This window comes from Neovison vison, chromosome 7 (assembly GCF_020171115.1).
Source record: "Neovison vison isolate M4711 chromosome 7, ASM_NN_V1, whole genome shotgun sequence".
NCBI lineage: Eukaryota > Metazoa > Chordata > Mammalia > Carnivora > Mustelidae > Neogale > Neogale vison.
Window position 1 is genome coordinate 28,447,763 of NC_058097.1, and position 71,183 is coordinate 28,518,945.

Below are 71,183 nucleotides of genomic sequence, written 5' to 3' on the forward strand. Positions count from 1 at the left end.
ATTTCTTGCCTTCGGGCTCCAAGTGCCTTCCATCGGAACAGCCCAGCTGGGGCATGCTGGCTTTCTCTGGGGCTGTGGCAGGTGGGGAGGACATGAAGAATGAATAGGAGCTGATAAGGGAACCTGCTTAGCAGTCTGCATCCCCTCTGAGCCTCCTGGCAAGGGGCTCCCCAGGACTCATCACTAAAGGCTGATGGCCACAGACCCGAGTACAAGTTTGGGGGGGTGGCAAACAGCCCTTGCCCCGGGAGCCACCAGACAATCGCCCCACAGTCCACAGCCCTCCTGTAAACAAGCTGTTGTGCTTGAAAGAACATGATAATAGCAGGCCCGGCCATCCCGCCCTCTCTCTGTGTCGAGGAAGGTCTGCAATTACCGTCTTAACTGACTCCGATATGGTTCACAAAGGGTATACATTTCCCGAAGCTGTATACAATTTCTGCAAACTCTCTCCTCCTTCTCTCTCTCGTCTTCTAGAGCCGGGGGCTCAGGCTCCCTCACTCTAGCCGCACCCCTCGAACATCTGTGAGGCCAATGGTGGGGCTTGCTCCAGGGAACACAAGAGCAGAACCTTCCTTCCTCACCCAGAATACATCTTGGGGCCAAATGAGTTGGGCTGGAGGTGGGGGAAGTGTGGTCAGGAAGAGTCCCCATTGGATATCGCTGCCCTGACCTTCACTGCGCCCACACCTTCTGTGTCAAAGACCTGGCCTTTTGGGCAGAGCACAGTTCTCATAAAGTACCGGCTGAGCAGCCTTTATCTCGGAGAACACCAAAGGCACTTCTACACAGACAGCCCAGTTTAGATCCCCGAAAAGGGTATCAGGCCAGGCATGAGCTGAGAGACAGAGAGTGAGTGGTCTGGACAGGTCTGACCTGAGTTTCTGAAAAGTAGTTCTCGGCAAGCCTTGCAGGCCCAGAAACTGGTGTCAGGGAGCTGCCACCGAATAAGGAGACGGGATGGGAAATACAAATAACAGGAGACAAATTTTGGGCGCCTGGGTGCCTCAGTCGTTAAGCGTCTGCCTTCAGCTGGGGTCGTGATCCCAGGTCCTGGAATCGAGCCCTGCATCGGGCTCCCTGCTCAGCAGGAAGCCTGCTTCCTCCTCTCCCTCTCCCCCTGCATGTGTTCCCTCTCTCACTGTCTCTCTTGTGCTGTTAAATAAGTAAATAAAATCTTTAAAAAAAAAAAATAAGAAGAACAGGAGCCAAGGAAACTTCTGGGCTGGAGAGAAAATCATTGAGAGTACCTCAATCTGACCTCACCTTCACTTAATCTCTGTGTGCTTTAGCTCCTCCCCTGTAAAACGGGGGTGATAATTCTACCAAGCAGGACAAACTAGGTTATCCTGCAATAACTAAGCATCCCCAAAAGCTCAGCTTTATTCCTTTATTCCTTTATTCCAGCCCGGGTTTATTCCTTGCTCAGGTGGCAGGTCCATTGTGGGTCAACTAGGATTCTGCTCATTGCATTTGGATCAGTCGCCAACTCAAATGTTGCTGGTTGATGTACTAGAGGGAGAACGAATGAAGAAGGTCTTGAGCCAGCAATCCTGTTGCGACCTATAGATAACACCGGTCCCTTCTGTTCACTTTCATTGGCCAGAACAAGTCTCCTGATCCATCCAACCAGGGAGACAGAAAGCGGAGTCCTACCGTGTGTCCTAGAGGGGACTGTCCAAAATACCCAGTGAACAGCAGTAATGCCTACCGCAATAATCACAGAATGGACTTCTAAGGTTGTTGAAATGACCTAACTTTGCAGTGAGTCCTCTAGGAGCATAGGCTGTTTGTATTGTGATGATGATGGTGGTATTGGTGGGGCTTCTTATTAGTAAGAATATTAAAATAGGACCCCAGTAGGGGCCCCTGGGTGGCTCAGTGGGTTAAGTGTCTGCCTTCAGCTCAGGTCATGATTTTGGGGATCCTGGGATCCAGCCCCAAGTCAGGCTCTCTGCTCAGTGGTGTGGGGGAGGGTGTCTGCTTCTACCTCTCCCTCTGCTCCCCCACTCATACTGTCTCTCAAAGAAATAAATAAAATGCTAAAAAAAAAAGAAAAAGAAAAGAAAAAGAAATAGGACCTAAGTAAAATATCAATGAATGTATAATCACTGTTCTAAACTTCTATTATGAGACTGACGCGCTGCCTACTGCGCTAAGAAGGCACTAAAATGATTTTAGAAAATGTGATGTGATGTCAAGAAGGTCTAAATCCTAATTTACTGTGTGATCTTCAGAAAGATGCTGCCCACCCTCGATTACCTGATTCCTCTTTCGTAAGTAAGGGTCTTGGGTTTATTACCCAGAAATGAACTTGGGGTTAGTACAACGTAAACGAAAGGAGTCAAGAGTTGGCTTTGGCTCTTCCCACTAGCTGGGGTGGCATACACCCCTGGGTGTTGAGCTCAGGAAAATCCTTGACTTTGGAGCTGTCTGCATCAGGCTTATGAATCTCAATCCCTAAATTATGGGTGACAGTGACTTCTTAAAGAGGAAATGAATTGTTGCAACACAATCCAGCCATGTTGTATCGATATGATTAGCTAGTTATCCATGGAGTGCAGTAATTTGCTTTGATTTTTAAGTATCCGTTAGCAGCCAAGTCCTAATGAGGCGGCTCTAAATTGATTAGATACTCCAAGATACAGCACGGTTCACAGATTGTTTCAGAAAACTGTCAAGATCCCGAGACTGGCATTTCATTGGATTTAATGATTGCCGGAGAAGGTGTGCATCCCAGCCAGATACAATCACATTTGTCAGCATGATCCTTTTAAGCACAATTCAATTAAAGTGCTATTCTCTAATTTTATTAGAACCAGAGCCCAGAGCTAATGCAAGCTCCTGATATTGCGTCAAGAGGGGAGTGTGCACAATTTAATTTCCCTAATTGGAGTTTAGTGATCTAACATGCTTTTCATATCTTAATTCTTGGGATAATCTCCAGTTTTTGCACCTGCTACAATTCCTTTAATGGAAATGAGGAATCAGATGCAGCGGTTATGCCTGGCATGGAATCACTCGGTCACATTTGCCTCATTGAAGGGAATTTGCACATTTGGATCCTTTGCTTTGACCAGATCCCTTCCCGCTGATCTTGGCCTTGACTTTGATAAGGAGCATCTCTAGCCTGCATGTGATCAGTATTTTCGACCAGGCTGCCAGTGTCAGAATGAGGCTGACGCTGGAATGGGAAAAGTGGGGGCTGGTTGGGAAACTCAACCCATCATTCAGCCCTCTGTTCCCTTGATCAATACTTAGTGGGCACCTACGGCATTCCCCTCTGTGTTAGGTGTTGAGGATCCATGCAAGAACAAATTGCACATGGTCTCTGGCGTCATAGAATTCAGAGGCTGCTGGGGAAAGGGCCTGAAACTAGTAATCCCATGAATAACAAAACAATGGCCCTTGTGATAAAAGATAGGAAGAAGTGAACCATGAGAGACTATGGACTCTGAAAAACAATCTAAGGGTTTTGAAGGGTCAGGGGTGTGGGAGGTTGGGGGGACCAGGTGGTGGGTATTAGAGAGGGCACGGATTGCATGGAGCACTGGGTGTGGTGCAAAAACAAAGAATACTGTTACGCTGAAAAGAAATAAAAAATTAAAAAAAAAAGATAGGAAGAAACAGAACAATGTAAAAGAGACCTTGTCCTACTCTAGGCTTGGTCATAGGGAGGGTGTCTGAGGATTTAACCCAAGATTCTAAGGAGTTCCCATGGTTTTGGATGAGGGCCAAGGGAAGTACTCTGAAGCCCTCAGACAGGGCCCTCCTCCTGGCTGCAGTGCCAATTCCCTGCCCCAAAGAAGTCCATTCTCCAGGTCTTGGGCAATACCCCAACATGGGAGGAAGCTTGGAACATTCATGGAGCCCAGAGTGGGCTATTTCATTTAAATGAAGTAGAAGGTACTGAGAAATTAGGTTAGAGAGGTTGGTGGGGCCAGATCCATATAGAGCCTTATAGGTCTCAGTCTATCTCTTTTGCCCCCACGCCCTAAGATGGATGGTAAATTATAAGGCCACCCACTTACCAGTCAAGGTGGGGAGGTGTATTTTATTACTGACATTGTCTAGAATTGCTAGTGCTTGACAAAGATAACAAGACTATATGAAGATGAAAGATAGCTCAGATGTATTGAGGTCTATGTGTTCTGCTCTTCTTTGCATTATCATTGGATTCTTTGGATGGTCATTGAAGGGCACTGTGATTGTGCCCTTTCTAGAGATGGGAAAACCGGCTCAGGGAGGTAAGTACCTTGTACAAGGTCATCAGCTAGTAAATAACAGAGCAGTCTGGCCCAGCCCTAACCACCTGATCTGCCTGACGTCATACCCCACCCCCAACCCTAAACCCTGGAGTGCAAGGCCTGGGAAAAGGGGAGGGTCTGGAGCTTCACCCAGGCCAAGCTCAATGTCTAGAGCCTCCACCTACCCCCTCCTCCTCTAGACTGGACCAAGCCAGTCTGGCTCCCGTCAGCATTCAATGGCAGGATCTCCAGGACCTCCCTCTTCCCTGACAGGGTCATTCCTGGGATCTGGCCTGGCCACATTGGCTGGTGCTGGTCTCGGTGAAGAAATAACACCATCACAGTGCTCACAGCTACATGACAGGCAAGGATGCTTCTCACTGGTCAGAAATGGCTTCCCACTGCACTTAGAGTCAAACCTCAAGTTCTCCTATGATCCACAGGGCTCTGGAAAATCTGGCTCCTGCTCCATCTCCAACCCCATCTCTTAACATTCTCCCTCTTCTGTACTCTGACCATTCCAGCCTTCTTTTTGCTCCTCCCTTTCCTCTCAGTAGCTTTGAACTTATTGAACCCTCTATTTAGAACATTCTCCGTCTTGAATATTCTCCTGACAAATCCTTTCTCAAATCTGATCTCAAAAGTCACCTCTCACACATGCTTTTCCTGCCCAGCCAATCAAAACCATCTTTCCATTCTTGGTACTATCCATCTATTCCATTTTTCTTATACCACCTATCACTCAAAATGTATCTGATATATGTATTTATTTGTTTATTTATTATTTCTCTCCCCTGACTAGGATGTAGTTCCATTAGAGCAATCCTAGTCTGCCTTATTTTACCCAGCACCTACTATGGTGTCTGGTGCACAGTAAATAATTAATAAATAGTTGTTGAATGGATAGATGGATGGATGAATTGGATGGATAGGTGGATGGAGGAATGGATGGGTGATGGGTGGATAAATGGACGATGAAAGAAAAGATGAATGAACATATTCATGGAAGTCACAGAAGTAGCAACTATAGAACCATAGGCCATCAGGTCTAGAATGATTTTCAGAAAGAAGGTCCAAGTCTCTCATCTTCCAGAAAAATGAGCTGAAATCCTGAGACCAGAATAGAAAGACTCATCCAAGCCCGGACACCTGAATTATGTACTGCCTTTGATTCTGGACAACCCCCCCCCAAAAAAAGTGCTGGATTGCTGGGTAGCTAGAGGATAGTCAAAAAAGCACTGGATTGAGACTCAAGCATTTTGTCAAATGACTATCATCCCATTCAGATATCTAGATACATATTCCTTAACCAACTTGGTTTTATCCCATGTGACCATCCCCCAAACACGGCTGCTTGGCTAAGAAAGATCAGCGATCCTAAAGCAGCAAATCCATTGAGGAGCCAACAACCCTGCCTAAATGCATGAGCTAACCAATCCTAGGTCCTACTTAGGGATCTAGGCTAGGAAATGTCAGGGGAAGAAGAGTAGCAGAAACAGAGTCACGATAAAGAGAGATCCGAGTCTCAGACTAGGACCCGCAAACTTGTTTCATTCAGGCTTCAGAATAAAAGCTTAAAATTTAAATTAGCTGCTACCCTGTAAAACTCAGACATCATCTAGAAATCCAGATAGCTGCCTTTGCTTGAGAGATCAGAAAAGGAAAAGCTAGACCTGCGTGCCTGTTGGGCAGCCATTGACTGGCACGCAGCAGGAGCTCCCCTTCTGTCACTCGGAGTACAACAGAGGGAATTTAATGCAGGTACTCAGCTACAAAGATGTTAGAAGAGCTAAAAACAAAACAAAACAAAAACAACTGGGACAAAAAGCACAGAAGGAGGAGGGGATTTTACAACAGCTCAGGCATAGACACTGCTGGCAGAGTCTAGAACCATGGAGGGCCTGCCCTGCCAAAGTGAGGACTGTGCAGAGAGGGGCCAGCCAGCAGAAGAGTCTCAAACCAAGAATACCTGCTGCCAGAGACATTATCCACAACAGAGAGAGGTGGAAAGATACCCTGGCTTGTCCCTTCTTCTCACCCTCCAAGTCTCCCACCAGCAACCCCTATTGGTTGAACCTAGCTGGAAGCTAGTGGTTAAAGGATCATGGGAAATATAGTTTACAGGGATCCACCCTGCGATGCAGCATAGAGCAGGGAAGGGAAGAGGGACCTGACTAAGAACAAACAGCAACCACACTTCAGATAGCACAGATGTTATCTGCTTGCCACCTGGCCCACTGCACCCATTACATTAGTGGCCTGGATCCATGGACAAGTGCATTTGTGACACATGGTGTTGAGAGAGGACCTAGAAGCCAAGCAAGGCCATGGAGAAGTTAATGTTTTAAGACAGAAGAACTCGGAGAAAGCAGATGTAAGAGTAGAACAAGGTTCTTTCTGGAAGGCTGAAGAAGTCAACTCTCGATGAGGCTTCGAGAGTGGTAGAGCCCTAGAGATGGGGAGCCCATGCACTCCTGACCTGGAGCTGGAGCCTCTCTTCGATCCCTGCCCTTTCAGAAACTTGTAGCCCTTCTTTCTTAGGTCCTTGCTCGTGAGCCCTCTATGACATGAGGTCCCTTGAGTGAGGTTTTTTTCTTGTTACCAATAGAGCCCAAATGCAACAGGCAGCTTTGAGCTCTGGAGTGCTTCCCCCAATCTCAGGACATCTGCTTCCTGATTATCTTATTTGAGTTTTACGCTAATGTGGGAGGTGGGCAAACGATCATTCCCATTCAACAGATGAGAAAACTGAGGCCAAAAAGGAGGAGTTTGTCCAACGTCACAGAGGGAGTTGCTGGCCTAGCCAGAACCTGCTTCCCCAGGGCCCAGTTTTAGGAGTTTCAGCTCCTCATCCCCTTGTCCAGAATGTCCCTGATGGGTGGCCCTCCTACAAACCCAGCTCCCCTTCGGCCTCCAGAAGTAGTAATTGCTGGCCTGAGCCTAGCAGAATGACTTGGGTTGGGGTTAAAAACTGAGAACTTCTGCCTCAAGACACCTAACAAAAAGCATGAAGAGTAAAGAAGAAAGCCTTCAGAGATAGAGCGCAGGAGAGAAGCATTTTCTGGAAGTAACAAGGAATAACCAACCCTTGCCAAGGCATTGCTTCGGTGCCAGACTCTGTGCCAAGCACTTTCCTTAAATGAACTCATTTCATCCTCCCAATTACACTATGAGCTTGGTGGGCAGTGGGGGAGGCAGAGGCAGCAGCGTTATAAGCAGATGAAATATCTGAGGCACAGAGAGGTTAAGTAACTTGTCCAAGATCACACAGCTAATAAGGCCTCAAGCTGGGATTTGAACTCAAAAGGTCTGGCTTTAGATTCTTAGAATTTTAACATGTGCTAGCTCATGTCAGCTTCCCAACATGGCTGCACCCAGGCTCTCTCAATACCTGCATGGCAGAGATAGTAAAACTGAGACTCAGGGGGGAAATGCAATCTGCCCAAGGTTTAAGACTTGTTAGTGGCAAGTCAACAGGTTTGTTCTCTTTGGGTCTAGGCCAGACGGCATCTCCTGTGCCTCACGTCTGTATCCCCAGGTTGAGATGGTAGATACTGATGACAGCAGACATTGAACGTGTACTTGTAATGTGTCAGCTACTGTTCTAAGTGTATGGCAAGTATTAGCACATGTAATCCTTGCATGAGCCCTATGAGAAAGGTGGGACTCACTGCCATTACAGATGAGGAAACCAAGACACAGAGAGGTTAAGTAGTTGGCTCAGGAACACACAGCTCGGAAGTGGTACAGGCTGGTGGAAAGTCCTTCTGCTTCTCTGTATTATCTCCTAAACAAAAGCCCCTTTTAGGCCCGTGGAGCACTGGACACTGAGAATGGCATCTAGGAGTGGGGAAGGTATCTAGGGGAACACTGGCCTCCCCAACTCAGAACTATACCCAACAAATAGTGCATGGAATCCAAACCAAGGGTCTGGGGACACTTCCAGCTGGGACCGTGAGGGCCCAAAAAAGAGATGCTCTTGTCTGAGCTTCACACCCACCCCCACTGCCTCCAGCCAGAGCCTGGGTTCATTAATGGAAACCCACAGGGTGTGCCCAGTGAAAGATATTGCTGATGGGGGAAGATGGGCACCTTGCTCTGCACAGGGGTGAGCTCACTGTCAGAAACTATTAGGGGTCAAGTTTGTCTGTGAGCCGGGCTGGGGGCCAAGGCAGGGGAGCGGGACAATGAGAGGGGGCTATTAAAGCAGAAAGAGAAGCAGACAGAAGAGGGGGGAGGAGGTGGGAGTGTGACGGGTGGGAGAGAGAGAAGGGAGGAAGAGAAGAGAGACATATTGAAGCAATTGGGGGAAAAGCAAAAGGGGAGAGAACAATTGTGTGCAAGCACTTCTTCATGTCCCCTCCCCCATGTCTCCCATCCCATCCCTATTTTCCTCCCCCTATTCCCCTCCCCCCCGCCCCAAGTTGGTGACTATCATCCTATAAATAACAAACAGAATGGACTTCTGGAAGATGACTGAGGGAAATGATTAAATAATTATCTTTGTGAGCACTGGCCCAATGAAATGATTCTCTCCAACCTTTTCTTCCCAGGAAGGGGGGGCTGGGGTGGTGGGGGAAGGGCAGGGGAATGAGGTCACATGCCTGTTGGTGGAATTACCTTTCCGACTCTCTCATGGTGCTGAAGATTCATTTCATCTCATCATCATGCCTGACTGTCCTGGCCAGGTAAGTGCTCACGACAGTGAAAAACGATCTGGCTTCAGAAAGGGCACCGGAGAAATAAAGGCAGGCGTCCAGCCTCCTTTATCCCCTAGTAGGAGCCCAGAAGCCAGCACCCGGGGTGACAGAGAACCTGGGAGAGTCCCCTGAGACCTCCCCCCAAATTCCGCAGCCCTTGGCTCCAGGGCAGGAACCTCTGCCACTCTTCGGGATGCCAGGGGGACAGAGGTTCACCCTTAATTACTCTCCTGCCCTAACATTGCTGGGCAGGGGGAAGCAAGGATTACAATGCTCCCTGAATTCGGTTTGATCAGGTAGATGAACGTGTCCCCCTAGAAGAGTAACTTTTTTATAAATGCTTTCCTCCAGGACTCTAAATCCAAAATTCAGAGCTTCTGTTTAGAACTCCCAGCTACAGGTGTCCAGCTCCCGGGAAAGTCTCTGCAGATCCTCGCAGGAGGAATTTCTTGTTTTTGTATTTGAGAGCAACCGTGCTCCTGGCTCTGTCTTGAGTATGGCTCGCTCTTTCCTTCCTTCCTTCCTCCCTCCCTCCCTCCCTCCCTTATTTCAACAAGTATTTACTGAGCACTTGCTCTGGGGCCAAACGCTGTTCCAAGCTCTGAGAATATAACAGTGAAGAATACAAAGAAAGGGCACCTGGGGGGCTCAGTCCATTAAGCCTCCAACTCTTGGTTTGGGCTCAGGTCATAATCTCAAGGTCATGAGATCGAGCCCCCAGTCCCGGACTCAGCGCAGGATCTGCTTAAGATTCTTTCCCCCTCCCTCACCCTCTGCCCCTCCCCTGATTCATGTTCTCTCTCTCTCTCTCAAATAAATTTAATTTTTTTTTTAAAAAAAGAAGACAAGGTCCCTGCCTTCATGTAGTTTACATTCTATAAGAAATTACAAGCAATAAATAAACTCACAAACAATATTATAGTGTTAAGTACTATTTGTTGTTGGCTTTTTTTTTTTTTTAAAGATTTTATTTATTTATTTGTCAGAGAGAGAGGGAGATAGAGCGAGCACAGGCAGACAGAGAGGCAGGCAGAGGCAGAGGGAGAAGCAGGCTCCCTGCCAAACAAGGAGCCCGATGTGGGACTCGATCCCAGGACGCTGGGATCACGACCTAAGCCGAAGGCAGCCGCTTAACCAACTGAGCCACCCAGGCGTCCCGGTTTGTTTTTTTTTTTAAAGGGGGGTCATGCCTGAGTGGGGCAGGGAAGGATGGGGTGGGCGGGGCGCTAGGAGATGGGGCAGTGGGGAAGGTGTCCCTGAGGGGGTCCCTGAGCCAGCAGAAGAGTGGTAGGAGGTGAGGTCCGTTGGGAAGATATGGGGTGGGTTCATGAGGCACACACGGAACTCTGGGCGAGGTGGGGACAGTCTGGCTGCTGCGTGGGAAGCGGCCATGGAGGCGCTGGCTCAGGAGAGAGGTGTGCCCAGTGGAGGCACTGGAGAGGTAAACTGGGAGGGGGCGGTGGGGGGGGGATTGGAGGGGCAGTTCCTGACTATATTTGGAGAGTAGAGTTGGCTGGACTTGCTTAGACATCGGAGAAGGAGTGGAATTATCTTTGGATGATGATTGGGTGAGCCCGAGGTAGGTGGGGAAGGCAGCTCCCCACCTGGGGGTGCCCACGAGGAAACCCCTCACCCCCTAGCTAGGCAGGTGCCTCCACGGTGGGGGCAGGGGGAGAGGGGGAGGCAGAGGGAAAGCTGAGGCAACACCTTGACCTTCCTCCCAGAGCTCTCCGGTGACCAGAGGAGAAGACAGTCCTCGCAGAATATTTACTCTTGCTGCCCCTGGCGGAGGACTCTCCGCAAAGTGTTATAACCCCCTTTTTGCACAAGGGGGAAAAAAAATTATGCCTCGATTTCCATTGATCCAACCTGAATCAATGCTTTTAAAAAATCTCACGCACATTTGGTTTAAGAGCCAAAGCATACATTTTATGTTTTGACATGGTGTCATCGATCGGAGGCACGCGTGCGGGCCACACCTGCCGGAGCCCCCCCGCCCACCCCGGCGGCTGGCCTGGTCGCAGTGCGTCCTTAATGGCCTTGCCCCCGCCTGCACCTTCCATGCCTCCCCTGGCCCTCAGCACGGGGCCCTTTCTCAGGTTTTTTGAAAGGATCGATAAGGTGCTGAGGCCCCCCGCGGCTGCCTGTCACTCACCCTCCACCATACTATAAATTATGTATCTGCCTCTCTCCCTGGCTCTGGCTAATTTCTATTGCATCCGTCCATGGCCCTGCGCTGGTTGACTCTTCTCAGCCTCAGAAGCCAGGGTGCTGTTGAACTTCGGTGAGGATGCGGGTCAGGGCAGCCGATGTAGGAGGAGGTAATGGGAGGAGAGGGAGGCAGCAGCTGGAGGTGGGAATGGGAGGGGGGGCAGTGGGCTGGGGCTCAGGGGGGCTGATCTGCTTCCGCAGTGGTCCTGGGACATTTTCAGGGGTCAGGGGGCCATCAGGACCCATCTTCCTCACCTAGGAGGAAGGAACATATTTCTGGGGGAGAAGGGAGAGATTGAAGTTGGCATAAAAAGATAATCATTTACTCACCTAGCTTTTATGCCAACAGGGAATTTTGCCAAGATTGGATCAAACCAGTGAAGACAGTGGGTCCAGCATTGGTTTGCTGGGAAGTGGGCTTTCTTGGCAGCCTCCAGAGCACCCATCCTGAATGCTGTATGGTGTGTTAGAAGAGCAGTGGGCTGAGAGGCAGGAGGTCCGCTCTCTGTCCCTTATTTGCTGTGCCGCTAGAGACAAGCCCCTTCCCTTCCTTCAAAGGCACAGGCTGGAGATCAAAGTAGCTGATCTTTGTTAACAGCTAGCAGTTACTGAGCACTGACTGGTACTGTCTCAGTCCATCTTCACAACAGCCTGGGGACAATCCCAATCCCTATTCACAAAATGAGCAAACTGAGGTCAGAGAGGTTAAGTCAGTTGCCTGAGACTGCACAGCTGGAAGCGAGTTTTAAACCCAGGCCTCTCCAGCCCCAAAGACTATGTTCTTAGGCACTCTGCTCTGCTCCTCTTAGGGTTCCCAAGGCCCCTTCCTGTTCCCTTCCTTTCCGTTTTTGTTGTTGTTGTTGTTTTGTTTTGTTTTGTTTTTTAGAATCTGTTCCCATGGACTTTGCACTCTTGCTTCCCTTGCCATTGGGGCCTTCTCCAGCTACACTCCTGTTGCCCCTCTTTCTAGCACTTTCTCCCCCTATCAATCTCCATAGCCACCAGGCCTTCCTCTGGGTTGATAGGACAATGGTGCCCAGTGGATTCATCTGTCTTTTCTACCTTAGCAAATTTTTGCAATGAAACACAGACAGAGATTTGAGCCAGAAACCCTGGTCTCTGCTTTTCTAATTCCACCCCGGGCAAATCCTTTCCTCCCTTCAGACCTCATTTTACTCATCTGTGAAATGAGTATAAGGTAATGCATGTTTTATGTACTGCATAATGGACATAAAGAGGAAGGAGAGAAATGGGGTAATTCTTCGAAATCAAAGTAGGTAACCAGTGAGGAAAGATTTTTGAATCTCTAAAACATCCTATACAGGAAACAGATTGCTACAAATCTCTGTGCAAACACAGGGGGGCTTTTTTTTTTTTTTAAGTGTTATTTATTTATTTTGGAGAGAAAGAATGAGCAGGAGGGGCAGAGGGAAAGGGAGAGAGAATCCCAAACAGAGTCATGTTGAGCGCAGAGCCCAACTTGGGGTTCAGTCTCATAAGCCTGAGATCAGAGCCTGAGCTGAAACCAAGAGTTAGTCTCTTAACTAACTGAACCACCCAGGTACCCTGCAAACACAGACTGTTTTACTCTGCACTCCAGGGAATAAGACTCTAACTGATGCTCTGGGAGACATTGAAGGGGAAACCGGCAAGATAATCTAGCTCTGCTAGGTGATAGTGACCTCTGTCTATTGGTCTTAGGGTTCCACTAAGGCCTGGGGGTGGGTCTTCAAACAACGAGCCGTGATTCCAGATTGGGAATAATCACAGTCTCTCAGATCCCCATTCTGCTGATGTGAGTGTGTCTCTGATGGACAAAGCCCCCAGACCTATGAAGTTCAGAGCTGAGAATATCTGCTTATGTCTCCTGGGGAGGAGAGGTCTCCACCCTGAGGTGAGTTCCAAACAGAGAGACCCATTCATTTGATATTCATTCATATGTGCACTCATTTTATGAGTAGGTCAGTATCTGCAAAGCACTTACCACAGTGCCTGGCATACAGTAGATGCTCTATAAGTGCGCGTCTTCATCGTTCATTCATTATTTTACTCACTAGTCAATCACAGCACTGGTTTGCACAACACCAGGGGGTTAAACTCATATGTATCAAGGGGGCCCTGCTCATTCCCTTTCTAAGCCAGACACTGAACCAGGACATTTGGGCTTCACAGATGAATAAAAGAGAGCCCCTACCCCAAGGATCTTAGTCTATAGCAAAGGAGATGAAGATGTCTATAAACATCAGTAATTCCAGCATAAGGTAGAAAGCAAGAAATAACCCTTACAAGATAAAAATAGAAAGTAGAGGAGGAAGAACCAGGGATCCCAGTTGACTTCTGCGTTCAGGCTGTTAAAGTCAATCAGGGACGCATCAGAGGTGGAAAAATCTAGAAGCGCCTGCCCCACCTGCAGGGGGCAGCAGTGACCCATCTCCGGACAACAGCTTTTTTCAGGAGTAGTGGGGCCAGGATTGCCAGGTCTTGAGACTTTTTTTAGGGAAGCTGGAAATCCAAATCTTGTTGCGGTATTTTCCGATTTTAAAAAATACGATACGGGGCACCTGGGTGTCTCAGTCAGTTAAGCATCTGCCTTTGGCTCAGGTCACACATCGGGCTCCTGGTTCAGTGGGGATTCTGCTTCTCCCTCTGCCCCTCTCCGTGCTCCTGTGCTCTCTCTCTCTCTCTCTATCTCTCAAATAAAATCTTTAAAAAAATAAAAATAAAAAATATAATGTAAATCAAACCAAAGTGCCGCCAACTTGCAAGTCCAGTTTGAGCTTTATAAGAAGAAATCAACTCCTTCCCAGGGAAGGCTTCCTCATGTGTTTGAGCCTGACCTTGAGGACTTGGTAAGACTGACGTGTGAGGCGGGAAGTCGGGATTAATAGCAACCTTTGAGAGAATTTAGTTCATTGATCTCATTTCTCAGATTAGAAAACAGAGGCGTTCCATTTGGTTGCTAGTCAACAGGGAACATGAAAATGGGGAAGGCTTTTGAAGATTAGATGGGAGACAAATCGTAGAAGGCCTTGAACGCCAGGCTAAGGTCTGGATCTGAATAAGCGTGGATGCCTGAGAGCTATGGCTTATGGAGCCTTTTCTATTGCCAGGCCCCATGCACCATCTGATTTCATCTCCCCAGCATAATTACTGTCATTCCCATTTTGCAGATGAGCCAACTGAGGCTTAGAGTGTTGAAGAAACGTGTGGAGTTCACACAGCTGGCCAGTGGCAGAACAGCTGCCCAGACCCGTGCCTTTCGTCCCCCAGCATCTGTGCTCCTGGCCACCCTGTTCCACTTCGAGAGCAGAGTAGAGCAGTGGATTTCCAAAAGATGTTCCATGGCCTCCGGATATTTTTAAATCCTCTCACTCATTTACTCCCAGGGCCCTGTTTTGTTTTATTGACTTGAAGATTAGGTTTCCACATTTCTTGAGAACTCTCTCCCCTCCCCTTTTTAAACACAGCTGTCTTTGAGGGTGGGGAGGAGGAGTGTTTTAAACAGGAGTTGTTCAACTAATTGCCAATTATCTCTGAATAGGGTATGGTTTCCAACAGCTGTAAGGGATTTTGGTCCCCGTCCATTGCCTACTGTTGCTGGTACTTGGAGTGTGTTGAGATATTCTTGGCCTCTTGCTTCAAAGAGATGAACGAGTGCCTCACCACCCCCCACCCCCCAATTCCTACAGACTGTTTCAGCCCTGTTTTGTACTGGCTGCCTGGTTTAGGAGGCACGGACTGTTTCGGACTATATGAAGATGGGCAAAGACTCTCTTCCTTTCTCTGAGGGTGAATGGCTTGATACTTGTGGAGAAAGAAGTCCCCCCGCCCAGGGGTCTTTGTACCTGTGTTGTCATTCCCCAGACTGTTCCAGCATCTCCTAAATATGCAAAGGGTTCTTGCGTGAAGAGGACACCAGACTCCCCTTCTTCATTCCCAATCCAGGAGAAAGCTCTCCGCCCACCCGCCCTGCCCCACCAAAAAAAAGAAAAGAAAAGAAAAGAAAAGAAAACCAAAAAACCCTCTAATACAACATGCCAGAAGACCCCAATGCAGATGGGTGATGTTAATTGCCCCTCCTGGCTCTGTCTGCTGGATTCCTGGGAACAGGCCGAGGGGCAAACCTTTGTAAATGTTAATCTCCTTATGCTTAAGATATCACACTGTCTTTGATGTTCCCAAACATGTTGACTCCTATCTTGGTGGAGGGTGTGTGGCCCAGACAGGCCAAATGCTTGTTTTGTCTTTCGTCTTTCTCCAGGAGGGCTCAGTGATAATATGTTCGTTCACCTCCAGCTGGAATACGGACAAGTCCGTCTTCAAAGCCGGGGGGTGGGGGGGCAAGATTCAGTGCACTTGGGGCCACTACACACACCCCCTCCAGAAACCAAACTCCATTTGAGTCATTTTCTCACCCAAGACCCATCGGATTCAAGGGGATGACCCTGTGCATTAGAGATTCCTCCCAACGATAAAGAAAGGAGAAGAAAAGGATAGATTTTTCAAAAATCCATTCACTTTGGCAGAGAGACGGTCATGCTAGTCCCTGCGACAAAACCCAAAGTGTATAATGGCTCGAACGGTGGAGGTTTCTTGATTCCTGATGTCGAGTCCAAAATGGACGCTCCTGATTAGAGGGGGCTTTTCTCCAAAAGATGATTCAGGAATCCACAGGTTTATTGTCCTGAGGTTCTTTGATTTTTAAAGCATGGTTTCCAAGGTCGTTGTGTTCATCTGCAACAGTGGTGGAGGGAGCAGGGGAGGGTGGGGAAGGCACACCCACTGCTTCCCAGCGAGTGCTGGCAGGTAGCACTTCCTATCAGATTCCATGGACAAGAACTAGTCACATGACTTCCCCTAGAAACATGGCGGGGAGCCGTAGTTCTGGCTTGTCACTTGCCACCCATTGGTAACCTATACTAGGGGAATGGGAGCACGAGTCTTTGGGTGGACAGTTATCCATCCTCTCTGCTGCATAGTTGAGCTGTCAGGTGACCCCTGGGATGGGGTTGAGTTGGAGTCAGGAGGTATAGGCTTGAGCTTCGGGGTCCGGCTGTGTCCTTCGGGGTGAATCATTTTACCTCTGTGAACCTCCATTTCCTCATCTGTAAAACGGAGATCACGTAGAATCGGAAGGGGAAGGGATGACCGTGTTATAAACCATCAAACATCCTACCTGCGGTTTGCCCAAGGAGTTTGGATAGAATAGTATTTTAGGAAAAATGTGAGGACATGGACAATTTAAATGGTTTTCAACTTTCCCCAGGGAAGGGGGTAGGGGGACCACTGAAGGAGCTAGCGATGCCAGACCTATATTCTTACATGGTGACTCTTCGCTAGAGCCGAATGTGAAAGAGGCATCACCGCAGTTTCCTACAGCCCCCCACCACTCACTGACATCGTCTTTCTGGCCCCCGTTCACAGGTAACTCTGAGACTCCTGAGCCATACCCATGTCATAGAGGGTAGTGACGATAATCACTCCCAAGTTGCAGGAATGTTTGACTCCTACTTTTCTGCTTCCCAAAGAACTGAGGCATTTGCCAACCCCCTCCTCCAGCTGCAGAATCTCATGCATTGGCTCAATTAACCGATCTGCTCTAGAAGTTGCTTATTAGCAATGAAAGCCAGTATATAGGAATTTTTTTAATTGTTTCATTTTTAAATCTTGGCAAGAGCCTTATGTTTCGAAGACCACAGCACAAACTTCAGGGTCTTGTCCATTTTCGTAATATAATGAATGGAAAAGGTTTGATTCAGAGCCTTTTGAGTCCAATAATATGATTAGGAGGTTGGTCTGCTGGAGAGGTTGGAGCGCTAGGGAGAATGACTAGCTGACTGCTGCAATGATTGGCACCGGTATTGATGCCAGGGGCACGGCTTTGTTGGGGCAGGCTAGTTTTCTCCTGCCGATGTCCACCTCGATATCACTGGGGAGGCAGTAGATGAACCATCATGAAAGCCTTTAAAAGTCTGTTGACAGAAGATAAGTTAAAAGAAATAGACTTACTTAAGACTGCTGGGCAGAGCAGGGTAGCAAGAGAAGAGAGGGAGAAAGAAGAGGGAGAGAGAAAACACGGGAAGAAGAGGGAGAAGAAGGAGAAAAATTCTACTATATTATTAGGGACAGGCTAAGGAGAGCTATTCTACAAATGAGCCAGTATCTCAATGGCTTGAATCAACAAAGGTTTATTTCTTGCTCACGGTACAGATCCATCGAGGGTCAGCAGGGCTCTCTGCTCCACAGTGTCCTCAGTCTGGGACCCAGGCTGAAGGAGCCTCCGCCATCTGGAACATCATGATGGGAAGGAAAGAGAGAGAGAGGTAAATCATGCACTGACTTTTAAAGAACCCCGCTCAGAAGTGACGCATAGCACTTCTCTGCACATTTCATTGGCAAAGGATGTCCTAGGCCACGCCTCTTTCAGGATGACTGGAGAAGTACAGTCCTACCACACGCCCAGGAGAAAAACAAGACAGTCTGTAACCAATCTTCATATCTACCCCTCAGAGGTTCCAGGATTCAGGATCTGGAAATGATCTTTATTAGTTGCCACTCTTTGAGTTGCGTTGAAGGTGAAACTACTTAGAAGGGAATTTATGAGCTCACAAATCCCCAAATCCAACAGCAGATCTGTCAGTCTTCAAGCAAAGCTGAATCCAAGGGTTCAAAGTCTCTAAGGCCTGTTCTCTTTCCATCTCTCAGTTCCATTCCCTTTATTCTCAGGTTTCTTAGTACCACACTACAAGTCCAATGGATCAAGAACGTGTGTACCTCTCCTCCACCTTAATGAAAATCCTTGGCCTCAATCTCATTGGACCAAATTGGGTCACGTGCACATTGCTGAGCCAATCATCATATCCAGATGAACAGAATGTTAGACTTAAATCCTATGTCGAGCCCAGGAACTAGAGTCGAATTAATTTCATTGAACGCATAGGGACCAAAGGGAGGGGAGGCAAGGGGAATGGATCACGAAGGAAATTCAGGATGCTAGACTAGAAGGGTTGTCCAAAAATATACACAAATAAAACAATACCCAAAACAGGATGTAGAGGTGCTCCTACCCAGTGGTTTTCCAAGTGCTATTTTGTAGAGGGTGTTTTGTGGGCTGCCGGTGAAGGCTAGGATCGAGTTCCTGTACTCTTCAACCTCCCTTTTGATTAAAGCAATTATACTTTGATTGCTGTATATATTTGGATTCCATGGAAAAATCTGTTAGGAACCAGAAAGGAGGGTCCTCTGCTAAGAAAGAAAGAGAAGAAAGAAAAGGAAGGAAAGAAAGAAAGAGGATTAAACATTACTGTTCTTTGATCCCACCTCTCATTTTACAAGAAATTGAAATTCGGAAAGATTAGATTTCTCCTCATGTCTCATTGGCCACAATTGGTCACATGGACACCTAGGTGCAAGGGATGCTGGGAAAGTAAGCATCTGGCAAACGGGAATGAAATTATCATGAATGGCCTAGACATAAATGGCATATCCCCTAAGACTGGGCACACTGCCACCCCAAACAAAGTTGAGGTTCCTTCAAGAAGAAAGGAAGGAAATGACTCTGAAGGAGTTGTCGGCTGTGGGGGCATGAATCTGATCTCACTGAAAATTCCTTAAGGCGATCGCTGGCTCTTATGCCTCTGTTTATTCCTCCACTCATCTATGAACTTTGCCTACAATGATCTCCTTCACTCCTCCCCGAAGTCCTGTGAGATAGTGACTCATACACTGACTTTTAAAGTGTCCACCCAGGGGTGGGTGACCTAGTTGGCTCAGTCAGTGGAGCACGTGGCTCTTGATCGCAGGGTCGTGAGTTTCAGCCCCAGATCAGGGATAGAGTTTATTTAAAAAAAAAAAAAAGAAACAAACAAACAAACAAATCCTAACATGTCTAACTGCAATGGACTCGTCACTATGATTCTGATCCTTTTACAAATGGATAAACTGAACCCCAGAAGTGAATCGCATACCCAGGGTCATGCAACTAATAAATTTTGCTTATCCTTTACTATATACCTTCAGCACAGAGAAAGACTGAAGACGGGGTGGGGGGGAGCCTCAAGCACAGACCTTTTGCCACATAGGGTGGAGGACAGAGTGAGAATATGGGCATGCCAGGAAGAGGGGACAGCATGTGCAAAGGCCCGAAAGCCAAACAGTACATAGCAATGGAAAACAGTTTTACACGTTTTCCAGAATCTGAAGGAGCATCAGCCTTAAGAGTTGGGGTCTTGTATGAGGCCTGTAGAGAGGCATTAAATATTTGGGGCAAGGAATTATATCATTACATACACATTCTGTCTTCAGTGGGGAGAATCAACTAACTGCCAGAGCAGGACTAGAGCTGGGAGGAGAGAGGAGGAGGAGAGAGTTGACAGTGATCAGTGGCCTGTGTCACAGTGATGGTGGCAGAAATGAAGGGAAGTAAAGCCTCAAGGGAAAAATCGAAGATGTATGGAATCCCACCAAATCTGAGTCCACATTCATTAACAGGAGGAGACAGTTGGGAAAAGCTGGGAAAAACTGAGAAGTGACTCATTAAACAAACAAACAAACAAACAAAACTCATCTTTTTTTTTTTTTTTAAGGATTTATTCACTTATTAGAGAGAGAGCAGGGGGAGGGGCAGAGGGAGAGAATTTTCAAGCAGACTCCCCACTTAACAGGGAGTGTCCTCAGGGCTCAATCCCATGAACCATGAGATCATGACCTGAGTTGAAGTCAAGAGTTAGATGTTCAAATGACTGCGCCACCCAGGCGCCCCCTAACTGGGGGTTTCTAGATGGTGTGTTGTCCGTTACTGAGGTGGGACAGGTGGCAGGAAAACATGGAGAATGGGAACCCAGGCAGCCCGGGGCCAGAGCCTATATGCTTAGTCACACTGCTCTGGGGTCAGGGCTCCAAGACTGGGCTAGGGGAATGAAGGGAACCTAATCAAAGTGAGAAAACATCCCTCAGTGGATGTAGGTATGCTGGACTTCCTAAACCCTCATGAAGCCAGATCCAAACCCGGCCTTAGAGCCACTACAGGCCTTTGCTCCTCCCTTCCACCCAAGAGAAGACACCTGAGGCCTCAGCTATGCCCCTGGACAGACCACCGGGGGTGGGTGGGTGGGGGGCCTGAAACCGATCCTACGAGAACTCTGGTGTGAAATTTATTATTTCTTCAACCTGTATTCCCGGAAAATCACTTGGGAGCTCTGACCCTGATAACCTAAAGCTAAGCCTCCATGGCTGGCACAGTATTGATGGCAAGGGTGCAGAGATAAATGATTTAAACAACTTGATTTATTATGATTGATAAACTTGTCTTAAAATGTGCCTTGAAGAATAGATGCCCCCAAAGAGCTAAGTCAAATAAATCGTTTCAAAAAAGAAAAACCAAGAGTCAGGACCACCCTACCACATTTTAAGATGTCCCACAGGGCCATAGTAAGACAACAGCAGAGTTCTGGTGTAAGACAAATAGACCAGGAGAGTTTAGAACCACGTCTCTGTGTTTGTGGAAACATACGTGCAAAGACAAAAAGAAAAGACAGTTCAAACTCACAGAACAGTGTGCTTTCTGGAATCCTCTTGTTTCTGTCCAAACATACAGGCACTGAATGGTGTGGTCCGTGAACACACCAGCCTTGTAGGTGGTGCTGAATTGAATGACTTCCTAAAGCACCCCAGGGACAGTCTCACACTCATTCCGACCAGACTTCCAGGACACAGATACTATTACCATGACTTGACTGTGGGGAACTCAGTTTCTGAGAGGTTAAGAAACTTGCTCAAGGTCACACAGCTAATGTGTGGCAGAGGTAGAAGGCAAACCCAGATTACGCTGACCCCAGAGCCAATGCTCTCCTTGCTTCTTGCTAGGCAGCAACCCCCCAAGGGAGAGAAAGTGGTTGGGCTGGAACCATTGAGAAAGCCTAGAAGTTTCTGGAAACTCTTGAGCTCAATCTCTGAAGCAGGAGTGGATTTAGGCAGCAACCTGGGTTGGATTGTTCTGAGCCAAAAAAATCCAGCCTGGGGAAAAAGGGCTCAGGGAGTGAGTATTTGGCCAGTGGGACCACAGCACAGGAGATCCATGAGGAGTCTAGGGAGATGGGGCCCCACAGGAGACAGAGGTCAGACTGATGAAGAGCCTGGAATGATACAGAGGAACTGGGACTTTGAATCTATTTGAAGTGTTGCTTTGATTTTGTCACTCTCCTGCTCTACAACATTCTATAGCTCCCTTGGCTACTGTCTCCTCTTTAATACTCTCATACGTAGATGGAAAGATGTGGGGTAAGCCTGGAGACAGACTTATTAGGCATCACAGTCCAAGAGGGAGAGGACAAGGTGTACAGGGGAGGCGAGAAAGGAAGAGCGTGCACTCTGGGGCAGGATGCTGTGAGAAGCCCCCCATCCCCGCTACCCCCACTGGCATCTTACTACACAAAGTAGGGATCCCTGCTCCCCAGCAGCATCAGTTAATATTTCCAGTTTAGCAATGAGCTGGGACCTTATTCTTCTCACAGAAGGGAGCCACCAAGAGCCAGAAAAATCAGCTACTGCCTAAAGCAGCAAAAACCAGTGGACAGCTCCTTCCTGGTTCCATCGAGGCCCAGAAAATAAGGGTCAGACATTCCCATGGGCTCAACTCCGGCCCGGACTCAGGCAAGTAAATTTTTCACTGACTTGATTTCTTCATCTGTTAAGTGGGGGATATTAAGAGTGCCCACACCATTGGTTCGATGAGGTTCTCCTGAGATCATGACCATAAAACCTTTCCTGTAATAACGGGTATATACTAGGAGCTCAGTAAGTTAGCTATTACTATTGATAACCAAATAATTGTTTAAGTAATACGTTCACCCTTGAACCATGTGACTAACAGCCAAAGAATGGGGGTTGGAATTCTCAAATATTATGTATTTTACAGCCTGCTCCCGCCAGGAGATAGAGGCAAATGGGCCTTAGAACTAAAAAAAAAAAAAAAAAAAAAAAAAAAATGTCAGAAGATGAAACAAATTCCATTTGATTCAATTCAAGAAGCTATGAATTGTCATATTCCCCGCTATGGAGATTGCTAATTATAAATGGATGGAGAGACAGATGGGCAGACAGTAAATCATGAAAGCTAAACATGCATTCTTTCTTTGAAGTACTGATTGATATAAAAAATAAAAGAAGAAGAAGGAAGGAAGGAAGGAAGGAAAAGAAAAAAGAAAAGGAGGGAAGGAAGGAAGAAAGAAAGGGAGGAAGGAAGGAAGACCAGTTCCCCTTCCACAGGCCCCTGCTTGTGTGACAGAAGTCCGCAGTGTCACCTCTAGGAGTTTCTCATTATTCAGCAGTTTTGGGAATGAGTGATTGATGTAATTAAAGTTATTGGTAAAGAAAGACTCAGTCACCAAGGAATAGATGAGTCAGCAGAAAGTTTAAGTAATGAAATAATGTTCCAAGGAGTGATTCTTAAAATAAGCTTTTTTTTTTTTTTTTTTTTCCTCTTCTTAACTCTAGACATCTTAACCATTGCTGGTCAGCAAAAAGATGTGAAGTAGTTAAGACGTGGGACAAACACACCATGCAATTTTAGAAATTCTCAGCTGAAGTAATTTTCAGCCAAAAGAAATCATATATATGAAGTAATTTTAGGAAAACCGTTCATTTCTGGTGAGCTTTGCTCACATTATCTCATTTAATCCTCACGTCCGAGGGAGATATCATTGTTATCCTCGTTTTATAAATGAGGACACTGAATTTCAGAGAGGTTCTGGAAATCTCCCAGGGTTACCGATTGGGCACATGGCACAGATGGGAATGGAAGCCAGGCAGGCCGGCACTAGGACCCACCTGTTCCATCTCCACAGCTTCTGGGCCTTTCTGTAGAGGTTTCTCAGTCACTTAGTCTTGTTCACGAAAACACTCTGGATAAAGAGTGCCATCCAGATTTGAACTCACTTCGGTCTGACCCCAGAGCTATTTCAAAACTCTTCTTTCTGGGGGAGAATATAGACCAGTGGATTGGCTTGGAGTCCATTCATCTGTTAGTGTTTCCACTAACATGTATTGAATCCTCTAGCCGCATCAGGCTTTGGACTCTGTGTTGGTATCACGAAGGTAGCTGGGAGAATGTGTGATAGTCCATGTGACAGATGACTAAGGCTCAGACCAGAGCAGTGGAGTGGAGGCAGTTGAATAGGATTCCCTAGAAGGATCTATGGGACCTGGGGAGTGAGGCCATGTGAGGAAAAAGAGGTGGCAGCCTGTTTCTGAGGTTCTTCCACTGAGGGAAGTGCCCACAAGGTGACCAAGCTGGGCAAAATGTCCTCACAAAGGGGACAGGTCGGAGATGTGGTGGGGAGTGTTGACTCTGACTGACATTACAGTCGGGGGCCCAACAGTCCCCCCCACAATAAACAAGGTTACCATATGTGACCATGGGTGGCTTTGGGAGAGAAAGGAAGGGGACAGAAACTTGCCACTTGTGAGCAGCTGGAGAAAGAGGACATGAGGGGCAAGGACCACCCCCCACCGGGTCTACCACCCTCTACAACTCTGTTCAGAGCTGGAGGTCCCAGCCCCCTCTCCTTCCCCTAAAGAAGGAAAGAACAACCAGAGTCTTCTACGGTGTGAAAGGGCACATTGGGTAGTAGGTCTTGGCCATTTACCCCCAAAGAGTGACCCACAGACGAGGAAAAAAAGGGCTTCAACCTCGCAGATCTAGGGGGACAGAAGGAACAACAGTTCAGCAGCGTTGCGAGATCTTCCCAATTTGGTCCTGACTTCTCCAGCGCAGGCGTCCTCGAGATGAGGACTACTGCCCAAGGCATTTATTCAGAAAGGAGCACGGGGAAGCTGGCTGGGGAAGGGGAGGAAGCCTTCCCTGGCTCTGTCACCAGACAGCTTTGTGATCTTGAGCATGTCCAACAAGTCGGGGCCTCTGTTCCCATACCTAGAAAATGAACAGTTACCATTTTCCAAAGTGTGGTAAGCCCATCTCCGGGACCACCCGAGGTGGTGTTAGGTAGGGTGAAAACTTGCTCCTACGGCCCATGTAATTTTGAAGGCAGTCTGCAAAGCAGAGGAATGGGGTTGGGGAGGCCTCTGGGACCAACCAGAGACCCTGAGAGGGATGCCGCTCACCTTCGGAGCCCAGGGCACCAAGAACCTCACATCACGAATTTGCTTTTTACCATTGTCTTGTGTTGATGGCAAGTGATACTCATTTTTCAGTTGCAGCACTGGTATAAATATCCCTTTCAAGATAAGTAGATGGTGACAAAACTCCAAAACTTGCGAGAAGTTATTATGGAAATAGTGGTTGTGATTGTGATTGTTGGTGGCTGGGACAGGGACACCGAGGCTGGGAGCCCCGAGGGTTTTGAGGAGGCTGAGCAACATAAGGGCTCATTCCTTACAGACTCAAGTCCTATGGAGTCTTCTCAGAGATTCCTCCTACGTGGTGTAGGAACTGGCAGGTGTTTGCCAGAGTAAAAAAGAAAATTAAAGAGGAAAAAGAAAGTGAGTAAGAAAAAAAAAAAAAAGTTTGGTGAGGAAAACAACTCCACCAACCAAAATAAAGCAGGCCAGTGATTTTTGTACCACACTCTTCATGAGAGCAGAGAGGTGGTGTTTATTCTAAATGAACCCTTTTCTCCAAGTTGCTGCTAATCCACGCTTTTACGTGATCCAGGAAAATCGGTCCTCATGGGCCAATGAACATCTTTGCACGTATGAGTATTTGGAAAAAAGAGCCACCTATTACCACAGGGTTTGGATTTAGATGCTGGATACAAATAGAGGGCAAACAAAACTAACAAAAAAAAAAAAAAAATCCCGTTGTGGTTTGGATCTAAAAAAAAAAAGTCTCAGAAATGACAACTGTGTGGTAAGTCTGATGTCAAACCGAGTTAGCTGGGAAGGTGTCTGGGATGCTGTGGAACTGTGAGGGTATTTGGAATCTAGGGCTAACAGATGTCTCACTCTGCTTGAAAGATGTCAAGATGCTGTTCCTAAGGGCCTGTGAGTTCCCTTGGGACAAAGCCACTGATAGTTTTACAGAAAAAACTGCCCAAGCTGACGACCATATAGCCAACACAAGGAGTCAAGAAAAGAATTGGGGCTGGGGGTGTCGAGGGGGAGAAACAGTCAAGCTAAGACATAAAGAAAGGAAAGAAGGAAAAAAGGAATGGAATAAATACAAAATAAATACATGAAAGATCCATGATTCAGGGCCTTGCCTCCTATTCAAATCTTTGTTTGATAGGAGGTGTTCTGTGAACCTAGGGGTAAAGGAACATTGATTTCTGTTTGCATTATGTAGGATAACGGCGGGCGGCGGGCAGACCGTCACTTCCAACAGGAGAAATGAGCAAATCTTTTCAGCTAGCAATGATTTACAGAAGAAAACCTTCCTTGGCGGGGGCAGCGGGCTCAGACCCTCCTTGCTGTCGGGTGTTTGGGAGAGATGGCCCATTCCTAGCTTTGCCCTCATCTGCACTTCACACGCGGAGTCCTGAAGAGGCAGCAGTCCTCCAGCAGCGTTGGAGGAGGGCTAAGATGTTTCCGGGCCCAGCCTAAAAATATCTCCCTTGACAGCCTGTCACCGTGTCTGAGATTCCACCATTATAAATTCATTCCTCTCTGTTAAGGCATTTTGTTTCCAGCTCTCTGTTAAAATACGGATATCCCAGAGAACACAGCTCGGGCGAGGCACAGGCAGAACACAGCCCAGGAGTGAGGAGACCTGGATTTCTGGCTCCAGTCTGCCTGGGAACTCACTGTGTGAGCTTGGGCGAGTCATTTTCACTTTCTGGACCTCAGTGTCTCCACTGATTAAAAAAAAAAAAAAGAAAGAAAGAAAAGAAAAAGAAAAAAATACAGGAGTAAAAGGGCAGACGTGGTGGTCAGGGAGCTTGAACATGTCTGGTTTCAGGAGGGAAAACATTGTGCTCATTTTAGGCTTTGTCCCTGGACGCCCTGTGTCCACTGGAACAGCTCTTCTGGGCCAAAGGGCATGGAGGTCAGGTCACATAGTGTCTTATTTTCTCCTTCTTAAAAAATAAAATAAAATAAAATAAAATAGGGGTGCCTGGGTGGCTCAGTGGGTTCAAGCCTCTGCCTTCGGCTCAGGTCATGATCTCAGGGTCCTGGGATCCAGCCCTGCATCGGGCTCTCTGCTCAGGAGGAAGCCTGCTTCCTCTTCTCTCTCTCTGCCTGCCTCTCTGCCTACCTGTGATCTCTGTCTGTCAAATAAATAAATAAAATATTTTTTAAAAAATAAAATAAATAATATAATAAAATCCCTGTGCCTCTCTTATATTTGACATCTCAACAAATGGCATCTCCCAAGTCCCTTAGTACCCAAACTCTTGGGGGCATCCAGAATTCCCCTTGACCCACCTCCCACATTCAATCTATCAGCAAAGCCTCTTGATTCTACTTTCAAAATATGGCCTAAACCTGATCACTGGGAGCAACCACTACTTCTCTGGCGACCTCCATGTCGAAGACAGCATTACCTCCCCCTGGATTCTACCATTAGCCTCCTAACTGGGCCCTGCTCTGATCTTGCCCACCCAGAGCTTTAGCTCCTCATGTCTGGGGATGCCTCGAAGACATAAATTAGATCCTATCACTCCCCCAGACCATCCCTCTCTTCCTTTCTCTCTCTCATCATTAAACCCAAAGATCTAACCAAGACCAACAAAACCCCTTATAGCCCAAACCTGGGTTTGCCTTGGCCTTATCACCTCCTGGAAAGTTCCCCTTGCTGTTGCTCAAATCTGTTCCGACCTCAGGATCTTTGCACTTGCTATCCCTCTGCCCAGAAATTGCCCCTTCCGATATCTTCATGGCCTACTCCCCAACTGCTTTCAGGTATCTCCTCAAGGGCCCCTCCTAAGGGATGCTTCCCAGACTACCCTGGCTAAAGGAGCAAAATCCCTTCCACATCCTCACCCTACTTAATTTTTCTGCCAATACTCATCATCCAGACATTGTGAGAAGCCATCATCACACTCATTTGCTCACTTTCTCTCTCCCCCTCCACAGTATAAGGTCCAGGAAGATAAGCTTTGTTTTGTTCACTGCTGCAAAATCATACCTGGAATGGCACATCTGGGATATCTTAGGTGCTCAGGTTAAGCAGAACTGCACTAACCTGGAGGCCAATCTAAGCATTCCACGGGATGGGATCAATGCCAAGGTCTTTCCTGCACTATTTCAGCAGGACAGGATGTCCTGGGGAGTCAAAGGTAGAGCAGACTGTTGAGAGATCAAGGTGGGGCAGTGCGGAGGATACAAGGTAGGCAGGGGAGATAAAGAATCTCAGCAGAATTTACAAGTTCATGGGCTGCAAGTTCTTGATTGAGACCAGAGGAAGCCAAAAGGCCCTTGTGGACAGATTCCAAAAGGCAGACAAAGGGTAGGTTGTGAGTGGGAGGAGTTCTGAACCACCACCACCAGGGAGAACTGATCTGAAATTGATTCTATCCCAAGGCTGGTCCAGCCAGCTTCCCAAAGCTGAGCTCTGATCATCAGGTCGCTCCCCTGTCTAACTGCCTTCCCAAGCTCCTAGTGTCCCCCGCATCAAGCCCCAGGGAGTGCTTCGAGGCTGGAGAAGGTGTGAGGGGGAGGAACATCAGTCATTCTTGCAGGATCCTCCCCAAAGTCTCAGTCTGCTGCCCTTCCCTTTTAACCCCAGGCCTTGGCTAGTGTCTCTCATGAAGTAGTCTTAACAGAGTGTGACCCCAGTAACCGTACTGAAGGACAACTGTATGCCATTCACTAGAATCCTCACAAAACCAGGGGTGGTATAATGCCTCATTTTACAGATAGGACTTAGCCACCAAGGCCCAAGCACCCAACCAGTAAGCCATACGGTCTCTTGCTGACAGCCCACGCTTCCATTCCCGTGCTGCCTGGGGGTTCCCTGGTCACACTCTGTCCCAGCTATTACAAGGCTGAGCCTGGAGAGGCTGCCACCCATCTGGGCCTGCACCACCGGAGCCCAGTCTCCCCCTAGGCCTGAGCAGCCCGCCCGCAGGGGGCGATGGTGGCACGGCTGGCTGCAGTCGCCCTGAATGCGGGGTTGGCCAGCAGGAAGCAGCTAAGGTTAACGAAAGCGCCAGGGCCAGGCGCTAGGGGAAACCCTGGCAGCACTAAGCACCCCGCTCCCCACCCCGCAAGGCGGTACCCCGGCTGTGTTGAGCGACGCCGCCAGGCCGCCAGTGTGGACCTTGCGGACCGGAGCTCTCTAGCCCTTGTTTGATGAGCAGAGGCCAATAAATTCATTAATCATCATTTTATGCCTCATCAAACCCCCTCCAAGCCCCTCCAAGGGAGTTACACAAATTAGCCCCTGAAAAGACAGTAATTTCAGTATAGCGAGGTAAGTGCTTTCTGATGGGCTCCGCGCACAGAGCTCTCCTGACAAGCCAATCCATCAGCACCTTGGGGACAGGGCTCGGCCCTGCCGCCCAGCCTAGCCCGGCCTCACCCGGCCCAGGCCTGGCCAGTCTCCCCTGCGCCAGCCCTCCCAAGTCCTGCCCAGCCTAGCTTCCGGGGGCTACCTGGAGCGGGTTTCCGACGAGGGCTCCCCTTTCCCTGTCTCCTTTACCCCCAGGTACCGCAGGCTGCTGTGTCTGGCCTCCTGTCCTCACCCACCTCGACCTCCGCCCCAGCCCTTCCGAAAAGAAGAACAATTTGGCAGCGGGGGGAGTCCCAGGCCCAGCTTGGGGAACGAACTAAGGATGGCGGAGGAGGACGAGCCAGCTTTGAAGTTCTGAATTCCAGACCGGAGGAAGGAAGAGCCAAGCAGACCTTTCTCCTCCTAATGCCTAGATGTCCGGGTTCTGTGACCCCTTGAAATTATTGAAGGGTTGTGTATATTGCGTGTGCACGTTATGGGGCGGGCTGGAGGGTAGGTAATCCATGGCGTCCCGACGATTCTGAAAGAAACCCCAGGTCCCAAAAGACAGCCATATGGGAACCGAGAAGGGGGTCCTTCTGTCTAAAGGACGGCTCCACGGGACCCTGGTGGCGGGGGTGGAGGTGGGGAGCGCCTAGCCTTTTTCGTGGCCCTGGTTTCTTTCTCTCTGAGACAGCCACCTGGGGCAAAAGACGACGCCTGGGGAGGAAAGCAAGAAGGGATTTTCTATCAGATGGACGGGGCCGGTTGGACTCCAGCAAGGGGAGCTGAGTAAGAGACGGGAAGGGGAAGAGCCAGAGAAAATTCTGGCGAGGAGTGGGATATTTGCAAAAGCGAAGCCCACGCCGCGCCTTCTCTCTTTCTGGTCCTGGAGCACAGAAGGTCCCATGGGCACCCTACCCGGCGGCAAGGGTCCATGCAAAGGAGGTCGTGGAGGAGCCGCCGGCCGAGCGGAGCCTACCGACCGGCCAGCGCACTATAACTGTGGAGGGCTGGAGCGCTGAGCGACGCGCGGCTCCTTCATTAGCTTCCCCTCCGCGGCGCTGCAAGCCTCGGAAAATAAGTTAGCAAACGGGGAGCCGTTTATCTCTTTTATCTTGGGGCCTGATCCAATTAAATAAGTGCACATTTACATTTGCATCCATCAGGCGAGAGCGCTGAGAGCCCGGGGTTTGCTCGGAGCAAATAAAAGCAGATTTCACTGGGAAAAAGTGGCGTCTGGGCGCGCCGGGCTCGTCCGGGCGCCGGAAACGAGCGCAGCCAGGAGGGCCGCCTTGGGGACTGAGAGTTGGGGCCTAGAGCCGACAGAAGGCCAGAGACACCCCCCCCCCCCGCTCCCGCAAGGGCCGGAAGGGCCGACCTGGGCAGGAGGTGCGTCCAGAGCTGCATCCCCGCCCCAGAGGCGATCCTTCCTTAGGCCACAACCTGGGCCCCCTCTTGTGTCCTGGACCCAAGTCGCATTTAAACGAAAACGAAAAGGAGAGCAACTCTGGCCAGGTCACCGAGGGAGACCCGTGGGGTGGGTCTAGAGACAGTCCTGCAGTTTTGGCCAGTTTGGAAGGAGGGCAGGTGGCAAATTCTCAGTCAGGCCCGATTTTCCTAGTCGGTGGCCCAGTGGAAAGGTATTCCAAGATCCAGGCCGAAGACGCGCCTCCGCTTTCCCCCAGTATCTCTGCACCGGGGGAGCCCAGTCGGCACTATGGCTTAGGGCTTCTGTCGGAGTAAAAGCGGACGCTCAGGTGTGCACCTCTTGGTTTGCTGCGCCGACCTCATCAAAATGCTTTCGAAATAGAAGGGTTTCAAGAATGTGAAGGTAGTTTTGTTTTTCCTTTTTCTATGGCCGTCCAACGCATAGGCCAAAAGACAGAAACGGTTTTACCGGGTGCGGTTGCGTGGTAAACTCCGGATAGGCCAGCCCGCAGACTAAAAACAAAACTGTGCGGGTTCCAGAACCCTGGCCCGGAAAGGCCAGCAGAAGGTAAGCGCACACCTGAAGCCCAGCGGGAGCCGGGGCGCGCTGCCTGGGCCACGCACCGCGGCAGTCTCCCACCCGCACACTGTTTCAACCGTGGGCGTATTTCCTCAATTGCCTGCCGCCTAGTTTCCGACTAGTTTCTGGCCAAACCGTGGCGGGAATCGGTGGGGTTAAAACTGTTCTAATCGCGAGCCCTGCTCTCCAAATCTCCAATGCTACCTTGGTCCTGGGACCCGAGCCGCGACGAGTGCGGTAGCTGGGCAGTTTCAGTTTTACCCGCTTGGGGTTCAGAGCTAAGACCCCGCTGAGGGTGGGGAACAGAGACAGGTCTTGCCTTAACTCCTCCTCTCTGCACAGCCTGGCGCCCGGGGACCAGTAGGCGGCGCCCTTCCTAAACTGCATCCGCATTCGACTCCCTCCTGGGAGCGCAATCACATTCCTTTCACTTTGGGCGCTTTGCGAAGCGCTATTGCTTACGTCTGCTCGAGCTGGCAGCTAGTCGTGGGGGACAGGTGGGTCATTTCTGAAACTGCACGTACGACCCTCCCCCGCAAGCTTCCAGGCTCCACGGGCTTCGCACCTCTAGCAAAACGAGAGGCCCCGAAGGGTTTGCAAACCAGAAAGCCTCGATGCAGGCCCCGCACCCAGGCCGGGGAACAACATTTCGAGCTCAAGCACCCCGAACCGAGGAGCGGGAATGGAAGCAGCAATGTCCCCTTTCTGTAGCTTCTCCTCAGTGTCCGCTCATGCGCCCTCGAGGATTGACTGGGCTGTTGGCTCTTCACCCCCAAATCCCATGAACTGATTCGGACCCACACAGAGAAGAGAAGGGATCCAGTCATTCCAGTTTGGCGCTGCCTCAGGGCGGGTGACTGCATAGACCCCAAGCGGTGATCCCTCTGCCCCTGCTGCCTGGGATTCGGCCTTCCTGGGACCTGAGTGCCAAGCTAAAGGCTCCTCGAGGGGTCCAGAACCAGCGCAGTCAAGTGCAGGTGGCAAACGTCCGCGCTGCCCCCGCACCCGGGTGTCGTAAGCACTGCCTCGCGCAACTCCCGCACCCCAGTCTAACCCTGCGAACAAACCTCGACTCCACTACACCCCCGAAGTTTGCCCTCAGCGCCTCCAAGACGCTCTGCCTTTGAGACGGCCCAAGACGCAGCCAAGCGGGCTCGAGGAGGCACTTGGGAGCGTAAAGACGCGAAACTACTTCTAGGATTAAACGCGGGAGACAGCTAATTATCCGAACCCCGAACTGCGCGGCAGGCTTCCCCCAAACTGGAAAGTCTCTAGACACCAGAAAATCACTGGCCAAGAAACTCAGCTCTGCAAAGAGCAAACCCCAAACTTAATTGGAGGCTTGTATTCAAGATGAAGTAGGCAGAGAAACCCGTAGACCCTGCAGAGGCCAAGGGCAGGAGGGATGTGGACAGGGGGCAGCGACTTGGGTTCCAGCCTTCCGGCCCCTGGTGGTTTCGCTCCCTGGCCGGGAGGCTCCTCGCGCCGCCCCTCGTAGGGGAGAAACGCCGCGAGCTCCCCGGTGCGCGATTCCCGTTCCCAGGGAGCCCCGCGGGCATTCGGCTCCCAGCCCCGAGCCTCGGATCTCAGACTTGGGAGGCCCGCGCCGCGCTATTTGCATATTCCCGAGAACACAAGGAGGCCTGTAATTTTCTTTTTTAAAATCGTTGGTCAGGGTTTAGGGCCAGCGCTTCCAAAACCCCTCAGAGCTGATGTGGTCCTTAAACTCTCTCTTAAGAGAAGGGGACTGGCCTATTCTTCTGACTTTTTTAGAAGAGAAGGTGACTCCTGGGGCTGCATATTCAACTGTGGGGGGGTAGGGGAGGAGGGGAAAGCTGATTGTGAACTAGGCTGTCGGGGGGGTGGGGGTGGGCGGAGGGGGCCGGGGCTCCGGGGTGGGGGTTGGCGGTAGGGCTAGTCATCTCTGGAATGCAATTGTTTTAAAAAATCATTTATAATTAAAGGGACAAAATAAAATACGATCATCTCATGTATATTTAATCACTCACACTTCCAGCTTTGAAACCATTTTCCCTGCGTGAATTTTCTCACTAATTTAAACTCTTAAATCGACTGCTGTTCGCAAAAACATCTGGACAATGCAGTTTGCAAACTTGTTTAAATTCGAGTAAGCGAATGGAGTCCCGTCGCAAGTTTAAAAAAAAAAAAAGCAAAAGTTAAAACTTCGATGAAAGTATGGGGTGTGTCTAAAAAAACAAGTAGGGTTAAAGTAATCTTGAGTAGAAATGCAAATATGTGCATTCTGATTTAGGCTAATTAAACCGGTGTTATGTGCAAACACATTCACTCTCCACTCAAGCTTGGGTTTAATAGAGCAAATTAATTCCCCTGGCTAGAGTATGTTTTTGCGGTAAACCCTCCCCTCCCCCGACCACCGAAAATTTCCCACGAAGTAAAACACGTCCTCTGTTCCACCTCTCCGACGCAAAATGGAGACGCGAACACGGACACTGTTGGCGGGCCTCGGGCACAGGGCGGTGTCTTTTCCCCATTTGGGATTGAGACTCATCCTGATTTTTCATTTTGAGATGAAACATGCGGGATTAAAACTAGAAAATAACCCCCCCCCAATACTTTTGTTACTACTTAGACTTTCGAATCAGAGACAGGAAAAGTGCTAACGCGACGACAAGCCTGATCGAGTCCTCAACAGCCTCATTATCTAGGCAAATGTCTTCGAACTTTTGAAGGCCACTTGTCCAAAAAGGGGCGCGTGCAGGAGCGGGGGCTGGGGGCACCCTCCAGTTCGTTCGGGGCTCCCCTCACTGCCCCCAAGCGACTGTGGCTCTCCATCCCCCACTTCCGCCCACTCTTTCCAATGTCCGACTCTGCATAGTGCAGGCTTGTATTTCAGGACAAGTGTGACACCTACCTGTGAAAGGGGGGAACCGTCCCCTAGCCAGTCCCGCGGCCGCGGTCTCGTGGCTGCGCGGGGATCTACGGGGCTGCCTACCACCCGCACTGTCGCGGCTGGAACATTTACTAATTTAATCAAATCCAACGAAGAGATCAATGCCCAATTTTAAAGGGGTAGGGAAAACAGTGACTTGGGAAAGCCTTCTCCTTGGCATCCCCTAACGCTCCCCGCCCGCATTAGCCCACAGCACCTTTGAAATAGTAATAAGGGCTAAATCCGGCATAAAATCGAACTCATTAGCAAAGTTCACCAGCTGATTGCTTTGCATAAAACACGACACTGATTGGAAGTAATTAGGTTAAGCGATGGTGCTCGGGTGGTGCGTGTCTCTAGCAGGCTTTACCATCTCTTCTCCCTTCTGGGCACACACTTGGGTCTCTCTGCTCCTTCCTCCAGGGTCCAATCTCCCCCAAGCAGCCTGCATCAGGGATCCAAATCTGCATTCCCAGCAGGGCCAGGGTCCCCGGGGCCTGCCGCCTAATTATGGCTTCCCCCTGGCACACTGAGGTTCTGTGGAACCTTTCATTCCTCACTTGGGGGGAAAAAAAAAGAAGAAGAAAGAAAGAAAGAAAGAAAAGAAAAAAAAAAGAAAGAAAGAAAGTTGCAGTTTCCACCTTTTGTCCAAGGCGATGGACAGTTTATTGAGGCTTCTAAAAAGTAATGAGTGGCTCTGATTATGTTAAAATCTCTTTTAATTAAATATTTTGCATTTTACAAAGGCGGCTGCAGTTTCTTTTACTTTTTAAATCTAAGAGTATAACCTGTTTCCTTTCTGTAATAATACTTTAGCTCATACCCAGAAAAATCAATAGGTGTAAAAAATTAAATTAAACTTGTATTTTTAAACTATGAAACAGTTTCGGGGGAAACACAAATGTATATATTTATATTACAAAAAAAACATTAAATGCCTGTACAGGTGTCTTAATTTCATAATTTACTTCAAAGATATTGAATTATCAATTTAAATACAAAAATGCTACATTAAATATACAGAATAAGATTTAATACAAATCCTTTTTTAAATTTTTTTCTTTTCGGTTGGTTAAGACATTTTTGTGTGGGGAGATGTTTACATGGGTATGTCATCCATCTCCATGAACTATAAACTTTTTAATAGGAGGGGTAGTTTTGTTTTTCTCTCTTGTTGATGGAAAAATAACTGCCAAGGCCATGTTTTTTAATAAATTAGGAAAGTCCGGGACCGACGCAGCCCGCGTTAAATGTCGGACATACCTTTCTTCAATTCATAGGGAGAGTCTTTGCACAGGTCTAGCTGAGACTGGCTCCGCAACATTTTCGGGTCTTTAGCCAAAGCGTCCGCTCGGTTCAACACGGTCTGGTTTAATCCATTGAAATGCGAGCCCGGACCGGTTGTGGGGCCTGGCCCTGGCCCTGGGTGGCCGTGAAGGTGTCCAAAGGAGCCATAGTTCGTGTAGCCGGGATAGAAGGGCGCCGTGTAGTAGAGAGGCCGGGACAGCACCGTCCCTCCTGGAAAGGGGCACTGCGCCGAGGGCGAGCGCGATGGCGCCGGGGCCGGCGATGCGCGGCTGCCTCCTAAGGCTTGCCCCGCTACCGGCCCAGGACACGGTGGGCATGGAGAGCCTTCGCTCCCGCTGCCCCCGTCCTTGACTTTGTCCGAGGATGTGGCGATCTCTGCCAGAGACCACAGTTTGGGCTTGGCGAGCACCGCCTGTGGCGGCGGTGGTGGCGGAGAGTGTATGACCGAGGGCCCGCCGGGACCGGGGGGCAGCTCTCCCGCGGCTGGGTGCGGGCCCGGAGCCGGCGCGCCGGAGGGGTAGTGAGGGGCCGGGTCCTCGGCCAACCGCGCTGCCGCTGGCCCCGCCGGGGAAGGCCCTCCCGCGCGGGGGGGCCCGGGCAGCGCGTCCAGACGGCCCTCGGATGTGGGCTCCTTAAAATCCGAGTCGCTGAGGCTGCCCTCCGTCTCCTTGCCGGCGGGGCTGGGCGGCCCCTGCAGCCGTTCGCAGCCCGAAGCCGCCTTCTGCTCCGCTCCTCCTGCGGGCGAAACCCCAGGCCGTCAGGGGCGCGGAGGCCGCGCGGTGGGGCCCAGGTCCCTGCCCGCAAAGGCAGTGACCCTAGCCCCCAACCTCCAGGCCCCCCTTTTCCTTCTTACTCCCTCTCCAACACACCCTTTCCCACGTCCACCAACCTGCTTCAGGGCCCTCGGAGTCGCCCTTGTCCTCTGGCTTCTGGGGCTCATCCTCGTCGTTTTTCTCCAGATCAATGTTCTCCTCCTCCTCCTCGTCCTCGCTGCGGTTCCGCGGCGTCCACGTCATCTTGTTCTCCTTCTTGAGGCGCCGGCGCGCGTTGGCGAACCAGGTGGACACCTGGGTGAGGGTCATCTTGGTGATGATGGCCAGCATGATCTTCTCGCCCTTGGTGGGGTAGGGGTTCTTGCGGTGTTCGTTGAGCCAGGCCTTGAGCGTGGCGGTGGCGTCTCGCGTGGCGTTCTTCCGGTACGCGGGGTCCCCGTAGGGGTATGAGCCCAGGGGCGCCGCGTAGGGGTGGTACCCTAGGGAACCTGCCATTCCCGGCGTATGATCGTAGGGAGAGCCCTGCAAGGAACAGGCAAAGAGAGGGTGAGAGCGGGCCGTGGTCCCCAGGACCACCTAGACGACCGAAGCACGTTTTCCCTGCGCCCAGGGGTCCGCGAGCTGCGAGGCCCAAACTCCGACTTCCCATGGGGTAGGGCTGGCGGGCTCAGACCCAGGGGCAACTCTTCCTCCTCCTCCGCTTCCGTAGGGAGCGGGGTGGGGGGGCACCAACTCCTGATTCCCATCCTTTGGGGACGCTTGAAGCCGTCCTGGCCTCAGCCGCACCCAGTAGGCCCGCGTCTGCCGGGGCAAGTCCGCCCCCTCCATGCGCAGATCGGGCCCCCTTGGCCAGGCCCTCCACCCAGATGGAGGCCTGGGCAGCGGCGGCGACTCGGCACTTAGTGCCCTGATGGCTGCACGTTAAGGTTCAAGGGGAGAGAGCAAGGGAAGTCAAGGCATTTTTCCCCCCAAAGAGGAAGGCAAAGGAAAAGCTAAGCCTTGCCCGGGCACTCTCACCCCCCCAAAAATGTTACCCCAAACCGAAGCCACGGCATTTTTCCAGAAAGTGCACCCGGCCGAAAAATCCCGGATGCACCGCAGCTCGGCCGACTTTTCAGAAATCTAATACCTCCAAATCGGATTGCGAAGATAGGATTACGGATTTGCAACATTTTGGAGGACTAATTAAAGGCGAGGCCAAACACATTTACATTGACTTAGCGCGCTTCTGCTCTGATTTCTGGTCCGTTTCTTTTGAACTACTTTTCCAAAATGGCAAAACCATTAAAATAAAATAAAATAAAACCTGCAGGGCGGCCTGGAGCTCATGTTTGAACCGGACGCTGCTCTTTAATTGCAGCGACCTCTCCCCAAAAAACCCTCTCCGCCCGCTCAGAGCCCCAAGCAGGACGCGGCTCTGCCCTCCGAGCAACTCCTGAGCCCGAGGCCCGGGAGAAGCCGCGCGAGACAGTCGCCCAAGTTTGCAGGGGCCGCGAAGCTTGGCGGGGGCGGTCGCGGTGGCGCCAGGGCCTGTGTCCTCCGCAGCCCCCGCCCGCCCCGTGCGGCCCCAGCTGCCCTTGCCCGCCGCGGCACCCGCTCACTCACCACGTACGAAGAGAAGGCGGCGGCGGCGGCAGCCGCGGGGTCGGCACCGTACTGGAGGTGCGAGTTGTAGCCCGGCGAGGGCGCCGTGAAGGCGGTGGAGCCGGCGTAGGGCGAGAATGCGGAGCCCGACGACGAGCGGCCGAGCTCATCCGTGCGGGGCCCCGAGATGACGCTGGTGCTGTATGCCGGGCACGAGTAGAGCGCCAGAGAGGCGGACGGCTGGTACAAGTAGCCCTGCGGGTAGGACATGGCCACACACGGGCATGGGGCGCGCCGCGCCGCGGCCGCCAACGAGCCGGGCGGCGCCCTGCGAGGGCGAGCGGGCGGGCACCTGGCCTCCGGCTGCCCCCGGCTGCCGCTTCTCGGGCCCCGGCTCCCGGGCTCCGGCCCGCGGCGCCTCCTCGCTGGCTTCCCGCGCGCCTCCGGCTGCGACTGCCGAGCCCTCTCCTCTGCGCGCCTTGCTCGCCCCGGCTGGGTTTCTCCCCCCTCCCTTGCAGCTTTCTCTTTTTCCCCCTCGCTCTTTGCACTGGGGGGCTCTGCTTTTGGCTTCGCAAAGGTCCTGCCAAGATGCTAAGTTGGAAATTGAGGATTCTGACGCCTTGTGCGCGCCTGAAGCTCCTCCTTCCCGGGGTGTAGTCGGTGGGAGGACTGGCAGGAACCTCTGGGCGGCCGCAGCCAACCCGGCCGTCAGGCGCGCCTCGCCCTCTCCCTCTTCCTCCCCGGCTCCCTCTCCCGCTCGCTGGCGCTCCCCTCGCCCCTCCCTCGCGCCCGCCTCTCCTCCGCGGCCCTCCTCTCCACCCTCCTCTTTTTCTCCCCCCACCCCCCCTTCTCTCCCGGGTCTCTCTCCCTCTCTCTCTTTCTCAGACTCTCGAGCGCCGGCCCCAGGATGACAATCACATCCCAGGCGCGCCGATCTCTTCCAACTTTCCTTCCCTGCTAAGTCGGGGTAGAGTGCGGTTCCGACATAAGGCAGGCCCTGGTGGCGGGTCCGGTCGATCCGAAGCACAAAGGCAGCGAGGCGGCGGGCTGGGCGCGGGCGAGCGCTCTGCTCTGTGCTTGCCACAGTAAACCGCGGAGTTAGCGGATTTCTTGTTCCGCAAGAGGCTGGGCTCCCAAGCGGACCGTCACCTACCCGCCCCTGGCTTCTCCCCCAAGCCAGGGAGCCGGAGAGCGAGTTGGAGACCTGGAATGAAGGTCCCTGGAAGAGACGGAGGGATGCCCTCGTCCGGGGCGCGGGAAGGCCGAGATGACTGTCCCTCTCCGCCAGCAGCAGCAGGTGGGCGAGAGACAGGCCTTGGACATCTGCACGTCTCCGGCCTCCTTCCACCAACTCCCCGCCAAACGACAAGGAAGGGGGAGGGCCGGGATTACGGGGGAGAGCCTTTCTCTAGAGGAGAGGTAATGGGCAAGAGCTGCCACATGAAGAAGCAGCTGTACCAGAGTAGGTCCACGGACCCCACTACACCCCATCTGGCCCCCACCATGCCTCGCCGCCTCTTCCTCGGGCTTTCCATCTACAGCTCCCTCTGCCTGGCCGGTGGTGATGGTGGAGGGTGCGGGTCCCCTTCCCCTTAGCACGCACTTTAGCACCCGCCCACGCTCCATTGCAAACACTCGGCTTTGCCCAACCCAACCACTGTTTGTTCAGCGAGGCGCTGGCAAGGCAAACACACACAACTGAGTCACAGGCAGAGCCCTTGCCCACGACGGCCACACAGAATACAAAACAGACCCCCTGCCTGTCTCTCCATCCCGCGCCGCCACAAGCCAGACGCACTCGAACTCTGGGACAGACAGGGGCGCTGGTGAACCAAAACAGGGCTGGCACAGTGTTGGGCACTCCACTGGAGCTCGGTATATCACGGACTTCGTGACCTTACATAAAACTGGGGCACACGCAGGCCGAAAGACAACCACACAGTTCCCCGCAAGGACTTTGACAAGCAAGATACACTTTATTTACGGAGCTCCAGGCCCCTCACACTGACCCACTGAAGTAAACTCGGACGCGCTCCGCTGCAGGACTTCACGCAGGCGCGCTAACTCCTCCCCACCCTCAGCTTCGCCCCCCCCCCACGCTCCGCCCCTCAAGCAGACATTCGGCAATGTCTCTGTCAGCCCCGCCCTGTCCCTCCTTGCCTCCATCTCTAATTGGGCCCTGGCCTCCACTGGCCCCGCCCCCCGACGACGTGCGCCCGCTTCCCTCCGAGTCACGGCGCCGAGGGGGTGGGACCGGGCGGGGCAACGGCTCCCTATTGTCATGGAGACGAGAAGCCTGCCGCCGCGGAGGCGGGCACAGCCCGGCCCAGGTGGCTGCCCGCGGGCCGCTGAGGCGAGGCCGGGCGCCCGGGACGGCCGGAGCGGGAGGGAGCGCCGAGCTGGCCGGTGATGGCTTTTCGGGCGGCCAAGGGGAGCTCGGTGTAGACCGAGTGGTCGCGGGGAGCTACCCCTCCCCGTTCCCTTCGCTCCCGCCTCTCGCGGCCCTTGTGCTCCTCAGCGCCCGCCCCCGGCTCCGCCCGCCGCCGCCGCCGCCGCCGCCGCCCCTGCCGCCGCGGCTGCCCCTCGCGCTAACGGTCGGTAGCTGCCCGCGCGCGCCGCCCGCCGGGGGCTCGCGCCAGCCACGAGGGAGCGTCCGCGGTCCGCGCGCTCGCGCGGCGGAGGAGAGGTGAGTCCCGGGTACCCCGTCCCGCTGCGTTCCCGCCCGGTCGCGCCCGGGCTCACTGCCCCTCGCGCCGCATCCGAGTCCCTTCGTGGACCGGATGGCCGCGGCGGTGCCCCGCGAGCCGCAGGGTGGGCGTGGGCCGTGTGAGTGTTGGACCGGCCTCTCCTGATGTCACGGTGCCCGGGCGGGCGCGCGTGGGCGTGTCCCCTGCATCCACGCGCGGCCGCAGCACCCTCTCGGCTCTCGTCCAGGATGCTGTTTTCTGACATGGAGCCATGGAGGTTTGTGCCACCGAGAATCTGAGTCTGTCACACAGACATCCTCATTACATCATCCTGCCACTCTGGGCCGCTAGGCTATCCCCCCTTGCCCTCCCCTTTCCTTTTACTGTCTTCTTTTTGGTGTCAAGGTCTGGAGAGAATCCTGAAAGATATTGAAGCATTTCGAATTTATGGTTCTGTTGCCGTGGTTGTCACCTCCGCTCTACGTCAAATTTAAGACTCATTTCTTAAGGATGTCTCTATTTTCTGCTTTATTTGCACATTGATGGCTCTGCTGCTCGGCTGGCCACGGCCGCCTGGCGTCTCAGACTTGTGTTAATATGTGAAATGGAAGAACTGATCATTAGCAGGCAGATGGGATTCAAATAGCATCTGGCGGGGGTTTCTCAGTGTTCCTGTGAAAGTTTTTACGTTTTTGCTGGTAAAAACGAGGTTTTTACCTTTTGATCTTGGTAGTGGCTACTTAAGGTTAAGGTTCCCTCTCCCCTGCCTTCTCCTTTATTCATCAGCTTTCCCGTTTGGGAACCTGCTTACTTGTTAAGCTGTTTCACTGGTCTCTGGTCACTGAAGCTTCCCCCCCAACCCCCCCAACCCCCCCCCCCCGCAGAGGTGGGAACTCTCTCCCTTTCCTTCCACATTACCAAGATGACTCCTTTTGGGGGGGGGGGATTCTTGCATTTATATCCTTCTGAACATTTTAACTTACACTGGGAATAGGCATGCCCTGATTGCTTTTAATGTAGGACTTTTAGAAAATTGTAATTTTAAGAGTTCCTAAAGGTTTATTGGTTTGTCATGTCTGCACGGATCCAGTTATGCATAACTCTTAAAATTTCAAGCTTTAAAATAATATCCACAATTGCATTGCCACGACATGGCTGCAAAGCTTGCTGTTCGAGTTTTGGCCGTACAGTTGTCATTGTGTAAATCAAGTGCAAAAGAGGTTATTCCTGTTTATTTAGTGTAATAACTGTTTACAGTTAAAACTTTAAAGACTCATAAAAGTAGGTCTGCTGTATTTTAAAGATCTCATCATTCTTGTGGGTGAGACACAACACCGGCGCTAGGAAAGGCAACAGATTGCTTCTGTCATATCGCTTTGCTGTTTTGGAGTGTACTTAAAGGATTATGATTGATAAGGCTGTCTTGCCAGAGAATGTTGACACAGGTGTGCATCGTTATCTTAATTAAGATCCTGAGAAAATGTTGTCTATAAAATGGTGACATAAGAAGGGCGGCATATTTTTGTACAGTTTTGCTTTTGGAGAATTTAATTGCACTTGAAACCCGTCTTTGAGCTTCCAGATTTTGCGAGCAGTCTGGCAACAGAAGTTTTAGAGAGAAATGGTAGTTTAATGTTAAGTGCTCTGGCATGTAGTAATACTACTTGTGGCTTTTTGGCCATGCCTTTGTCAGCTTTCTTTGTGCTCTTTGTGGAGTCATGGTTACTAATTTAGAAAGAAAAGCATAAATGGGACAGTCTGTTATTAAGCAAACATTTATTAATGTTGAGAATAAATCTGTAGAGGAAGTCTCGCTTAATGTGCAGAAGCAGGAATATAATAAAAATGTAAACATATGAGAAATTCATGCCACTTTATATTTTGGAAAACAGTCTCCTAGAATGTTTTAATGCTCGAAAGTAGTTTCTCTATTCACATCATCAAGTATTTAGCTTAGTTGTTTATGGAATGCCTTGTTTTTATTTCCAGAAATAGAAGAAAACTGTTTTATTTCTTCCAAAGTATTGTCTATAAATTCAAATTATGAGCAAGTGAAGGTAGTGCCTTTAGCCTCTTATTAGTTTAAGGATCTGAATCATAACCTGGGCGACCACTAAAATAATATCATAGTCCTTTACTTCAAATTTCTGAATGCAAAAACAATAGCAAGAGGGATGCTGCTGATTATATTACCCTTGGCTCACCCAGCACTTAATACCCTTTAACATAAGTATTGCATTAAGATTTCCCCCCTCTCTTTGTAGCTCATGATTTCCTGGAAGCTGGCTGTCCATCAGTGGTGTATATAAGATGTGTGAGTGTTTTTCTTTAATATTATAAGTCATTGTAGAAAGAGGAAATGAAAGTGGAGGAGGCCATAGGCATATGATCGGAGAAGCCAGGTGTAGAGTCACAGCTCATTCGTGACTCCAAGGATAATTAGCTGGCTAGAATTACATGGTAAACTAAAATCAAAGAAAGACTTATTTAGATTTGTTTGGTGAAACTAAAACAAGAGCATTAATTTTGAGATAATTGCTTTCCTTATCCCTCAAAGCTCCCCCCACCCCACCATCAACATTTTTGTTCTGGCAGCTAAGATCAGCATCCCTCTGCTGTTACCCATGTGTTATTTTCAAATTTTATATGCTGCGTTAAAAAAAAATGAAATAAGAATGGGAACTAATTACCTATTGTGTGTTTTAATGAATAGCACCACATAATTGTTAATATATTTTTACATATAGAAATTTTAGGAAAAATTTAAATGTTCTTCAGTTGATAATGTGCAAGTAAGTGAAATCATGTAGTCCAAAGTGGATTAAACATGTTCTTTAGAATATGAAAACAGTGCCATATTTTGGAATCGTGTTTTAACTCTGAGGTAGCACAGCCTTTTTTGTGTGGTAATAGCTCAATATCTGTGTGTTTTTCCCTTCAATTTCTACATTTTATCATCTCCTTTAATTTGAACATCTTTTTGGTATATTTTAGCTGTTTTATAGAGAATAATTGTTCTTAAAAGATGCAACTGATGCGACTCTAAGAAGATGTAAAATCCTGAAATTGTTTTTTTCTTGTGCAGTAATGACTGGGCTTTGCTCTCACAGCACCACTGTGAAGTGTGATACTTATAACTTATTTCTGCATACATTTGCAGTATTTTTATAGCTAGAGTATACCTAAGCACCAAGTTAGCTTGGCAAATTAACTTAGATGCTTCAAAATTGAAAACTGGTATATTCTAATGTAGTTCAAGTTTAAATCTTTATTAGTAAGGATGCACTTAACATTTGTTCAGGAGAAGGAAATATAATTTCTCCGGCAGTTGTCATTTATGTAATTCATTTTTCTAGCCTTTTCTCAGGCTAATGCTATTCCACATCTCGATACAGGCTTTATTTGTTTATTTGGCGTAATATGGAGTGATACCTTGGAGGAAATTAGATTAGATATTCATATCTAATATCCCAAAAGTATTTAACTAGTCTTCTGTGTTTCTTTAAACAGAATCATTTTCTTTTCTTTCTTTCTTTCTTTTGTGTGTGTGTGTGTGCAGGTTGTAAGTACGATGCTTCCATAATACATTTGGATGTTTTCAGCTAAGTTCACTTCTGAACTATGGAGTTCCTCCAAATGTTGGCTGAAATTTGTCCTTGTATATCCCTAAGCTCATCTGCAAGTGAGTGTCTGCAACACAGTGTGTTTGCCTGTGGAGTAAACCCAAAATAGCGTCAGTGTTGGTTTTACCAAAGTATTTATATTAGTAATAGGAACTAAGTACAGAATGTAAAGAATGTCACTTGAGGCCTTTGATTATTAAAATTTTACTAAATGCATTAAACAAAAGTTCAGTGAATAGAAAAAATTCTGATTCATGGAAATTTACGTAACAATTAATTTTTAATGATATCATTGGATGGTGAAATTTGTAAACTCAGTGCTTTCCAAAAAAGTCAAGACTGAGATTATATTTTATAGAAATGGAGTTACTACTTAAAGGAAATAAGCTGTTTATGCCAAATCACAGGTTTTGATTAATGAAAAACATTACCCAGTTCTTTCAAAAATTAATTTAATTGGAGGATCAGCTCCAGGCAGGGGTACCAAACTCTTTTAATGACAAAGGGTATACAGGTGTGTGTAAAGCTTGTCATTTCTCATCAGAATAGGAACTGCTGAATATAAGCAGAGGAGAAAAAATTATTTTGTGGAGTATTCGTGTTGTCTATTGGGGAGAGCAAGGAACTGGGGTTAGTGATAGAGAATATTTTGAGGTAAAGAAGATGGTTGTATGACCGAAGGAAAAAAGGCTAACTGAAACAGAAGGCAGCTCTAGTTAGTACAGCCTGCGGTAGAGGAAATGCTTCTCTGAAAACTTTCAAAGGGCTGAAAGTGATTTTTAACATAAAGATGAAATTATATATAATTGTTTTTAAATAACACACTTGTGTTTCCCTGTCACTGATTGGGTCTTATGGAGACAGGGTTTCCTGTGTGACTTGAAGCTGGTGCCTTACAGCTAGTTAGAAAATACATGACAGAAATTGAAGGAAAATGTGAAGCAGTGAGCAGTCTGATTCCTCCCCGTATGCCTTTAAGCTTCATCTTTGTTATTGTTAATGTTGTTGTTTTTAACGTGTAAAGTTGTTGAATTTAAAAGACAGAGGATTGGGTGCCTCCCCTCCAAGGAAAAATTTAGGAAAAATCTAAACATATGTGCAAATTGGTTTTGTTTTATATCTGTTGTCAACCAAAATTTATTATTAAGGTTTATAATTCATGTATATTAATGATATTCAAATGTATTAAAACTAGTGCTCCTTTTATATAAAATAGGTGGGAGGGTCCCCTATTTAAAAAAAAATATGAAGAAAACATGTCCTTTCAACAGTAATGGGTTATGGTTGATTAATTGAGAAGGTTGTACTAAATGTTCTCTAGTGGAAGTAGCTAGAGTGTGCTTTTTGAGAAATGTGTCATTCAGGAATAAGATCAATTGAAGTATTGATAATTAAATTGTAATTCCATGAAGGAAGGAAGTGCAAGGGAAGATGAAGCTAACTATTGCTGTTTTTCTTTTTAAGAATCTACAGTTCATAATGGAGCTACTGTACTGGCTATCAGAAGGAGGAGATTCAGAAGATAGGGAGGTAATACTATCTCTTTTAAAAGAATACTTTCCTCTGTAATCCTGAGCCTTTATTACATATAAGAACTTTATCTACCAGCCAGCAATTTCTTTAAATGTGGGGTATGAAACGATCTGACTTTCCCGTGCTGAGTTTTGAGCTGCTTCTCCTAGGGCTGTGGGCTGTGCTGGGAGAGCGGAGAAACCTCATCTAGGCCTACTCAGCACCCTTAAAATAGCTTCTTTCTGAGAAGTAGACCTGTGACAGTGGCCTCCCCGGGCCTAGTAGACGTCATTTTAGTTGGTGGCTCCTGTGCATGCGTTCAGCATGTTGCTTGCCTGTCCTCGTTCACCTCCCAGTCTTTGTTGTCTTCTCTGGGAGCGGACTCTGCGCGGGGCGATCTCCTGCCAGCCTCAGCCAGACTCTGGGTGGGAGCCTCGGTGCTTGACAAGGGGCTCCAGAGCTCTGCCGGGGAGTGAGCCGGGCCCAGCCGGGGCTGCTGGGATGGCAGGGCCTCCCACACGTGGGGGTCCTTTTCCTTGTTCACCCCTTGAGCTAGCTCCCTTGCCATTTTCCTGGCATTCCTGGGCCAGGGGTAGTGCTTTCCTTTTCCTCTCACTCGGGCTGGCTTGCTGCTGCCTCTGCAGCTGTTGCAGGGATTCACATGGAATGGAGGACTCTGTTTTCCTCTGGAAGATGTCTTTGATCATTTACCCGGGTGCTTTTGCATTTTCAAAAATCTAATGTTGGTGTTAAAGAATGACTCAGAGTCTCGAAGGACGAAATCCATGCCCAGTTGGTATCCGCACGAAAAGCTGCTGTCTCCTCATGCTGTGTTGCCACACTGAATATGCAGGTGAAATTAAAAACACAGTAAAACCCTTTTATGAAGGACCAATGCCTGAGAATGTGTATATAGGCTTAAGTTGTGGAATGGTATTTATAGCTATTTTTTTTTCCTTTTTAAGAAAAATGATAAACTTTTCTAGTCTCCCAAAACATCTGCGTCCTGAACTATACCTATGGAGGGGTATATTTATATATTTATGGTGATATATATTTAATAGGATAATAAAGGGTTTCATGGTGTCCAGTGATGACAATTCAGAAATCAGTAAGCAGGGTGGTAGCTAAAAGCAAGTTCTTCCAATTAAAAGGACTAATGTACATTTAAAAAACAAAAACCTGCAGAAAGAAGATTCTTTGATCTTTAAATAAACTGATTTTTTTGGTGAACAGAACAAAAAGGCGCAGTATACCGATCTCAGATTCTCGTATTGATGCCGAGGCAGAGATTGTAAGCCGAGGGAGCAATGTAAATGTAGCCTGGAAAAAATGGTGGTATTGGCGATTACTTAGAAAGCAGTTTACATTCACAAAACAATTCCATATTATGACCTTGACCAACTTTTACACTTCAGATACTTGGGTTATTACTTCAGTTTTTAAACTATCAGTCTGTAGCTTAGGTGTAGAATGCAAGGGTATTTTTGAATTGACTGGGTCTTGCTGGTCCTCTTAAAATAGGCTACAATATTACAAAGTTGAAATGTAATATGTATTAATAGAAGGAAAATATAAAATCCAATATCCGGGCAACTGAGACCTTTAAACCTACTTTAAAAGTATAATCGTGACATCTGCGACACTATTTTTTGTCTTTGTTGTATGGGCAGAATTATGGGTATTCTACAATTCAGATGTCTTATTTATTAATTCCAAATTTCATTCTCTATAACAGACATAGAAAGTAAAAGATGTATGTAGGAGAGTCAAGTTTTGAGTCAGAGGCTAATTTATTAAGCATTCGTACACGTACGTAGACCAGCAGCCTTGATTAATGTAGGACTGTGAAAGGGGACAGGTAAAACAGTTTTCAGTTGAAATTTACTAATGCAGCAGCCATTAAAATTAAATGTTTGTTAACATAATAGCGATGGCGTTTTCTCCTCCTCCTCCTTGTGGTTTTGTCCAACTAGATGTTACAGTGGCAGTTGCACTGACTGTTGAGTGTTTAAATGATGACACCATTATGTGAAGTGATTTTGAAATGAGAGATTTCAGCCAAGAATTACATCTGCTCCCATCTCCCTCAAATCATACTCTCTGGCAGTGCGGATTATGATTGATTTGTTTGTGACAGATTGCAGGAAACAGTCATTGATTTTTCAATATTTTACCTTAAAATTATTTACAGTTGTAACCATGGGGAGGTATTTCCATGGGCTGTCAGCCCCTGAAAGACTAGGATAATATTCCCTGCTCTCTGACAAGACAAATTACCTGTAATGAGTGCAGTAGCTGAAGGGTATACTTTTATTTTAAAATATGTCAATAACCCCAGTGACTAAACGAATATTGATTTAGCATAATGAAGCCTGAGTAATGTGAAAATGAGCTTTTTCAAGGAGCCTGGTAAAGACTTTCTTTTTAGCTGGTTGTGAGAAGCTTTTCATTCTTTTCAACTAGCAAGTGGAGATAAGGAGTTTTATATGCAAACCATCAGGAGTGATAGTGTTGTTTGTGATAACAACCAGGGTCCAAATATTTTGCCTTTACTTTTGTCGATTCTTTTTTCAGATCTTATTTTGAGTCTTACTTTCAGTTACAGAATTTGATTTACTTGATCTTATCTTTAACAGATTGAGGATTTTCCCACTTTCAACATATTTTGCATTAGAACCTCCAGTAATGAATATTAAAATATAACTATATGTACGATCATTTGTAGATGACATAATCATTATCTTAGGACATTTCAAATGGGCTATTGTAGTATTTAATGTGCTGTATTTTATGGTAGAATAATTCCCAGTCCCTGGACATCAGATTACTTTCAGTGGGAATGAAGATTAATTTACTTAGGCATCAGTGCATGTTTTCATTTTCGTCCGACTTCCCTTCCCTTTTTTGAATGTAATTCTCAACTTCTGATAGATTAAGATCCCAATACATAAGGGCCTTCAAATAAGAATAATAGTAGAGAAGTATATAGCTGTATTTTACAATCCATCAAGGAGCCTGAAGACTTTGTGCCTGAATATGTATCTTCATATCTAACTTGGTTAGGAGAAAGCAGGGTAAACATGGCTGGTAGTAGATAGAAGAAAAGTAAGTATTTAAACAAGACGTCAAACTGATACTTCATGGGAATCCAGCGTATTTTATGATAACTAACAGTGATGGCATCTAATTAAAAAAGTTGTAGGTGAAGTTCCTTTAAAAATTCACAATGAGTTCCGATTGAAAGAAATTCAGATGGCTTTTTGTGAGTGCTAGTCCTCTTGTAGGATGGCATTGGAAATGTTGCAATAAAATGAAAAATATAAACCTGTCTTTTAATGGAAAAAAGGATTGACTCTAGAACAAAATATTACCATTTTTTTCTTCCTCAGGATTTTGCCTAAGGGTGTGACACAGATGATCTCTGTCACTCGTCTTAGTTGTGTTCTGCAGTAGATTGGATGCTTTATAAAATATTGGTCCCATGGTTTCAAATGCTGTAAGGTTTCATTTCTCCATCACCCCCTCCCCCAGATTCTTTCCCTTTCTCTATAAATGGATCTTTGAAAATAGAACTGTGACAAATATACCATCATCATATATAAAACTGGTAGCCCACAAATTCTTCGATCATTGATTTGCTTTATAGTTTTTTTGTTGTTGTTAAGTTGATGTAGTATCTGTACAACTTATCTATGGATAAGGCGATATCTGGAGATATGCTTTTCAGAAAAAGAAATAATACAGGTTTTTCTTCCTCAATAGTTTTTTAAATAAATTTTTTTTTTCCAGACAAATCTGGGCTAATGAAAAATCTATATTGTTGTTTAATTTATTTTGGAGTTAAATAATATATGTATTATACTCAGCATCTTTTGATCCCATCATATAGTTAAGACCTGTGTGTTCATTTTTTTTACAGTGCATGGGTACAGCTACTTAGGTAAAGCAAGTTTTAATAAATATGTATTTAAAGGAAGCTTTTTTTGGGGAAATTACTCTCTTTTGGATACGATGCCCTTCTCCATTTTCTCACCCCTTAGGGGGGAAAAATACTCTGTCCCTGTTCTTCTTTAGGGAAAAATTATTTATATAGAGTGTTTTCAGATCATGCAAGTCATTGCCTGGGGTTAGTTAAAACATTCATTTTTTGAAAAGGAGAAAATGCCAGCATTTAAAAAAATCTTTCTTGTATTTGTATCTATTAAGATAAACAGTTTACTTTGATACGGTACATACCAATCTACTTAGTTAATTTTTTTTCCAGAATTCATTTTGCTGTGTTTGGTCTGACCTTCTATGATAACTTAATATAGGAACAAATTAGCATATAATTCTATTTTCCATGTGACCTCAACCAGTTGCAGAATCGTACCACTACTTTTGGAGGGCAATTCGATAGTGTACGTAGACTGTAGCATTAAGTGTTTGCAAATGTTCGGTGCATCCTGGCTAACGTGACATCGAAAAGGTTTCAAAGTCAGCGGCAAGAGGAAATACTCACCCCATTACTAAGGTATGAAAACACCTCCTAAAGGTAGCATTTTTAATTAGTGTACATAATTGATTAGTTAGTGATTTGTCTTCCCCCAAGCTGAAAGCAGCATGGGGAAGTTGAGTGTGGTCAGGGAAGTCTGACATATTAGGGATTGACGGTGACAATGATCATGACAGCTAAATGGATCTTTTTTTTTTTTTTTTTTTTTTCCTTTTAGATTCAGCTGTCGGGGTTTGAAACTTCCTGTGGTCTGTTCAATCTAGACGCAAAGGACCTGAAACAGTCAAGTGCTCAAGAGGTTTAAATTGTTTTGGATATTCCTATTTATAGACAAAAATATTTTTCCAATTCAGATCCTCAGTTGTTTTGCAGAAGAAGGTCATACTCTTCTTGATCATCCATTTTATTTGAAGTGATTAGTATTGTAGAGTATTACCAAACACTTTCTGTTTAAATCTAAGTATAGAAAAAATAAAATCGTTTCTATATGTTGACTTTTTTTCTAAAATGTCTTTATTGGATCAAATGAATGTTTATACTTGAAAAAGAGGGGTCCCAAAAAATCCCTCCCTCTGTCATAGTGATTCTTCTAGCAGTCCAGCATCACTGATACAACTATTACGTTTATGGGAGAAGAAAGACTTGAAAGGAATCCAGACATATATTTTACTTCTCTATATTAGTCCCCCTGGAATAGAACATTTCTGCTCACAAAATCTATTTGCTCAACTCAGTTACCAGAAAATGTTGCCTTAACGGGCAGATCATTTGTTATGTGTTTGAATATTTGACTTATGTAAAGGAGGTGACATCCCGTTCTCTCACAGAGTTCTTTTATTTGTGTAGACCAACTAATAACGGGTTGCCTTGCCATTGGGAAATGCCTTGTTGTGGCCGGTGGCAGCTGTAGGAAAACAGAAGGATGCCTCTGGCCTCTGCAGTGTGAACACTGTGAGGGGGCCTATCTGATCAGAGACAGTCGTCTGTGAGGGAACTGGGGAGATTCACAGATGCTGGTGACACCTGTAGAAACGGCTATGGGTCCCTGTTTTGTTCTTGACCCAGTTTGTACTTTAGCCACTTCTGTAGTTTCTACAAAGCATCAAAGGGGCTGTGATGTGTTCTCAAGCTCGGGTCTCAATATGGCCAAGTAAATTTATTAGACTAGAATATTGCTTCTTCTGAAATTTTTAACTGAACTTTGTATTTCGAGATAAGTACAGGTTTCACATGCAGTTGTACTAACTAACGGAGGGATCCCTTTTACTTTTTACCCAGTTTTGCCTAATCGTGACACTTGTAATATGTAGTTTAATAGTATCACAGCCTGGGCGTTAACACTGATATGCTCAAGGTTCAGAACATTCCCTTCACCACAGGGATTCTTCCTGCTACCCTTTCATATCCATACTTGCTTCTCCCCTGCTCTTCTCCTTAATCCCAGCAGCCACTTGCCTGTTCTCCATCTCTATCATTTGGTCTTTGCCAGAGTGTTCTGTAAGTGGGATTCTATTGTGTGTTACCGTGGGGGGATTGGCCTTTCTCGCTCAGCATATTTTTTCTGGAGATTCGACTTGCCCTTCTCAGGAATTTATTCTTTTTTATCGTTGGATAGTAGTCCAGGGTATGAAGGTCTGCAGATTGTCTAACCATCACTGGTCGGGACTAAAGGCTTGTTTCCGGTTCCTGACTGTTACGAACAAAACTGCTATAAACATTTGTGTACAGGTTTTTGTGTGAACATAAGTTTTCATTTTTCCTGGGAAAAATGCCCAGGAGTGCAATTGTGGGTCATATGATAATTACACGGAGTCTTTCTTTTTATGACTAGACTTGATTTTGTGTGTGTGGAAGGGGAGACAAGGAGGACATAGACATTTTTGCGGTGTCTTTGCTTTAACTGGATTTGTTTCTGATTTTAAAATATGCAAACTCTCTCGAATAACTATCAAAAACAGTTCTCCACAATCTAGGTTTTGTTCTTATTTTTAGAGAAATACTTTTGAAAAAAATTGTTTTTTTTTCCTTTTTTTTTGATAAATAATTTGTTTGTAAAGGTAGACATATACGGTAGGGAGGATGGTGCAGAGCTGATGGGTTACTTGGATAAATATAGGGGGAATTTTCTAAGTGTTAGTTGAGACTTGGTATTCGAGGATATATTGTAGTAGCTTCCGAATGGATAGACTCATGCTTTTGTCACTAACCTCTTGCTGGCAGTTTTTATTTGTAGAATTAATTCATTATCTTAACAGTTGTTTTTCAGTAGTGTTGCATTTCATGCTCGTTTGATTCGACCACAAGACTTGTGTTTGTAAGAAAAAGAAGGAAATAAAAACCAAAAAGCGTCTTTTCCTAGTACACGAGCCTTAAAAATGCAATGATGCTTACCAGAAGAAACCGCTCTGTTCCCAGCCCTAGTGGAAATCATACTGTTTTACTGTATTTACCTCAGCACAATGAGACATGTACAAAACCATGTATGCTGTATTTGGGGGGAGACCCACTAGAAAGATTTTTCAAGGACCATTATTACTCTGATTTTCACCATTATATATTTTGACTTTAGAACTCTTACCAAAGACTGAGCTCCATTTTGTTTTTAGAAGCATTCGATGTCATTTACTGGTTAAAATGGTCCTGCTAACAAAAGTCAATATTATAAATCTTTAACTTTTTCAAGTGAGGCACTAGGCTCAGGGGACCCCAATCTTTCAGTGCTTCTAAATATAGTTTCTATCTCTAGCCTGTTATGTTTATGAGCACAGTGATAGAAATGACCTAAGACAATAAAATGGTCCTTGCCCTTAAAAAGGACCTGGATTAAAGATAGCATGTATGTATGCACATGGTATCTTTTAATACCACTAGGTCACTCATCATTAAGCAGCTACTGAAGCACACCACGTTCCAGGCACTTAGCCTGGTCTTCATAGGGCATAGATTAGGGAGTGAGGACAGGGAAGAAAAAGAAACTGAGAGACCAACATGACTGCTCATGACTAGAAATCCAGAACCTTCAGAACTCAGGAGAAAGCCCAGGCTAGATGGAACTGGCAGAGCAGGCCTCACAGAAGATAGCAGAGTGGAATTTTGAAGGAGAACATACATAATATGGAGGATATCAGCAAAGAGACGGAAATGAGCTCGTGTGTGGTTTGTTAAAAGTGGAGTGGAATCTGGTCTGGCTAGAATGTCCTGGGGCATTGAAGGGGTATGACACTTGCCCCAAAATCTTCCTGTTTTAGGAGCTCACCACAAATGAGGCATGCTGTTTAAAAGAGTAATACTTGATTTTAAATACATGGGTTTGAGTGAAAAAACAAATGGATACTCTTCCTCCTAAAACTAGGGCTTGGAGGTATGTTTCAGCTTTTAAGCCTCCATCTGTGTGTGTGTGTGTGTGTGTGTGTGTGTGTAAAACAAAATATTTTATTTCCCTCCTTTTATGTTTGATAAGGAATAAGAGGTTTTATACTATTCTGGTGCCTTAAATGTGTAATCTATTAAGACTATCATACTTCTTAAGATTTTTGTTTATTTTGGGCTTTAAATAGCAAAAGAACTTAAAGTTCTTAAAGCTCCAAAATGAAAAGTGCAAGATCACATGTAGATAAAACTTTATATCAAGAGAAGATTTGTAACGCATAGAGAGAGCTGATGGCTTTACTAAGGAACTATTTTGAGTAAGCTAAGAAAACACAAGCATTGCTGCTCATTTTTTTTTTAAGTGCACGAAGTGGTAAGACTGTTAAGGGCCTTTTCTAAATATGTGCCTAATTTTAGGAAAGTAAAGAACGTTAATAAACTAGGAAGTTAATATCACCAAGGCCCCTTGAACTTGAGAACTTGGAAAAGACCTAAGGGTCTATGAGAGTTTCTTTACATTTGTAAAAATCATAGATTTGATCAAGCCAATTTTAAAATCAATCACCAAAATTACGGTACTCAGGGTTTTATATGTTGTAATATTGATGCCAATATACCTGACTTTATGGCATCACCAACACAAATCATGTTTTGTGGAAGGGCTACACTAGGTCGGTGACCTAAAAGTTTTGAGTATATATGAAGAGGAAGCATTGCAGAATCATCCTGTAATATTGTTCAGCAGTTTAAAAAATAAAACAGTGCAGTTTTAGTTTTTTAAATTTTTTTTACAAATACTGCAAATCATAGGTTGGTTACCACTAGACTTCCTGACTCTGCCATGATTGCTGTATTCTCTGTATATTCTTTTAAAATACCAGACACTTTATAATTTTGTCTATAATTGTTTATATATATATTCTCCACAAATTGTTTTTAGAACAACTTATTGCTAAATTACCTTAACCCACTTGCCATCTTTAAACTTTTCTGTATGAACACTGAAGTGTGAGTTGCAAGATACACTGGGAGAGTATTTTAGTTTTTCCAGGAGCCTTCTTATTCAAAATAACTTTCAAACTCAGTGTGTAAAAATAGCAGCCACTTCCTCCTGCAGGCCTTTGAAGCTGGAAAAGATTCATTCGATATATGAAGAAACTGAGTCCCAGCAAGATGAAATGACTAGCTACTAAATAATAACGAGGATCATTAGAATCAAAAGCAAAAAGCAAATGCATGGAGATGGCCTGTCCCCAGTTCTGGGAATTCGCTTTAGGTTTGCTTGTATCACATCCCTATCCTTGGTGTATCTTATCCTATGTATGTCAGAAACAAATGTCTGCTTGCCATCTGTACATGTCATACCGACATTTGGGCACCAAATAGGGGTCTAAGTACCAAGTTCAAAGGTGTTAATCTCAGAACTGAATTTCAGCCAAGAGAATATTGCATTCGTTCACTACTTTTTACGCCTCCCTGCTGTACCCAAGCACTGTGATAAATCTGGAGAACCAAATATGAATCCGATACGTTCCCTGAGTTCAGTAAAGTGAGAATAGGGCTCAGGCCAGGAGGAGAAATGGTGAACAGCACACAGTGCTTGCTTGTCGAGTGTAGGGCTGAACCTCTACTGCAGAGATGGGCGTCAACAGACCGTTTCACCCTTTCAACCCAGCACAGTAAGAGGGAGAGCCAGATGCTGTGGGACCACAGGGTCACAACTCCTAAAACCAAGCCTTACAGACGACGGACAATGTCAAGGAAGGCTTCCCAGAGGAGAGAGGCATTAGGATTGAGCCCTGAAGGAAGAGGGCTCCAGGCAGGGGGAAGGAAAGACCAAAGAGTGGGAGAGCCTGATGCATTTGGGAGTCTGAGAAGTTTGAGCAGAGCAGGAGGGGTGTGGGCAGAGATGGGGAAGTTTGAGGAGAGGCAGCAGGGCCAGGCTGCAGAGGGCTTTCATCTGCCTGGCCAGGAGCTTGGACTTCATCTTAGGTCCACCTGATCAGGTGTGCATTTTACAGATACCTCTTTGGTGGTGGTGGAGCGGGAAAACACTGGAGACCAGCAAGATCAGGTGGAGAGAGACCAGTTGGCTGATGGTTGCTGGTAACTGTTCAAGAGAGAGGGAACAGTTGTCTGAGTAGGGGAGAGGCCAGGGAGGAGAGGTGTTGAAGGATTGATGGGAAACACCAAGATGCTAGAAATCAAAGGGCTTGGTGACCGGTTTCACATGAAGGTAAAGGAAAAAATAAGACCACAAGGGTGCCCACAGGACTTAAGCAATCAGGTTGTGGTGTTGGTGTTCTGGGACCAAGGTGAGAAGGTCTGATGGGAAGAAAAGACACCGTGTGGGCCAAAGAGTTGGGTTTGACATGGTAGTAGAATAGCCAAGGAGTTTGGAACTCACCATCCAGTAAGCAGGCAGGGACCAAATCTCTTCTTCCACAGTGATGCAATTTGTTTCTTCTCTTAATGGGAAAATTTCTCCAAAAATGTGTTTTCTCTCCTTATTAAGTGTTCTTTATCATGTGATACAGCTGTGAAAAGCAAGTCTGAGATGGAACAGTTCAATATTACTAGGCAATGTTTGTTTTGAAAAAGATGGGGTTCAAAAGTATGTAAAGGGAGTAAAGTGAGTGCTCCCAGCCACAGCTGTCCCCCAAACATGAAGTGTACTAAGTTTCAATTGTGCAAAAAAAATTTTTTTTAAGATTTTATTTATTTATTTGTCAGAGGAAAGAGAGTCAGAGGCAGACAGAGGGAGAAGCAGGCTCCCTGCTGAGCAAGTAGCCTGATTTGGGACTCGATCCCAGGACCCTGGGATCATGACTTGAGCTGAGGGCAGACACTTAACACCCTGAGCCACACAGACATCCCATGCATAAAAATTTTAAGATCAAGAGTGGCAAAACATTTCCAAGGCAAAAAAGCACTGGAGAATATTTTTGTTTTGGGAAATTGATGACTTTGGATTACAGCGTAAATTTAAGTGATTAGTACGTAGTGTTATCTGGATCTTAATACCTCAGACATTCATTCCACAAGTACTTACCAAACACCTACTAGGTACAGGATACTGGACAGCATTGGTCATAAAGTAGAGACCACAGTGGGCATGGTCCTTCCCTCACAGAGTTTATAGTCTATCTGGTGGATTGTTAATTGTAAAGGTAGATTTTTATGATATTCCTGCCTGTATCTGCTTGATGTAACTGACATACTTCATGAGGAAAACTTGGGACTCTCAAATCCATGATGTTGAACCAACCTTGCTCACGTGACATAAATCCCATTTATACAGCTATGGTGAATAATCTGCACTTGTGTTATGTAGTTCTTTTTATACATTGTTAGATTCAATTTGCCAGTATTTCGTTGAGGTTTTTTTGCATCTTTGTTCATGAGAGATATTGGATTTTAGTTTTCTTTCTTCTATAATTTCTAAACAGCTTTTTTCTGGTTTGTTTATTTATTTATTTATTTTTTGGTACTATGGTAATTCTGACCTCATAGAATGAGTCAGGAAGTTTTCCCTCTTCTGTCTTCCAAGAGACTGAAGAGAATTGGTATTTATTTCTTAAATGTTTGATAGAATTCACCAGTGAACCCATCTGGGCCTAGTGTTTTCTGTTTTGGGAGATTATTGATTATTGAGATTCAGTTTCTTGAATAGTTTGAGTTAGGCCTATTCAGATTGTTTGTTTATTCTTGGGTAACTTTTGGCAGATTGTGTCTTTTAAGGTATTGGTGTGCTTCGTCTAGATGGTTAACTTTGTGAGCATGGTGTTCATAGTATTCCTTTACTATACTTTTAGTGTCCATTGGATCTGTACTGATGTCCCCCTTTCACTTATATTAATAATTTGTTTTCTCTCTCCTTTTCTCTTAATTAGCTTGGCTAGAGGATTATCAGTTTCATTAATCTCTTTCAAAGAAATAGTTTTGGTTTCATTGATTTTTCTCTATTGATTTCTTGGTTTCTGCTATATAATTGGTTTCTGCTCCAATTTTTATTATCTTTCTTCTGATTATTTTGTTTTTAACTTGCTTTTCTCTCTCTAATTTCCTAAGGTGGAAACTTAGATTATTGTTTTTAGAACTTTCTTTTTTTCTAATATATGCATTCAAAAGCCATGAATTCTCCTCTAAGTTCTGCTTTCCTTCCATCCCACAGATTTAGCTAAGTTGTATTTTCATTTTCATTTAGTTCAAAATGTTTTGAAATTTCTCTTGAGATTTCTTCTTTGACCCATGTGTTATTAAATTTTCAAATACTTTGATTCTTTCAACTATCTTAATTAGTTTCACTAAATGTAATTCCAGTGTAGTTTGGGACCATATATGGTATGAGTCCTATTCTTTTAAATTTGTTAAGGTGTGTTTTATGGCCCAGAATGTGGTCTGCCTTAGTGAATGTTCCATGTGAACTTGAGAAGAATGTGTATTCTGCTGTCGTTGGATGAAATAATCAACAGATGTCTATTATATATCTAGTTTATTGATGGTGCTGTTGAGTTCAAGTATGTCCTGACTGATTTTCTAACTGCTGGGTCTGTTCATTTATGATAGAAGGTTGTTAAAGTCTTCAACTATAATAGTGGATTCATTTATTTCTCCTTGTAGTTCTATCTATGAATATCCACCCATCCATCAGTGAATTCTTAGGTTCTCTCCATGTCTTGGCTATTATTCAAAAATGCTGCTATGAACATGGGGGTGCAGTTATCTTTTTAAGTTAGTGTCTGGTTTCCTTTGGGTATATTCCCAGCAAGTGTATTGATGGATTATTGGTAGTTTTATTTTTAATTTTTTGAGGAAACTGTGCTGTTTTCCATAATGGCTATACTATGTTGTAATCCCACCAGCAGGGCTTAAGGGTTCCTTTTTCCTCACATCCATGCCAGCATGCGTTATCTCTTTGTCTTTTTGGTGATAGTCATTCTAACAGGTGTGATGTGATATCTCACTGTGGTTTTCATTTGCATTCCCTAATAGCTAGTGATGGTGAGCATCTTTTCATTAATCTGTTGGGCATTCCTATATCTTCTTTAGTAAAAGGTCTATTCTAGTTTTTGCCCATTTAATAATTGGATTATTTGTTTATCTTGGATTTTGCTTGTCTGTTTTGTTTTGCTATTGAGTTGTATGAAATCTTTATATATTTTATGTATATTAGATATTAACTTCTTATCAGATATATGGACATTTCAGATATATGAAAATACTTTTCCCCATTCCATAGGTCATCTTTTCATTTTGTTGATGGTTTCTTTTGCTGTGCAGACGCTTTTTAGTTTGATATAGTCCACTTGTTTGTTTTTATTTTATTGCTTGTGCTTAGGTGTGATTTTTAAAAATTCGTTACCAAGACCCAAGTCAAGGAGCTTTTATCCTGTGTTTTCCCCTAGGAGTTTCATGGTTTATATTTAAGTATTTAATCCATTTTGAAGTAATTTTTGTGAGTGGTGAAAGATAGGAGTTTCACTCTTTTACATTGAATTTCCAACTTGCCCAGCACCATTTATTGAAGAGACTGCTTTTCTCCAGTAGTTATTCTTGCCTCCCTTATTAAATATTCATTGCCCATATATGTTTGGGTTTATTTCTGGGCTCTCAGTTCTGTTCCACTGGTCTATTTGTTTTTTAACAAGTACCGTACTGTTTAATTACTGTGGCTTTATAAGATAGCTTGAAATCAGAAACTGTGATGCCTCCTGCTTTGGTCTTTCTGAGGATTAATTCTAGTATTCAGGAGATCTTTTGTGGTTTCATAGAAATCATAGGAATGTTTTCTTTATTTCTGCAAAAAATGCCCTGAGAGTTTTGCTAGTGATTGCACTTGCATTTAGTCTTTTGGTAGTATTGACATTTTAACAATATTAACTTTTCCAGTCCATGAACATAGGATACCTTTGCATTTATTTGTGTCTTTTTCAATTTCTTTCATCATTTTCTTATATTTTCATCAATGTCTTTGGCTAAATTTATTCATCAGTATTTTATTGTATTTGGCGCTGTTAAAAATGGGATTATTTTTTAAATTTATTTTTCAGAAAATTTGTTGTTAGTGTATGGAAATACCACTGATTTTTGTATATTAATTTTGTATCCTGCAATTTACTGAATTCATTGACACAGATGTTTATTATCAGCTTGTGACAAGACAAATACTAAAGATTAGGAAAATGACTGGAGACACTTATAGCAATTTGACATTGCCCTGAAATCCAAGGGCATGATTTTGTATTTTACAAAAATTCCAATCTACAGAAGAGTAGAGTTAGGAATAAAATCAAATAAAAACAAACTGTTGGGGGCGCCTGGGTGGCTCAGTTCGTTAAGCGACAGCCTTTAGCTCAGGTCATGATCCTGGAGTCCTGGGATCGAGTCCCGCATCCGTCTCCCTGCTCAGCAGGGAGTCTGCTTCTCCCTCTAACCCTCTCCCCTCTCATGCTCTCTCTCTCTCTCTCTCTCTCTCTCTCAAGTAAGTAAATAAAATCTTAAAAACAAAAACAAAAACAAACTGTTGGTCCATCACTACAAATAGATGGAAAAGCATGGGACAAGGAAGCAGTTGAGAAAATGGTGATTTGGGGTGGAAACAATAGACTTTTGCAGGTGTCTGGAAAGTGCCCTGAGTGCCCAGGGAAGAAGCTGGAATAGCTGGAATACAGAGAGAAGTATGATTAGGGAATTTCAGAGCGGACATGGTAGGAAGGGTAGAGTAGCATATGGGAGAGCAGAGGCACCCCCCCATCTCCCTTCTACCTCACCCCTGCTGTCAGAGTGATCTTTCTGAAATGGAGATCTGATTTTATCACACCCTTGTTTAACCCTTCAGGTAGAAGGGCACCTGGTTGGCTCAGTGTGTTAAGCCTCTGCCTTTAGCTCAGGTCATGATCTCAGGGTCCTGGGATCGAATTCCGCATTGGGCTCTTTGCTCAGCAGGGAGCCTGCTTCCTCCTCTCTCTCCGCCTGCCCCTCTTCCTACTTGTGACCTCTCTCTGTCAAATTTAAAAAAAAAAATCCTTCAGGTAGATACCCTCTGCTTAACACTCCTTTGCCCCTCAGCGCCATTTGCAAGGCTGCTCAGCACCGGACCAGGGGACCCCCTTAGCATCATTGTCTACAGTCCCAGCCAAGCATCCTCCCCGCGCAACGGCTGCTTGCCAGGAACAGACCCCAGCAGGCACTGCCACCTCCTCACTAAATAACTCTGAAACCAGCATTGGGAGAGCTCAGGGATGGGGCAAAGTAGGGAAGAAGCTCACTGAGGTTAGCCCACGGGCTGTAGTTTGTCAACCCCTGCTCAAAGGAGAGAGAGTCTCCCCATTCTCCTGCCCTGTCTCTAAACAACCTTCCAGAGACCTCACTGGCTTTACCTTCCCTGAATCCCCCCCCACCCCCAAATAGTACAAACAGTATGTCATCTGCTTCTCCTTGTCTCTCAGTAGCAGAAGCTTGAAATGTCCTTTACCGGTAAAGTGAAAGATGCATGGCAGGCACTGAACACCGTGGGAGTGTTTGTAAGTTTAATCCTTAACCTGGGTCTTCATGAAAGATGGCTGAGATTCCCGCTACGGAACTGTTTGGGAAGGAAATGTTGCCATGAACTGATTCTGGAACGACAGTGTCACTCTACCCAGGTTCAGCTGGGCTGTGTAAATGTTGGAGCTGGAGAGTTAAGTTAAACTTTTCCTAAACTGGGGTACCACTGGGACTTCAAGGACATGCATGGCCATGGTCTAGATAGACTGTCTAGAATTCGCAGCTGTGTGGAAAACGGCATGGTTTACTAATGTCTTTGAGTTAATAGAGCAGCAGTCAGTAGAACAACGTGTACCTTAAGCCAGTAGACGTTGAAGGCAAGCATGCTTATTTCCATGGTTATATACTCTAGAAAATACTCAAACCAAAGAGTCACGTCAATTAAAATCCAAAATGATGGGGTTACTAAAACTGTGACATAACCAACACCAGACAAGGGGGTAAAGGAAGATACAGACTTTGTTACCTGCCTCAGCCCCCAAGCGACCCTGTGGAGGTCACCCTGCCTCCCTATCTCCTTGACGTCACAAATTAGGACGTCTTCTGTCGTCATGACCAAATAGGACCAGCTAGTAATGATGCTACAGCCCAGGGAGGGGTGAGGCTGTAACCCTGACTTGGTCCTCATCATCTCCTCATGCTATTTGGAGACTGGCCACAGTCCCCTACTCACAAAGCAAACCAGCATTTCCTGCTCTTAGTTGCAGTCCTTGTCAGTGCATCCTTTGTAGCTGGCAGTGAAGCAATGTCCTTGAAGATCTCCCACTCTTTCTCTTTCATTGTGTGTTCAATATCTAAACATTCCCAGGAAGCACTGATGATATTCCTGATATTTCCCGCTTTTAATTTATAGGACCTTCAAACCACTTAGAAATTATATTTCTGGGCCACATCAATTTAGTGAGCACCTACCAAGTCTCTATCATGTAGAATCAAATCAGAATAGTGTAGAATATTATTTTGTTGTAACACAGATGCATAGGCTCGCTTTGTTTTCCTATAGGCTCTTCTTATGAGTGTGACATGTAGCTATTTAGACTTTACCAGAAGGATATAAGCTAGTGACTTTAATACCTCCTTTCTTACCATTTATCTTTGGACATTTCTTTTTGCCGCCAAAGTCCATTTTGAATAAATGTATCCAGTCTGAAGAGGATCGGTTTTAGTTTATTCTGATGTTGTGTGCTTTTATGCTTGAATTATTTACTATGGGTTTGGTTATTGACCTATTTTATTTGTCATTTTATGACATACATATTTTCAGTGGAGACGCTTAGGCTAAGCTATATTTATTTATACCACAGTACATTAACCATAAAACTATCTAACTACAGTAAAACCACGGTAATCTGGAACCCTCTAGGGAGTGAGTTATACAAGACAGCCAAGTTTTAAGAATTAACTTTAACTATTTGTGATGGAAGCCTTTTTAAAAATGGATCATGCATTTCCCTCTTACCTTGGAAACTGAGTCTCATTGAACTTTGATAGTAACTCATGGTCATTGGTGAGAATTATCCTGTATAACAGCTCTCATTTAAGGAGTTTTGTTTTATTTTATTTATTTTTTAGTTTTTATTTTTTTTCAGTTCTTTTTCTCATTTGTTAACATGGTCCTGTTTCTTCAGTTGCTGTCAGCTGTATTCCTTACCCACCCAACCCATAATCTTTCTTCTGCCCTTCACATTGCTGTTTTTATGCTTCTGTGCACTTGGGGACTAGCAATGGCACTCGTTAGAATACTGGCAGCCCTGAGAAAAGACTTTGGGGAGCCCACTAGCAGTTCACATACTGTAGTGGTGTATTAACTAGAAGCTGCTCTTTTCCCTCCAGAAACCCCTGTTCCCTCACATGTCCGCGCTCTGTATATTTTAGCCAACAGGATATTTAATTGAGGGACAGCTTCTCTAACTCCTCCCCTCAACATCTTCTCTGCTTGGCAGGACTACTCTGCAGAAGTCCCCTACAGGAGAAGGGAGCTCTGGGCCTCATGTCTGCGACCGAAGGCAGCTAGTTGAACACTCCTTAGAAGAGAAAATCAGGTTTAAAATGGACCTCATTTTAGTTCAGAGTTTATTAAGTGACAACTATATTGTGATAATATCCTGATAGTTTCCTTTTCTTCTTTATCCTATTGCTTCTTCTTCCTTTTTTATAAAATGTCTAAGCTAAAACCTTAATTCTAAAAGAATCTCTAGTCAAAACTGTGGAGTCCTTAATTATTCTGATTTTTTAGAAGGTTTTATTGATTTATTTGAGAAAGAGTGAGAGCATGATTGGGGGGGAAGGGGGAGAAGAAGAGAGAGAAGTAGACTCCCCGTTCAGTCCCAGGACCCCAGGGATCACGACCTGAGCCGAAGGCAGATGCTTAACAGACTAAGCCACCCTGGGTCCCCAGTTATTCTAATTTTTTAAATGCACATGATTATGGATGCATTTATGCATCTTTAACTTCACATTCTTTGCACAATAACAGAATGAAAAATGCGTTGTTAAAGGTCCCAATAGGTTAATGTTAGACCGGAAGTCTTGGTTCTTAACGTTTCCATGATGCTTTGCCGCTTCTCCAGTGTTTTCATCGTGTTTTCTTATCAAGTCGTTGGAACAACACAAGGATTATATTGTCCCGCATGTCAGTACCTGGAGATCAGAGGTGTGGGGGCACCTAGTGACCTGCCCAAGGTCATATCACAGTGAGTGCCTTCAAAACTGGGCCCAGTATAACCAGCCTCTCTGAGTAGATAAAGCATGAGATCATCCAAAGCGAGAGGAGGGGAATTCGTTGGGTATATGGGTCCTGAGGGGAAAAGTCTGTTGTCCTGTTGTCTTCAACCAGCCCTGATCTGCTCCTGCCTTTCTGGGATCTGAAGGACCTGCTGGTCAATAATTTAAGAATCTTGGGACAAAACACAGCTGCTTTGGTTATTATGTGGATAACTGTCCAGTGTTTTAGGGAGCCTCGTATTGTTTTACTTAGTTGTGTTTGGACATAGATTAGTACTGTTAATGAAATCCTTATTTTTCAGAACTAAGTAATAAATTATTTTGGACTCATTTCCTACACATTCCTTAATACAAACAATATCTTCACGATTTGTGTCTTTATTTTTAGATCTTAAAATTTGAGCTCTTCTTTGGGCTGGAAATAAGAGAATTGGCAATGCTGGATTTAATCTGTCATTTACATATTCTGTGGCTTTTTAAGAATTGTTAATGATTAAAAAAAAAAAAAGAATTGTTAATGATAGGCCATATTAAGCCTATGGCCAGTAGTTTTGAAGGTCCGATAAGATGCTGTCTTTATTGAAATAAACCTTAAGCAGATGTATATTTTTCTTTTCATTTTTATGTGTAGGTGTGTATTTGCGAGCAGACCGGAAATGCTTCCCAAGGAGTCTCCCCAACCTCCCAAATTCTAAAATACTCTCATTATCTACTTTAGTTCTCAAAAAATCAGAAATTTAGGTTGATCTATTTATATTAACAGACGGGTACTATCAAGTTAATCCAGTAATAAAGTTCATTTCTCAAAGATGTTACTAAAATCTTCAAAATATTAAAGACTTAAACCCTAAAAATTGGTATGGAAATGATTACACGTTCCCTATTATTTTCCCCCTCTCTCCCAGAGTGATTAATTTCACTTTCCGTGTCTTATTCCATGAGCTGTAATGCTTTTGCTGAGGTTCCTAATTCAGTGAAACCTGTTTAGGGGATCATCTCTGTTAGAAAGACAGCTGCCGAAAAGGCATTCACTTTCCGAGCATGGATTTTAGATTATGCCCAATCAAGACTCGGAACTGGCAGAACACCTGTCAGAGACGTTTTTCTACAAGGAGATGGTCTCTTTAATCAGATTTCATTGCACTTCAGAAAAAGGTTCATTTAAAAATGTGGGTAAAACAGCATCTGCTTTTATGATTCATCCTCACCGTACTTTTAAAGCTGAGAAACCAATTGAGAACTTATTTATGACATTGTTCTGCAGTAGAAGGAGAAAGTGCAACGGCGTGTTGAAAAGGAAGAACTTTCCCAGACGTTTGGTTTGGAACTTTCTCTTGTGACAGAAATGTCAGAATTTATTTTGGGGGTTTTGTGTGTATGTGACTATAATTAATGACAGGAATTCTTACGGGCAAACTTTTTAAATGGCTAAGCTAAATTGTGAATACCCGGAATGAAATCTGGGGAGCCTTCCTCTGTTGAAATCCATTGCATTTATCTGGGAACAATGCAAAGCATTATTGATACTGACTGGTGTTTAGAGAAGCTACGCTTGACTTTCAACTCCACTCTAATTAGAGGCACCGTTAAGTACATAAAATGTAGGTACTTCCTCACATCTGCACACTCTACTGAGTGTAACTATTAGAAGACAAACTTCATTCTGCAGACCGGAGTTTAATGGTATAACTGTGCAGACCAGAATATCAGTTAATTTTCAAAACATTTTATTCTACACCAATTAGCTCAGGTCCTGGAGGGCAAAATGACAAGAGGTTACTCGTTCACTATGTATTTAATTAATTGAAAAATGCTCAAATTGCTTTTACAGTTGTTATTAAAAAGTAGAATCAGTGTTGCCAGTGCTCAACCATAATTGGAACCCCAGGGAATTAAATATTTAGCATTAGTAATGTAACAGCACTTAGGACACAAATTTCTATTTTCGTAATGAAAGCTATACACTGTGAGTACGAGTGGCTAAGACGACAGCCGTGACAAGTGAACCGGCCTGGGATATTTCAATAAGACACCTCATTGGACAGCAAGTCTTACCACATTACTCGTTTGTAAGAGATCTGCAAGTTTAATTCCCAGTGGAAACCCGTTACCCAAGTATTTAGATTTCTAATTGCATGCAGGATGAACAGTTGGGCAAATGCCTTGCCATAAGTGGCTGAAATGTATAGTACTTTCTAAATAATCCTATGTAAGTTCATGCCTTTGTCAATTTAAAAATAGCAGGACTGTCAGGGAATAAAGATCTTGTTTGTTTTAAGTTTAATTACATTTTAAGCGTAAATGCTTTCAATGTTACAATGAGAAAAGTTGGATACTGGGCTCTAATGAGCCGCGCTGGTAGACGGCTGAAGACCCTAAGGGATTCCTTCCGTAAATTAACTGGATAAAAGTACTTGGTTAGGATATAGTTGATGGCTGAGCCGTTCTTAAAACCCAGTTATAGAGCTGTCTCTCCCTCCTGTTTTCATTCTAAACAGGCCCTGTAGAGACTTTAACAGCTGCCTGTTACAACTGTTCAACTTGTCAAAATGTATTATATTACTCCACTAATAAATAGCATTAAAGGGTATTTGACTTCATTTCTCATTTTCAGAGGGGATCAGGTTGATAAACACAACTGGCTTAGGCTGGCCTTATTTTAATTTGTTTATGTCATCTAAGTAATATTGAAGGCCCGTGGTTTGAATATTGCAAACATTTTCCAGGGGACGTGAAACTCACAAAATAGTACGGACATTGGAAACAATTAATGGAGGCTATTTGTTGTAGTCTTTGTCCTTGAAAGACGTAGGACTTTGACATTTTTAGCCCACATTCAAAGTGTTTGCAAAACCATAACTAAACTGACACCCTTTGAAACACAACTAGACCAATTCCTTTGCCACTCATTCCATCCTTTCTTGGCGGGGGTGGTGGGGGGAGTTGCAAGATGACTCGATCTTCTAATTTTCTCTCACTTGCCATTGTCTCTATATCAGTGTTTTGAGAATGTATCCAAACTGACCATGATTTTCTTCTATTTTATGTTTTGTAATTTTTAGAAAAGTACATGCTTATTTTAAAACAAAAAGTTGGGGGGACATTTGGGTGGCTCAGTCGGTAAAGTGTCCAACTCCTAATTTCATGGTCTCAGGGTTGTAGGATCGAGCCCCAGTTGGGCTCCACACTGAGAGGGGAGTCTGTTTCTCTCTCTCTCCCTCTCCCTGCGCCTCTCCCTCTGCTCACGCCCTCTTCTCTCTCTCTCAAATGAATAAATCTTTAAAAAAATAAATAAAACAAAAAGAGATAAGAAAAATGTAAGAGTTTATTGGATAAGTTCTCCCTTTCTCCTTCACCCCTGACCCAACTTACCTCTGTGGTGGTCACTTTTGCAAACAGTTTGATAACATGCCAAGCATTAATGACAATTTCTGTGCATATATACATGCTCACATGCAGATATGTATGCATGTGTATATATTGTATATATTTAAAGAACAGAATTTGTAGATGTCTGTGACTTGTTTTTTCCCCACCTAATTTGTCATAGACATCGTCCTATACTGGTCCATAGACATCATCCTATACTGGTGCATAGATCTTCTTCCTTTTAATAGCTAATTGCCATTCCAAATTTTGGAGATATGAAATTTATTTATCTACTGCCTATTGATGTCATGTAAAATCATCTCCAGTTTTTTGTTAGGGCAAATAGTGCTGCAAACTTCTGAGTGTGCCTAGGTGTGTGTGTTTGTGGTATGCATGTATTTGTGCATGTGTTATGATAAAATATTGAACTAATATTTATTTATAAAAGATTTTATTTATTTATTTATTTGTCAGAAAGAGTGAGAGAGAGAGAGAGCACAAGCAAGCAGAGTGGCAGGCAGAGGCAGAGAGAGAAGCAGGCTCCCCACTGAGCAAGGAGCCCGATGTGGGACTCAATCCCAGGACACTGGGATCATGGCCTGAGCTGAAGGCTATGACTTAACCAACTGGGCCACCCAGGCGTCCCTGAACTAATATTTAGTGATTACTCTGCGCCTGGCATGATTTGAAGCACTTTCCACATATTAACTCATTTCATCATTATAATAAAGCGTTAAGATATATTATTACCCCCATCCCTCTTCTACATAGAGGAAAACTGAGGACAGAAAGGTTAAGGAACACCAGGGAGAAATCAGCAGAGCCAGGCTTCAAATCCTAGAGTTTTGGCACACCAGAGTCTGAGTTCTTACCGAATACAATGTGCCTGCAGAAATATCTTGTGCTTTTTCCTTGTAGTATGACTTTCCTTATTGGTGATTTGAATGTAGTTTTATGTATTTATTGTCCTTAGGTTTCTTCTTCAGAGAGGTGAACCGTTCACATCCCTTGCTCGTTTTCCTGTAACATTATCGTCCTATCGAATTACAGAAGATCTCTATTGAGAATGGCTACTGACTCCTTATTATACTTTTTTAAAAGATTTATTTATTTATTTTAGAGAAAGAGTGAGTGGGAGGAGGAATAGAAGGAGAGGGAGAGAATCTCAAGCGGACTCCCTGTGGAGCATGGAACCTGACATTGGACTGGATCTCAGGACCCTGAGAGTATATATGACCTGAGACAAAATCAAGGATCAGATGCTTGACTGAGGCACCTAGGCGCCCTTATTCCTTGTTATACTTTATTAAGTTTTTTTCCAAGTCCGTTGTTGTATATATACTTGGTTTTATTTTAATATTGCCAAGTTTTATTATATGAATTGAGGTATGAGAAAGCCTTTTACGATCTCAAGATTACAAGTGTGGTTTCCTACATTTTCTACTACTTTTAATTTTTTTGAAGTTTTGATTTTTAACTCATGTGGGATTTACTTGGGTGTGAGATAAAGATTAAACCTTTTATTTCTGGTAACAACCACAGGTTCCTTCTGTAAAGCATCTGTTCTTTTTTCTCCATGGTTTCATATATGACCTTTGGCTAATGCTATATTCCACCTACACCTGTCTCCAGATTGCCAGTTCTTTGGAACATTCCATTTGTCTAATCCTGCAACATCACACTTTTTTTAATCATTAGAATGTAAAAGAAAGCTTAAATCTTTTAAATTTAAAAAATAATCCTTATCAAATACTCTTAATCTTAAATTATAAAAGCAATATGGACTTATATTAACCAATGCAAATAGTTTAGAAAGGTGATTTAGAAAATCACCTGTAATCTAACGGTTACAGATGTAGAAAGTTTCTAGAAAAAAAAAAATGAAGCATGGTAAAGAGAGATGTCTATGTCCTAATTTTCAGAACCTGTGAATACGTTCCATTACATGGCAAGGGGGAATTAAGGTTGCAGGTGAAATTAAAGTCACTCATCAACTGACCTTAAACAAGGAGATTATCCTGCATTATCCAGGAGGACCAGTGTAATCACAAGGGGCTTTAAATGTGCAAGATGGAGGCTGCAAGGTCAGTGTCACAATGATGCAATGTGTGACAGATCAACTGAGCATTGCCTATTGCTGGCTTTGCAGTTGAGGGAACAGGGCCATGAGCCAAGGATGATGCTATTTCTGCTTTTCTGTGTTGGACTCTGTTTTCTCAGTTCTGTGTCCTCTTCTTTCTTGCTTCTCATTTTAATGGAACACATCCTTCCACTGCTTTCTAAAGAAGTCTACATGGAAATAAAATATTTTTGTCTGAAAATGTTTTTACTGTCACACTTTTCCAAAAGCTCTATTTTACACTCTGATGGCTCCTGTTTGGTAACAGCCTATTCTTGTTTCATAACTATAGCATCTTCTCTTATTTCTCTGAGGCTATTAATAATCTGATGGATCTTATTTTTTTGCTTTATTTTTAATTTGGTAACTTCTGTGATAAATCCTGACAACAAATGTATATGAGTATTATTATCCACAATTTACATTTGACAAATTCTGGGAAAGCCCGAATTTGAAAATAGGCCTGTCACAAAAGTGCCATCTTGTTTTATCTGACTTCTAATAGATTTGGGGAGCCATTAGGAAGGATTTTTCTTTTTTTCTAGCCAGTGGGAGAAGTTTGCAAAATTAGCTCATGAATGATATTAGGGTTTTTTGTTTTTTGTTTTTTTTTAGAGATTTCCTAGACTTCACTTTTATAAGTTACAATTATACTCAATACCTAGGCCTGTAGTTAGTTTTCTAATAGTGGTATAATAAAGTACCACAAACTGAATGGCTTAAAACAGCAGCTATTTATTCACTTATAGTTCTGGAGGCCAGAAGTTCAAAATGAATCTTACAGGACTAAAGATCTGGTCTTTGGCAGGACTGGTCTCTTTTGCTAGCTCCAGGAGAGAGCCTGTCCCTTGCTCCTTCAGCTTCTGGTTGCTGCTTTTGCTCCTTGGCTTGTGTTAATAATTTTATTTTAAACACTATTTTCTTTCATTCCCTGCATAGTCTCAGTTTCTTCCAGATCCCATTTTTTTCTGTTTGTTTGGGTGTTTTTCTTCCATGTTGGAGGATCTCCTCCAATGTCTTGCAATCTGTAGCTATAATATTTAAGACGAAGTTCCTAAAAAATTGATTGGAAGCCCTGTGTACATTTATGGAGCTTGTTGGTAGATGAGTTTCACTTTGGGATGATCAAGTGAGATCAAGAGTAGGACACTTAATTGACCGCATCCCCCAGGCTCCCTGGGACAAAGGGGTGGCATCCTCTTCTAATTTGTATCCATTGACTTTATGTATGGGGAATGGGTTATTATCATTTCTTTCTACCAGTAAAATACCTGCTGGTGTTTAGAACAATCACTGAGGAATGTCAGTATGTCAGACTGAGGCCCGTCACATGAAGGACTTCTGTTGGGGATGTGCTGTCATGAGAAACGGGAAATTAGAAGAGTTTCAGTCAAGGGTTTAGGTCAAGCAGTCTAGCACTTGTTAAAGGGAATTGATCATGATCATGAAAGATCATGAGTCAATCTAACGGTTACAGATGTAGAAAGTTTCTAGAAAAAAAAAAAATGAAGCAGAAGGAAATGAAAGGAGATGAGACCCCAGCTCCTGAAATTCTTCCAGCTGAAGCCTCTCAGAAGTGGTTTGGGGTGAGAAGTGGGAGAAGGAATGAACGTGTCCTGGGGAAAAGAGAAAACAGAAAATCCAACTGGAGTCAAATCCTGGTGAAGTCTTGGTTGGGCTTAAGATGAACAAGAGAGCTCAGGAAGCAAGGACAGACCTAAGAAAAAGCCTTGTTCCTGGAGTGCTGGTGCTGAGAACACACAGTGTTTTCGGGAATCTACATCCATCTTTGTTGTCACTGAGCATGGCCTCCAGGATGGTGAAAAGAATACCCGCAATCAAATACATCGTCTTTCCTCCAAGCATCCTCTGCCAGTTCTGTGCTCTCCCGGAGCTTACATCCTTGGGGAAGAGCAGCGAATGCACAAGGGGTCCTAGAGGAATGGGATAGTTTCAGAGAGAGATCAGTCTTAAGCTCCCCTTTAGCAAGGTCCTGATCTTTCTGGCCCATGGCTGGCCTGATGGCTATTGCCAGTTGCAAAAATGATTTATGAGCACGTCCTGTCCTGCTAGTTGGTAAATGCCATAGGAGCAGGTGCTACCCCTTTCAAGAGGACTGTTCTCACGGTGCTGTATATGCAATGAGCAGGTGCTCCATTTATGCTCACTCAGGGAGAAGACAGGGCAGCCCGAAGGACAGATTCGTGAATGGAGACTTGGACATGCACTGGCTGGCTCAGGAAGCAGAATAAACAGTAGTCTAGGGATGACATCATTTCTGGCTTTGGGCTTAACCCACACCAAGTGAAAAGGACTGCTAGGACTAAGTGTCTGAGTTGTTTAACTGTGATTAGTGTACAACTTAGAATTTCTGAACCTGTTAATAGAGTGAATTCCAAGGAAAGAACCCTCATAGGAAATAGTTGGGGACAAGGCAAGTAAAAAGGTGTGTGAAACCCCATACCCGAGCCCCCACCCCCTTCTTATTTGCTGAACCGAGGCACAGGAAGGTCACCCTGGTGGTCATTTTCCAGTTGTTGCAAACTTCTGAGTCCTCATGTCACTTGGGTCTGATCCACCTCAGTGTAATTACAGAGCTGAGA

General features: G+C 45.6%; 1 protein-coding gene and 1 long non-coding RNA gene across 4 annotated transcripts; one reads left to right on the plus strand and one right to left on the minus strand.

The window, feature by feature from the left end:
- Nucleotides 1-17,363: 17,363 nt before the first annotated feature.
- Nucleotides 17,364-37,865, minus strand: IRX5 (iroquois homeobox 5). 3 transcript variants are annotated; one of them, XM_044256128.1, is made up of 4 exons: nucleotides 37,153-37,865; nucleotides 35,664-36,069; nucleotides 34,730-35,509; nucleotides 17,364-17,445 (listed from the first exon to the last, which is right to left on the minus strand). In XM_044256128.1, the coding sequence occupies exons 1-4, from the start codon at nucleotides 37,399-37,401 to the stop codon at nucleotides 17,381-17,383; spliced, it is 1,500 nt and encodes a 499-aa protein (XP_044112063.1). In that variant the 5' UTR covers nucleotides 37,402-37,865; the 3' UTR covers nucleotides 17,364-17,380. The 3 variants fall into 3 exon arrangements, with proteins under 3 accessions (XP_044112063.1, XP_044112062.1, XP_044112064.1); XM_044256127.1 differs by lacking the exon at nucleotides 17,364-17,445 and adding an exon at nucleotides 33,528-34,025; XM_044256129.1 differs by lacking the exon at nucleotides 17,364-17,445 and having other exon boundaries at nucleotides 34,168-35,509.
- Nucleotides 37,866-39,466: 1,601 nt separating this feature from the next.
- Nucleotides 39,467-49,945, plus strand: LOC122911445. The gene is made up of 3 exons (XR_006385465.1): nucleotides 39,467-39,817; nucleotides 44,906-44,971; nucleotides 49,669-49,945. It is a non-coding gene; the product is annotated as an uncharacterized LOC122911445 (long non-coding RNA).
- Nucleotides 49,946-71,183: the final 21,238 nt, after the last annotated feature.

Coding starts and splice junctions, on each gene's coding strand:
- IRX5 (XM_044256127.1), bottom strand. CDS start 37,401: ATGTCCTACCCGCAGGGCTACTTGTACCAGCCGTCCGCCTCTCTGGCG. Junction 36,070..37,152: donor CCGCCTTCTCTTCGTACGTG/GTGAGTGAGCGG, acceptor TGTTCCTTGCAG/GGCTCTCCCTACGATCATAC. Junction 35,510..35,663: donor CTCCGAGGGCCCTGAAGCAG/GTTGGTGGACGT, acceptor TTTCGCCCGCAG/GAGGAGCGGAGCAGAAGGCG.